Below are 64,031 nucleotides of genomic sequence, written 5' to 3'. Positions count from 1 at the left end.
AGAAGGCCCTCTGCCTGGTTCCCTGTAACTTGGCACATCATTTATATGGGAGAGCGGCCCCCCAAAATCAGGATGACCGGGGATAAATCTTGGAAGAAATGTTTGACGGGGCCGTGGCACAAATGTTTGCCGCTCTGGGCTCTCCGAGAAGCTGGTTCTCTCCCCTTCAAATGATGAGCAGGCTGCCTCCCAGAGCTGTTGAACTAGTGGCCCTGTCGCTTCTCGCCCCGAAAATGGGGGAATGGCTGCTACACAATCCATTAGGGAAGAAAAGGACCGTGCTAAGCACTTAATTTGCCATGTGGGGATGAGCAGCCCTCGTCCATTTAGGCCTCGCCACCGGAGGGGGGGTTGTCAGAGCCCCGGAGTGGGGTGATATGGGGAGGAAGGGGGCTCCAAGCATATGCCCCGAGTGGCACTCTGGAGATGAAAGGGGCAGCCAGAAAGGTAAGCTAATGGACGGCTCAGGAGAAAAAAGACAGGGTGCCCCCCCCATCGCCTGCAGGAAAATGGCACGAGGCCCACTTCAAGGCCCCACTTCAGCCGGCTCCGAAGGCGAAGCGAACATCAAAACTTGCCCTTCGAGAACAAAGCCCTCTCAGAGGCCTTTTTGTGGCTGTTCTGAAGAGCTTTCCAGAGATGCCACCCAATCAGACGCTCTCTCTTCCGCCTGCTCTCTCGAGGTCTCTTTCTGTCTCCTTTGCTGCCTCCCTGGAGTTTTTTTCATCCCTTCTCAGCGCCTGCTCTTCGCGGACACCCCCTGCCCCCTTGCGATCGTGGCAAGAGTGTCGGGACTGATGCTTGCTTGTTCCCTTGCCACCAAAGCATCCTGTTAACTCCCGGCGAAGGATTTTGGGTGCTTCAGCTGGCCCCAGATGCTGCAGCCTGATTGCTGGATTAGGACCATTAAGGGCAAGGGTAGGCAAACTAAGGCCTGGGGGCCAGATCCGTCCCAATCGCCTTCTCAATCCGGCCCGCAGACGGTCTGGGAATCAGTGTGTTTTTACATGAGTAGAATGAGTGCTTTTATTTAAAATGCATCTCTGGGTTATTTGTGGGGCATAGGAATTGGTTCATATTTCCCCCCAAAATATAGTCCAGCCCACCACATGGTCTGAGGGACGGTGGACCGGCCCACGGCTCAAAAAGGTTGCTGACCCCTGGTTAAGCGGAACATGTTGCTTGCCTTGTTAAAACAGCATCGTTGGTTGTGGGGCCATTTCCAGTCACTATTCAAAGTGCAGGTTATGACCTGCCAAGCCCTATGTGGCTTGGGTCCAGGATACCTGAAAGATCGTATCCAGCAATGTCCAGCCCGTCGGTCGGTTTAATTTGGCCCCTGTGGCAGTTTATTTCCTGGAGTGAAATCCTAAAAAAACCTCAACAACTCCAACCCTAAAAAATGCTCAACGAAAGGTCAACAACTTTGGTCGGCCCCCACGACCCTTCACTTCATCAAATCTGGCCCTCTTTGAAAAAGGTTTGGGGCCTCGACAAACTTGCCCAGGTGCCAAGATCCTCAGGTGAAGGCCCTTCTTTTAGTCCCAAAAGCATCAGAAGCACAGTTTGGGGTGACAAGAGAGGCAGAGCCTTTTCCGGGGCTGCTCCCGAATGAAATTCCCTCCCAAGAGAGTTTTGCCTGATTCCCTCCTTTGCTCCTTCCACCTACGGGCCCAGACCTTCCTCTTCAAACAGGCCTTTGGAAACTGACGTGCAGGCAATGCTGTGAGGGCAAGCTGTACTTTAATTGCTGGCTTTAAATGTGTTTTAGTGTATTTCAGCTAGGGTTTTTTTGTTTAGCTTTGCATTTAAAAATGCATTTCTAAATGTTGTAAACCACCTTGAATCCCAACTTGGGAGAAAGGCAGGATATATATGTATGTATGTATGTATGTATGTATGTGTATATATATATGGAATTGCCATCATCTACAGTCGGAGGCAGGATACTGTTGAATATTAGTTGCTAGGATCTCCTCTGCACATGCTCAGAGGCAAGTTTGCATGCTGGTATGGGAGCGGCCAAAGGCACTGCTCGTTTTCACTTCCGGAGGCGGCGCGAACGACAATGGTGGTCCTCCTTGCTTGCTGAGGAGGAAGCTCCGCAGAAACGGGTCGTCCGCTACGGCAAAGCGGAGACCCGCACCGAAAAACCTCAGGCAGCAAGAGCCTGAGGACGTGGGACTCGGCGGGTGCCAGAAGTGGCCCCTAAAACGGAGAGGAGACCCCGTAAGGAGCCTCCGATCGTAGAGGGGGTTGCGGCGCTGTGAGTCAATCGCTATTCTGCGGAACAAAGCCGCGCAGCTGCTGTCGGTGAGCGCTGACTTTTCTTCCTGAAAAATTTTCGAATTAGAAGGCAACAACCCGTGAGTAAGAAAGGACCTTTACAATTTGAACCTAAAATTGAGGAAATTTGGCTAAAAGCGGAGCGAGGAGAACAGGAAGTCCGTCTTCCGCTGCTATTTAAACTTCAAAGCAAAAGAGCTGGAGGTGGAGTCGTTAAAGAGGCTTTTAAATAGACTGTTTTGAGCACCCATTGAAATTGTTTTTACGTAAAGAAAGGGCACAAGTTAACTACATGATTTACTCTTTATATGGACTGTGTTTATCCTCTTCTTTTGGATTACAATTTATTGACTGTGAAGCCCAGATACTTGGGCTGCCAGGAACAGAGCTGTCAGTTTACAGACTTAGCTACTTTAAAACTGGACTTGCAACAATCTAGGGCATTTGAACTTGCTACTTTGAATCATCAGCCGGTACTTGTCAGAATCACTGTAACACTGTTAACACCAACTCTGCTAAATTTTAACTACAGAAGGTCTTTGGATAAACTGAACTTTATTAGCCTGTTTATTTTTATTTTTGTTCCGGCTTCTCTCAATAAGAAATTTTAAGCCCCCCCTAGAGGATTTTGGGCTTACAGCAGTGACACTATTTTACTTTCTCTTTCCTTTCCTCCTATTCGACGGTGCTCTGGGGCTGCTGTATTCCCATGCGAACATCTGAATTTGACCTTGACTCAGAGATAAACTTGGAATGAGCGGTACAAGAAGAAGAGGACCAAGAACTAGACAAACAACCCTAACCTCAGCTTTACAGACACGTAGATCTTCTGTACCTACTTTGCCCTCAGCAGGGGGAGAAGAAAGTGTGCCTGGGCTGCCGTTGGAAGAAGGAACAGAGCAGCTACAATTAGAAGATATGGCCACAGGAGCAACTGCTGCAATTTTAGAGAAAATATATGAAAAATTGGAATCTTTGGACAAGAGAGTGGAATCTTTGGACAAGAAAGCTGATGAACAAACAGCTAAAATAGATCAAAACACAGCCTGTCTAAATAAAATAACTGGACAGGTAGCACAGAATGTACAAGCAATTGGAGAATTAACTGAGGCTACTATTGAAAATCGCAAATTAGCTGAGGCAACCAGCCAAAAAGTTGAAAATTTAGAACAAGAGGTAAAACCATTCTGCAAACAAGTCGAAGGGCACCAGACGTATCTGTCCATGCTAGAATTGCGGAATCGGGAAAGTAATTTAAGATTAAGGTCAATACCAGAGGTTGAAGTAGGTAACTTAGTTGAGTTCCTGACCAAAGAATTTACCAAGTTCTGGCCTATCCAAGAGGAAAAGGACTTTAGAATTATATCGGCTTTTAGACTTGGAAAATTTGCAAGGAAAGACAAGCCCAGAGACTGCTTGATAATTTTGAGATCAAAGGAGGAAAGGGACAAGATATTAGGCTTACACTACGAAAAGTCACTGGACATTTTGGATAAAAGGGCTGAAATTTACAAAGATATCCCGAAACAACTGTTGGATCTTAGATCCGCCTACCTTGAACTGGTTGGATTGCTAAGGAGTAATTCAATCATCTTTAGGTGGGAATTTTCCCAGGGATTATCTTTCACTTTCAGAGGGAAGGTTAAAATCAAAACACTTGAGGACAGAGACAAATTTTTGATTGTTCACGGAGAGGACCTTCAGAAAGGAATTGAAACACCCTTTGGGCCTGGAGCATCGGCTGTACCTTCACCCCCAGAACCTGGAGACCCAGAAAAAAAGACACCACCACCAGAACAATAACAGATTTATCCAGGATGTCTCTGCAACTTTTGAGCTGGAACATTCATGGTTGTAACTCCCCGGAAAAAAGGAGGAAGATATTTCATATATTAAAAAAGGAACAATTGGACATTATCTGTTTGCAAGAAACACATGTGACCAGGCTCCATAGGAAAGTGTTAATTAACAAAAGACTAGGCCAAGAATTTATCTCTTCGGACAAAGTAAAGAAGAGAGGAGTGGTGATTTATGCAAAGGAGAGCCTGGCACCTAAACTCTTATTCAAAGATGAACAAGGAAGAATTGTGGCAATTGAGATACAACATCAAGGAGAGAAATTTTTGATATTAGGAATTTATGCACCGAATGAGGGGAAATCAGAATTTTACAAGAAGTTGCATGAGAGCGTCCTGGACTATCTGGACTATGATAACATCATCATGATGGGAGATATGAACGGAGTGGTATCAACCAACATGGATAAGTCACAAAATCAAAATATATCAAAAGATGGCAGACTACCTAAGACTTTTTTTCAACTGACTGACAATATGGACTTGATTGACATTTGGAGGACAAAAAACCCCTTGGGAATAGAAGGAACATTCTTTTCTGAAGCCCAGCTGACATGGACAAGAATAGACCAAATATGGATATCTAGAGGCCTGGCACCGAAGACCAGAAAGGTGGAAATCTGCCCAAAAACCTGCTCCGACCACAATGCTGTAAAGATGGATATGACACTACTACCATCCGGCTCCTTTAGGTGGAAGATGAATGACAATTTGTTCAGAGATCAGGAGATTGTTAAAAAAGCCCAAAAAGTTTTGAAGGACTATTTTGAGATAAATTTGAACACTTCAGTGGAAAAAACAACTATCTGGGACGCAAGTAAAGCGGTGATGAGGGGGTTCTTGATACAACAGAATGCTGTAAAGAAAAGGGCACAAAATGAGAAAAAAGACAAGATTTTGGAGAAAATTAAAGAACTGGAGAAGAAATTAAGATCAAACCCGAAGTCACAGCCGATTCTGAGAGAAATTAAATTATACCAAGCACAATATTCTAAATTGATGAACCAGGAAATAGAATGGAGAATTAAATTAATGAAACAAAAAACATTTGAATCGGCAAATAAATGTGGGAAACTGCTAGCATGACAGTTGAAAAGGAGACAAAAAAGAATACAGTTACCAATTTAGAGATTGAAGGGAAAAATGTTCAGAACCCCATGGAGATCAGAAAGTGCTTTCAGAGGTATTTTAAACAACTATATACTCAAGGTCCGCAAGATGATGCACAGATAGAACAATTTCTGATAAAGAATGGGCTGCCAAAAGTGTCACAAGAAAATAGATCAATCCTGAATAACAGAATAACACGACAAGAGATGGAACAAGCCATTCAGAACATGCAATTGGGCAAATCTCCAGGGCCAGATGGGCTGACCTCCAAGTACTATAAGACATTGAAAGATTACTTGATACAACCACTGATGGAGGTCAGCAATGAAATTATGGAGGGGAAGAAGGCGCCGGAAACGTGGAAAGAAGCTTTTATCACATTGATACCAAAATCAGAAACTGAAAAGACACAACTTAAAAACTACCGCCCCATCTCCCTTTTAAATGTGGATTACAAAATATTTGCAGACATATTAGCAACTAGATTTAAGAAAGTGTTAAATGAAGTAATTCATAAGGACCAAGCAGGCTTTCTCCCTGGCAGACATTTGTTTGCTAATACAAGGAATATTATTGACATTTTGGAACTTTTACAAACAAATATCAATACAAAAGCAGTTTTAATTTTTATAGATGTGGAGAAGGCCTTTGATAACATTTCTTGGAAATTTATGAAGAAAAATCTGGAAGGAATGGGAGTGGGACGGGGCTTTGAAAATGGGATAGAGGCAATCTATTCAGAACAAAAGGCTAAACTGATAGTTAACAATGTGATTACGGAAGAGTTTAAAATTGAAAAGGGAACACAACAAGGCTGCCCTATCTCCCCATTGTTATTCATTTCGGTCTTGGAGGTGCTCTTGAACATGATTGGGGGGACCGGATGGTTGAAGGAATTCAGGTCGGAGAGAAACAATACAAATTGAAAGCGTTCGCAGATGACCTAGTTTTGACCCTACAGGAGCCAGAGCCAAGTACGAAAAAAGCATTACAATTGATCCAAGAATTTGGCCGGGTGGCGGGATTTAAATTAAATAAACAGAAAACTAAAGTATTGGGAAAGAACTTGACAGATACAGAGTCAGAATGGTTTCAGAAAGAGACAGAGTTAAATGTGGTTAAAAAAGTGAAATACCTAGGGTTAAATATAACATCAAAAAATCTAAATCTGTTTAAGGATAATTATGAGAAATGCTGGTCAGAAATTAAGAGAGATCTAGAAAGTTGGACAAGATTGAAACTTTCTTTGTTAGGCCGAATTGCCGCAGTAAAGATGAATGTATTGCCAAAAATGTTGTTTTTGTTTCAAACATTACAGATTGTGGATAAAACAGAATGCTTCCAGAAGTGGCAGAGAGATATTTCCAAATTTGTCTGGCAGGGCAAAAAGCCCAGAATCAAGTTTAAGATACTAACTGATGTGAAAGAAAGAGGGGGCTTTGCCCTGCCAGACTTAAGGCTGTATTATGAAGCAGCAGCTTTCTGCTGGCTAAAAGACTGGCTACTTCTGGAGGACACTGATGTATTGGATTTGGAAGGTTTCAACAATGCGTTTGGTTGGCATGCATATCTATGGTACGATAAGGCTAAGATTCATAAGGCTTTTAAGAACCATATTGTCAGAAAGGCAGTGTTTAATGTCTGGACAAAATATAAAGACTTATTGGAAAATAAAACTCCAAGGTGGCTTTCACCATTGGAAGCTAAGGCCCGAAAATATGGAGGCCAAATGGCCAAAGTATTGGGAAATATTAGAAAAAGAAGGAGACAATTGGAAATTGCAGAGTCAGGAGAAAATGAAAGATAAAGTGCGAGATTGGTTACACTACGCCCAGATTAAAGAAGTTTTTAAACTTGATAAAAAATTAGGATTCCAGGTGGAAAAATCGAAATTAGAAACGGAATTGCTAGAGCCTAAGACCAAGGTACTTTCAAGAATGTACAACTTGCTGTTAAAATGGAACACACAAGATGAAACGGTTAAATCGGCTATGATAAAGTGGGCACAGGACATAGGGTATAATATTATGTTTGAGGACTGGGAAAAGTTGTGGACTATTGGGTTGAATTTCACTGCATGTAATGCTTTGAAAGAAAATGTAATGAAAATGATATATAGATGGTACATGACCCCAGTCAAACTTGCAAAAATATACCACTTGTCTGATAATAAGTGTTGGAAATGTAAGGAAAATGAAGGAACGTTCTTTCACCTTTGGTGGACCTGTCCTAAGGTGAAGGTCTTCTGGGAAATGATATATAATGAGCTGAAAAAGGTATTTAAGTATACCTTCCTTAAGAAACCAGAGGCCTTCCTTTTGGGTATTGTCGGCCAAGGGGTGTTAAAGAAAGACCGAACTTTTTTCATGTATGCAACAACAGCAGCAAGGATACTTATTGCTAAACACTGGAAAACCCAAGATCTACCCACACTGGAAGAATGGCAGATGCAACTGATGAACTACATGGAACTGGCTGAGATGACTGGCAGAATCCGAGACCTGGGAGAAGAAATCGTTGAAGAGGACTGGAAAAAATTTAAGCTTTATCTGCAAAAATATTGTAAACTTTATGAATGTTAAGCAGGATGCTTGATTTTAGACAAATTGGCACCATCAAAATAGATGAAGTAAATCATGAAGATAATTTAAATATAAGATGAAAAACCTAATTTTTTTTAGATAATTATTAGGCTAAATTAAATTTTCTTTTGTAAGGATTGGAATAAACGTATCTAAAATTTGAAATATATTCGAAATTTGACAGTAAGGATGGAGATAAGGGAATAAATTGTTGTTTTAAGTGTATTAAACTAGAACGTAGGAGCGGGAGATGTGAGGAAGTCCAGAAGTGATAAGAAAATATGTGATATGCAATGTTATGTTCATTTTTTTTTACTGTAAATGAAAAATTCTTAATAAATATTTTAAAAAAAACAAAACAAAGGCACTGCTCGTTTTCCCCCTTTCTATGAAAATGTTTAATTGCACCAATACTCCCCTTTTAAAAAATAATAATAATGAAAGTGTTTAATTGCTCAAAGCGGTTTCCTGCCCGCTGCTCAGAGTTTCCCACTTTGGCTCCCCAGCCTACTGTCTCCGTTGACAAGGGACAGCCATGGAAGCAATGAAGGCGGAGCCAATGCAGAGCCCGGAAGATTCTGATTGGCCAGGGGAGGAGCTGGCTGCATTGGCTGCTGGAAGGCCGAGACACGATCTGGTGAGGAGGTGGCGCATATGGTGACAAAATTTGGGAGCAGTATGAGTGGAGCCTGGAGGACTTTGTGGGCGGAGCTTGGTAGAATATGATGAATTTCAGACACACACAACGGTGGGCACAGATTTGCTGGTAGACAATCCCCGTTTCCAAGAAAAGTCTCCTGATTTTGCCATTTAAAAGCAAGCGAGCATATTGAGAACCTGTGACTTTAAGAAGCTGCAACTGCCCAATCGATCAGCAGCCAAAGGGATTGCGACCTCTGAGTCGCTGTGAGGTTAAAGATCAGTGGTCCCTTCTGTTGCTGCAAGGGCCCAAAGTCCCCACCAGATGAGCTAATTAGAGGCACGCTTTTGCTCAGAGGGAGGGGGAATAACGAGGAGGTGACACGTTTGTGTGCGTGTGAAAGAGAGAGACAATGTTCAAAAAGTTTTAAAACATCTGTGCTTTCCCTGCATAGCAAAGCTGATTTGAGACACCAGTATCCAGAGGATATCAGTGCCACAGATCACATGTGCATTATGTAAGGACAGGGGAAGGAATTAAGTTCAGCTTGCACTGAGAGGCAAACTTCACCCAAGTCATACTTTTCAAAGCAAGACATGGGCAGCATCCTTCGAAATTTGCACGCCTCCAGATTTTGCAATGCAGTTCTCCGGCGGAGATGTAAAAGAACATATTCGAAGTTTGCATATAAATGCCTACGCCGGTGGAAAATGTTGTGCAGGAAGTGCATTGCATTAGAACGAATTGTTTTGCAAAGGAAAGGTATGTCTTAGGGGGGAATGCATACAAAAATGAGTATGTTAGGAGAAATTCACACTAAAGTGCTGATTGTTATCATCATCGTCATCAATGATTTATTCATTGCTTTCCAGACCACTGTCTCGAGGAGATTTGCAGTAAGATAATTTTAAAAAGCAGGTGAAATCACGAAAACAAATACATTTAAAGCAAGACTAAAAGTCTAACAACTGGGCCCTCGTGGTAAAAACCCAACTTTCACGAGGACGTTAAAAATATATATAAATCACAAATTGATATAGAAATGTGGAGAGCTAAGAGTGGAAAAACAAGAGACTGAAATGGATTGATTCCATCGCTCCCAACTCCAAGGTGAAAATAATCCTGATTCTTCTAACTCTCTATAACTTGCAGACAGAAAAATCAGTTCTACGTGCGCCCGTGTACACATGGATTTTTAATCATAACAAAAAGCCTCGTTCGCTTAAGAGGGAACAAGCCAGCCTGTGTAAATATAGCTATACTCTGCATAAGAGGAAACTAAATTCAGCGCTGGACAATGTCTGTGTCAGCGCTCTGAGGTATCCATATTAGGCATCTCTGCAATAGATACCCTTGATTTCCCTGATTTGTTCTAGGTCTGGGGTGGAAAAGGCTGTGAGCTCAGCACAGCACCGAGATGTTGTGTGAGCTCAGCACAGCACTAAAATCGCTGACGTGGAGACTCACCCCTCCGACCACCTGGGGCAGTCCAGATGTTTGGGACTACAAGACCCATCAGCCAGCACGGCTGGCTCAGCACTAGGTTGGCAAAGGGCGGCTTACAGATTTGTTTTGTTTTTCCTTGCAAAAAAATAATAATTCCACCATGAGGACTGGAGACTTACATTTCACTTGTGGGGGGAAAGAAAAAAAAGACAGGAAGAGTTTCGGAGAGGGAGATGTGGCCTAGTAATCTACACATGTAGTAGAACAAGGTAGCAGAATCAGGGACCGTTGCTCAGTTAGTAGAAAATCTGCCTTGCATTCAAAGTTCGCGGGTTCGATCCCCAGCTAGGGCTGGGAAAGATTCTGTGCCTGAAACCCTGGAATGCTGCTGGCAGTCAGCGCAGACAAGCTGAGCTACTTGGACAAATTTAGCTTGCTCTTATATTACACCCCAGGGACGCGGGTGGCGCTGTGGGTTAAACCACAGAGCCTAGGACTTGCCAATCAGAAGGTCGGTGGTTCGAATCCCCGCGACGGGGTGAGCTCCCGTTGCTCAATCCCTGCTCCTGCCAATCTAGCAGTTCGAAAGCACGTCAAAGTGCAAGTAGATAAATAAGTACCACTGCAGCGGGAAGGTGAATGGTGTTTCCGTGCGCTGCTCTGGTTCGCTAGAAGCAGCTTAGTCATGCTGGCCACATGACCCGGAAGCTGTACGCTGGCTCCCTCGGCCAATAAAGCGAGATGAGCGCAACAACCCCAGAGTCGGCCACAACTGGACCTAACGGTCAGGGGTCCCTTTTACCTTTATATTACACCCCATTCTATCGTCTCGCGATTTGAGCCCCTACTTCCTCCTACATCTGTGTGGACCAGCAGGCCTCACTTTTGCAGCCCAAATATCCGTGCTCATAGGGACTAGAAACTTGAAAGACGGGTACTCCCTGCAGACTCCTGCGCTGCAGCAGAAGAACTGCAGAAGCGTTACAGGCGCACCGTCTCTTTGCAGCCCCGCAGCGCCGCGGCTGATCCTGAAATATGCATATAGGATAACGAGAGACCCCCTTATGGCTAACCTCGCCCTGTGGCGGGCGAGGTTATCTGAACGAAAGCCTGAAGCTCTGTAGAGTTAAAGGGGGGGGGGAGGTTGTAGGGTAGAAAATACATGATGAAAAGAGGGGAATGAACCAGCGAGAGAAGGAATACTCATCCGGAATAAACAGTGTCTGATATTGATTTAGGCCTATGGTTAGGAGGAAGAATGTGAAATTGCCGCGGAGTCCTGAGTGGACAGCAGGCTTTGGCTGAGCTGATCAATAGCCCAATACATCAGTCGTAACCATGGAAACCCAGGGCTGGAGATGGGGTGTGGGTAATGGAGGTGTGGGGAGAGGAAAGGCCGCGGGGCGGGTGGGGGGGGGAGGAGGCAGAGAAGAGAAGCTTCATCCAAGCTTCTCAAAGAACCCTATTCCTTAAGGACAGGTGTTTGTATCAACGGCAAGAAGCAGGCGATAGGGAGAAAGAGTGGGAGGGGGTGAATGATTTTTGGGGTGGGTTCTGCTCCCCATTCCTAAACTGAATTTTTAAAATATATTTTGGTTCTGCTTCATGTGATATAGGTCAAAGAATATATAAGCATTTCAGATTGGGGGCTCAAAGGACATCAGCTTCTGGGTTTCACAGAACTCCTCGTCACGACCTGCAACAAGCATCCTGGGAGGCCCAGAGTCTTGCCCTTGTATCCCGAGCTAGACATAATGCTGGTTGGTGCCTGAGCTTCTAAAAAAGGGAGACACTTTTCAAGCGGGATGCAAGCTTGCCTAGGAGGTGTGCTTCCCTGGCCTTGAAAGCTGCTATCCCACCTCACTTGACTGGAGCACCTAAGTTGGCGGAAGTGCAAAATCCAAACTCTGCAGCCACGTACAAAAGCGATCGGGGTGGCTGCTCCTCAACTTTGAGGCATGGATTGAAAGAGGACTGGGCAGGAAGGATTGCTCCGTCCACGACTGTCACCTCAGGAACGGGCAAATCTCTAGTGGGTGGTCAATTTCATCTCAGGGGTGGCCAGTTTCACTTGGTTTCCATTTCTCACCTTTCCAAGCTTAACTGAAGCTTGGAAAGGCGAGAAATGGAAACCAAGTGAAACTTGGTTCTCCACATTTCTGCATCAGTTTGTTTTATTCATTTCGTTCAATTTAGGTGAAGGTGACCCGGAAACTACAACTAATCCAGAATGCAGCAGCTAGACTGGTGACTGGGACCAGTCCAAGACCACATAACCGCCAAGACCACATAACACCAGTCTTGAAAGACCTACATTGGCTCCCAGTACGTTTCCGAGCACAATTCAAAGTGTTGGTGCTGACCTTGAAAGCCCTAAACGGCCTCGGCCCCGTATACTTGAAGGAGCGTCTCCACCCCCATTATTCAGCCCAGACACTGAGGTCCAGCTCTGAGGGCTTTCTGGCGGTTCCCTCACTGCAAGAAGCCAAGTTACAGGGAACCAGGCAGAGGGCCTTCTCGGTGGTGGCACCTGCCCTGTGGAACACCCTCCCACCAGATGTCAAAGAGATAAACAACTACCTGACATTCAGAAGACATCTTAAGGCAGCCCTGTTCAGGGAAGTTTTTAATGTATGACATATTAGTGTATTTCTGGTCTTTGTGGAAGCCGCCCAGAGTGCCTGGGGAAACCCAGCCAGATGGGCGGGGTACAAATAATAAATTATTATTATTATTATTATTATTATTATTATTATTATTTACATAGCACTTGGGGAGACCCTCAAAGTGGTCTACAAAGATTTGCAATGATGGTGACGATTTGCCTAACACACACCATTTTTGCCATCGGTTTCCCCTAACACGACTCCATTATTTTCATTAATGTTTGCGGATTTTAATGCACACTTCTTAAGAGATGCTGTTTGTGTACACATTTTTTCCGGGATGTGTGTAAAACTGCAGTGTAAAATTCCAAGAATGGCAAATCTTGAAGGAATAACCGAGATTTTGATCAGTGATTATTTTGAGGAGTGCAGATGAGGCAGGAACTCATTTTTCTCCCCCATTCCCACCGGTCGTGCTTCCTGCATAGAACCTCCATGCTCAGGAGCAGTATAGCAGTGAAGACCAGATGCTTGGGGACAACCAAGAGGGCACTTTTGGGGGGCAGCGGGTGGGCTGTAGGGAAGGCTCCAGGATGCGATAGACCTTCCTCCTGAACCAACAGGGCTCTTTTTAGAGTAGGAGAATGAGTCACTGCTAGGAGCAATCTGAGACGGTCAGTATTTAGGGAACTGTTCTGGTCACGGTGGTTCTTTAAAAGCTTAATGGATGTTAATGGGAAGGGATCTGCATCACCAGCAGGATTTGGGCTTTTTTTAAGTTAGCGGGAGGTGAGGGGATGACTTGGGGTGGAGCCTCCCCACCGAAGATCCTCATAACTGCCCATTCTGTGATTAATCTCAGGGAGAAAGCTGTGGGTTACAATGGGAATTTTCAAAAAGGTAATTGCAAGATTTTGGGGGTGAGATTTTCATGGGAGTCACAATCGAGGGGGGCGGAGTTTAGACTCCCCCCCCCATTGCACTTAAGGGGGCGGGACTTGCACTTATTTATGTATTTATTTTAACACTGCCAGCCTTGCACACATTCCTCATAATGTGCACTTAGGCCCTGAGCATCTCCCGTTATTAGGAATCAACAGTAATCCGTAACAACTGTACTCATATTTAGAAATGCCACAACTTGAGATTGCGCCCGCTTAAATAAACCTCAACCTATCAACCGCATGTGGCGCAGTCTGCAGAACTGCACAGGGGGGTGAAAGGCGAGGCTTTGAAGGACAGAGATTGGTTTTGTTGCTCTTTTATCATGCATGCATCTGTTGGCCCCCCCAAAAAGGGGGGGGGAGAATAAACCCACCATTGTTGTGGAAGAGGCATTGTCCCCTGTGTGAGAGAGAAGGCAGGGAAGGAATACCTCTTTTTTAAAAACAAAAGGTATTCTACCTGCGTGGCAGAGTAGAGGCGTATACCTCTTCTAAAATGGTATTGGAAGAGGCATTCTCATGTCTGTGGGAAGAAGGAATCTTTCTGCCCTTTTTTTGTTTTGTTTCTGTTTACCGCTTCCTTTTTTAAAACAATATCGATTCGTTGACCACATTAAAAATTGCAAACATAGCAAAAAAGAAAGAAAACAAAGAATAAAAAATGTAAAGCATCACGGCCAGGAAGGACAAAAGTACAAAGACATGGGACGCAGCTCTACAGGGATAATCAAGTATTAACTTGTGGAAATATTCCCTTTACAAACAATAAGGATATATTAAAAAAAAAGAAGTATTCTTCACCTGTGAGTTCCACCGTTATTGAGAACAAAGGTTCTATAAAGTCTTAAGAGAGCCAGACGTTTGCATATACTTCCATAAATATAAGATGGCGTTGGAAGAGGCCTTCCTAGTGGTCGTGGGGGAAGGGTGCGATGCCTCTTCCAAGGTGGTGTTATAAAAGGCATACCTGGGTCGCAGGGAGTACCTGTTCCCATACATTGCTTAAAAAAATACAGTTTAAAAAGAAAAATGTGTACTTTGTTTTTTCAGACCCACCACCTACTTAATCTCAAGCAGCTTTCAAGTTTGTTGAAACGGAGCAACTACAAGAAAGAAGATTCCACCTAAACATTAGGAAGAACTTCCTGACAGTAAGAGCTGTTTGACAGTGGAATTTGCTGCCAAGGAGTGTGGTGGAGTCTCCTTCTTTGGAGGTCTTTAAGCAGAGGCTTGACAACCATATGTCAGGAGTGCTCTGATGGCGTTTCCTGCTTGGCAGGGGGTTGGACTCGATGGCCCTTGTGGTCTCTTCCAACTCTAGGATTCTATGATTCTAACTTTTTGCTATTTATTCGCAAATCACCTCTGTATCACACTTCACACCTTGAAGCAGGTGTGTTTGTGTCTGTGTACACACACATATTTATTTTCCTCCATTTATGTTCCACCTCTTTTTCTCCAAGGAACTCAAGGTGATGGACAAAATCCCCCCCCCCTATTTTATCCTTACAGCAACCCTGTGAGGCAGGTTCGGCTGACATACACACATACCTAATATATCGTTTACTCTGACCGATTAAGCATCGTAGTCTTGCATTGCGATAGGCCTTGAGCCTCTGTGATAATAATGCCATCGAAATTTCAAAATCAGACAACGTACTAGCGATCAACCCCAGTTGCTGGGTGCAGATACCCACCCAGGACTACTCAGCACCCCTGAAAGTATGTATTTGAGGTGCTGAATCACATATAGGTTTGCCAAAGTGCGTGCTGAGGAAATAAGTAGCTTTGCTCCCCAATAATATGTCCCCACAAAAATGTAGGAAAGACAGAGAGATGTATAAGTAAATATACCAGATGCCATAGAAGCCTCCTGTTGCTACCATTTCCCCCCCTCCCTTACCCTGCACTTCAAATCTTAAAAATGACCTGAAATTTCACAGCTGAAGCATTAGCTTCCCCCATAGGCACGATGTCAAGGAAATAAACAACTTTCTGACTTTTAGAAGACATCTGAAGGTAGCCCTGTTTAGGGAAGTTTTTAATTATTATTATTATTATTATTATTATTATTATTATTATTATCATTATCATTATCATTATTATTATGTTCCTCTGTTGGATTTTTGCAGATTGAGTGTCTCCCTCAGTCAACAACTTTCTATCCCAACCAGGCCTTGCAGGACAATTGTTTCTGGGCAACCTGGCTTGATGCAACCCCTGCAAAGTTTTTTGGGGGCTCTCGCTTGCAAATAAATCAGCGGCTCTTGCAGCAGGAAGAAGGACGCCCCCTGCTGACGGCCACAAGCAAAACCTCTCTCACCACAAGGCCTACCACAGCAGCACTTGTGAATGCGATCCCAGGAGCCGTGAAGTCACACATACCAAGAGAAAATAAGAAGAAACGAGGGCGTGCACCATCTGAACTATGCAAGGATGCTGACACGGCGCAGTTTAATTCACGTGGCTCAGCCAGCCCCCCTTCCCCTCCTGGCACCCCGGCAAAACCACCCACCTACCTGGGCCTGGGATGAACCTGGAAGGAGACTCAGCCGCGTGGGACTGGCTGGCGGAAGACAATGCGCAGAGGATCCAGGTGGAGAAGAAGGCTACAAGGCCGAGGACCGACAGAATCCGGCTTATATACGGCAATGAGGCTAGGCTGCCGGTTCATCTCCACTCATAAAAAAACAAAAAACCAACCCTAATGTTTAAACACACACAGACAAATGAACACACACTCACTCACTTGGTCCTCCCGGCAAATTAAAACAGCTCCGGCGTGGGGCGTGCGTGCGAGCGAGTGAATCTTCGAGACCCAGAAACATATTGCAGGGTTGGTTATTGATTTTCATTCTGCCCCCCCCTCCACCCCATCCCCTTCTAGCAGATCAATGCAGCCCCAATCAATAAGCCGAGCAGGAGATTCACCCATGTGGTACACACTGGAACACGCTCGCTCTCGTTCTTTCTCTCTCTCTCTCTCTCTCTCTCTCTCTCTCTCTCTCTCTCTCTTTCTTTCTCACACACACACTCACTCCATATGCACGCCTAGAGAGAGAGAGAGAGAGAGAGAGAGAGAGAGAGAGAGAGAGCTGGAGCTCCAGATGACAAGGGCACACTTTGGTTTTTGGAGACATGCCGGTCCCACGCTGGGAAGAAATAATAATAATCCACGCTTCCACAATTCCCAGACAAACAGGAGTCTGCTTAATTGACACAAATGAGAGCAGTGTAGGTCCTTCTATCCCAGCAAGGGCTGTATCCTCACACTGCACAGTGGATCTGGGGTACCATTAAAACAGCATATTATTTTATACCCTGTCTCTCCTCCCTAAGGAGACCATCAAGGTGGCATTGTTCTCTCTGTCCCCGTCCCATTTTATTCCTAACAACAACCTTGCGAGGTAGGTTAAACAGAGAGAAAGTAACTGAACTGAGCTCACCCAGTAAGCTTCATTGGGGATTTGAACTTGGGTCTCCCCAGACTTTGCCTGATACTCGAGTGCCCAGCTTCGTGCCCCCCAGATATTCTTTGACACCAGCTTTTTCCTTCTTCAATGCATACAGTGGCTGGATACATGATTTTTGAAGGTTTTAGGGAAATGGAATGGGGGAAACAGTGTACAACCACCTTGTAAGTTGTTTTTAAATGTTGGTAATGTGTGCTTCTAGACATACTTTAAAAAGGGGGTGTTTCCCTTTTAAACATCCACTGGGAAAACAAGACGGACTTAGTCCCATCTCTTCTGATAACTGAGATGGGCCAGACTTTGGTGGCTCTGTCTGTTCCTACCAGAGAATCAGTCAATGTCCCCTGACCCGTCCATTGTTAAGTCAAGGTGTTAAGGAAGGCCTCTTTGAGGTTGCGGCATCACGGATGGCTCCAAGGAAGCTGCTTCCTCCTGTTTGCCCTGGAAAGTCAGTTGGGGCCTCCAGCACCTCTTCTGCAAGCACCACAGACAGCTCCGAGAGAGAGACACTTTCTCCCTGGAGGGTCTGCCAGCCTGCCCTTTCCCAAGCTCCACCCTCATGGCCCCAAGACTGTGGACATTAAGGAACCAAGCCCATCATCATCATCATCATCATTATTATTATTATTATTATTATTATTATTACCCCACCCATAAGGCTGGGCTTCCCCAGCCACTCTGGGCGAATTCCAACAAAATATTAAAATACAGTAATGCATCAAACATTAAAAACTTCCCTAAACAGGGCTGCCTTCAGATGTCTTCTAAAAGTCAGATAGTTGTTTATTTCCTTGACATCTGATGGGAGGACGTTCCACAGGGCGGGCGCCACCACCGAGAAGGTCCTCTGCCCGGTTCCCTGTAGCCTCACTTCTCGCAATGAGGGAACAGCCAGAAGGCCCTCAGAGCTGGACCTCAGTGTCCGGGCTGAATGATGGGGGTGGAGACGCTCCTTCAGGTCTACTGGACCGAGGCCATTTAGGGCTTTCAAGGTCAGCACCAACACTTTGAATTGTGCTTGGAAACGTACTGGGAGCCAATGTAGGTCTTTCAAGACCGGTGTTATGTGGTCTCGGCGGCTGCTCCCAGTCACCAGTCTGGCTGCCGCATTCTGGATTAGTTGTAGTTTTCCAGTTTTGTCTTTCAGTTGGAGGAGAATGAGGAGCAGGGTAAGTATCACTCAGCTGGGAAGGAGTCTGAGACAGGAATCCGAGCTTAAGCTTCTTGGATTCAAGCACTGCCTGTCTGACGGCCACGTCTGCCCAACAGCGCAGGGAACAAGTTCAGCAGGAGACCCCGTAGAAATCTCTGGGATCCCCAAGTGGGAGAATAATGTGATCCACTGCACATTTTCCCGCCACACTTAACCTAATTCACACTTTCAAAAACAAGAGTGTTTGTATGAACTTAACGGTGCTTAGTTTATCTTTTGCTTGCTATTTTGTTAACGCCATTTATATTGTTTTATATATTATAAATGCTGTCATGATTTGTTAATTATATTATGTGATGTTTCCTTTAATTCTGATGTTTAGCTTACGTTCTATTTGTTGCTTTGTTTATAGTATTTTATAGGTTGTAATTGTTTTACTGGTGATTTTTTTCATTATTCTGTATGATTTGTATTGTATTTGGGATGTTCTATGTATGCTCTACCATGTTATTCTTATTTGTTGTTTGTAAGCCGCTTTGGGATTCATTTGAGCAAAACGCAACGTGTAATAAACCAAAACAATACAGGAGCCAAAATACAGCCGTCCTTTGAAATTCATGCTTCTCCGAATTTTGCAATGCAACTGCTCCAGAGAAGCAACATGTACAATAAGTACAAATACAGGGGTGTGCATATAAATGTGTAGATTAAAGAAAATAAAATTACAGAAATGCATTGCGTTGGGGAAACAGCTTTGCAAAGGTATGTCTCTCAGGCTATATTGACAAGGGGGGAGGGAATGTACATCATGATAAATCTTCACTGAAATTCTGGTTTTGAGAATTAAAAAACAAATAAATTCCAAACTGATGTGGAAATGTGGAGAGCTGAACTTTAAAAGAGTGAAAAATTGAGAGAAGCTAAAATTGTCAGAAATTGATGGAAATTTGTCAGATATCGGAATCTCCCACCAAAAAAATCAGAATGAATTATTATGCAATAGTTGGCGTCGTCCGATCTCCCAGCAAACAAGCACTCAATAAAACAGGTCGTTTATTGTTCTTTGTAAAATGGGGCCCTTTGCTGTCTTGACCAACACAGTGTTAGATTTGGCTCACGCATCTCACCTGCCTTGTGGGGTGTTGGGCGGAGGATTTCGGCAGAAAACTCCTCCGAGATGATTGATAGATTTCCCACCCACCCCAATTGTATTGATTTAAAGAGCCATTTCAAGAAAGTCTTCCAAGCCATCTCACCCCCAAGGATCTTAAAACGCCTGACAGTTTTTATTTGGGCCCTCAATCTCTTTTAAAATTTGTAGTAGTCCGCAGTGCTTGCGTGTTTGCAAAGCAGGGAAACAAATGACCAGATTAGATTCAGCCGCGGGTCTCCGGGTGAGTCTATCTCTCGGTCTCACTTTTCATCTGTTTCAAAACTCATGCTACGATTTCCTACATGGAAGGAAACACACTCCCATGTCGGAAACAACACACAAACTCCCACGTATACAAGTAAGGATGGATAAATCTGTCATGTTCTGTTTACTAAGTTTTTCATTTCTCCAGTCTTAAATTCGGTTCTCCACATTCCTGCAGCCATTCTCAGGGGAAAAGAATTCTTCTGAAAATTTCCCACTGTTTTGGTGCAAATTTCTCTTAACAAACAAATTTTTGTATGCAGTTTTGACTGAGATACACATTATTGCAATTGCCCCAATAGGCTGGATCCTTGTACATTATTCCCATTAGCGTATTCTTTTTCGTTCATATTTCCCACTAATATATACATTTTGCACATGGTGTTTTGTTGGCTAAGTGCATTACAAAATTCAGAGAAGTGTGGATTTCAAAGGATACCTGTTCTGGGTTGAAAAGTGCAAATGAGGTAGTTTCTCATTGCGATGCAAACAAATCAGATTTCACCTCCGTCACTACGTACAAACCTCATGCAAAACATTCTGTGGGGGGGGGGGTACGTCTTGGAACAGAGAACTTACTCTTTGCTCATAACACTAGAAGTAGTGTTATGAACGCTGGAAGCTTCACGACAGATAAAAGAAAATCTTTTGTTTTTCCAAGCTAGATTTTTATTAACATATAAAACACATACATATACACTTACACAATACACGTACACAACACACTACCTTATTTTCATAACATAAACATACCTACATTACTCTATATAATACCTACCTATACTATACATATCAACCTACCTACATACCTACCCCACACGGACACCCACCAAGTGACTTGACTTCCAGCCGTTCTTATTACGCCACTTTATTTTTCCAACTAGCTTAAACACATTTCATTATTTCTTTAATCTCTTCTTCTATCTTGACTTTACTCTTGTTTTACTCTAATCATTTTCAGATTCATTCAGTATCTGTCAGAAATTCTACTTTTCCCACATAAATTTTGATGTATTCCTTAAAAATAGCTCCCTCCTTATTCACTTTTTGTACCATATCTCCTCTTATCCTCCCTGTTAGTTTGGCATTATGGAAGTAAGGTAAAGGTAAAGGGACCCCTGACCATTAGGTCCAGTGGTGACCGACTCTGAGGTTGTGGCACTCATCTCACTTTATTGGCCGAGGGAGCCGGCATACAGCTTCCGGGTCATGTGGCCAGCATGACTAAGCCGCTTCTGGAGAACCAGAGCAGCGCACGGAAACGCCGTTCACCTTCCCGCTGGAGTGGTACCTATTTATCTACTTGCCCTTTGAGGTGCTTTCGAACTGCTAGGTTGGCAGGCGCAGGGACTGAGCAATGGGAGCTCACCCCGTTGCGGGGATTCGAACCGCCGATCTTCTGATCCGCAAGCCCTAGGCTCTGTGGTTTAACCCACAGCTCCACCCGCGTCCCAGTATGGAAGTATTCCATCATTTTAGATAACCAGTCCATTTTAGTTGGAATGCTGCTGCTTTTCCATTTACACACAGTACACAGTTAAACTATGGCACCCATTCCCATTGGAGACAGTGACGGCTACCAACCTAGACAGCTTTAAAAGAGAGTTGGACAAATTCATGGAGGAGGCGGCTATTGATGGCTACAAGCCACGAAGGCAATGTTTTGCCTCCATGTTCAGAGGCAGCGAAGGTCCTGAGCACTAGTTGCTGGGAAGAGTGTGCAGAAGGGCAGAGTGCTCTTCTGTTTGCGTCCTCCTTGCTCCTTTTGCACAGGCATCTGGTTGGCCATTGTGAGAACAAGATGCTGGACTGGGTGAGACATTGGCTTGATCCAGCAGGGCTCTGTTCTTCTGGAAACTCCAGGTCCAGAGGCAGTCTATCTAGATTCCTAGGCTCTATGGGGCACATGAGCGCTAGAACAGCAGGATGCTGGAATAGATGGGCCCCCATTGCCCTGATCCAGCAGGATTTTCTTATGATGATGTTGTTTAGTTGTTTAGTCGTGTCCGCCTCTTCGTGACCCCCTGGACCAGAGCACGCCAGTCACTCCTGTCTTCCACTGCCTCCCGCAGTTTGGTCAAACTCATGCTGGTAGCTTTGAGAACACTGTCCCACCATTTCGTCCTCTATTGTCCCCTTCTCCTTGTGCCCTCCATCTTTCCCAACATCAGGGTCTTTTCCAGGGAGTCTTCTCTTCTCATGAGGTGGCCAAAGTATTGGAGCCTCAGCTTCAGGATCTGTCCTTCCAGTGAGCACTCAGGGCTGGTTTCATTCAGAATGGAGAAGTTGGATCTTCTTGCAGTCCATGGGACTCTCAAGAGTCTCCTCCAGCACCAGAATTCAAAAGCATCCATTCTTTGGCGATCAGCCTTCTTGATGGTCCAGCTCTCACTTCCATACATTACTACTTGGAAAACCATGGCTTTAACTATACGAACCTTTGTCGGCAAGGTGATGTCTCTGCTTTTTAAGATGCTGTCTAGGTTTGTCATTGCTTTTCTCCCAAGAAGATGGCGTCTTTGAATTTCGTGACTGCTGTCACCAAAGATTTATGCCATTTCTTATGTTAGAAATGGCATAAATCTTAGCGGTGGTATGGATTGGTTCTATTAAGTCAGGGGTGGGTGAGCCTTTCTCAGACTGCGGGGCCCTCACATTCCTTTCTGGGCAAGCTTTCTGGGGCCACATACCTATGGGGGCAGAGCCAGAGGCAAAAGTGGGTGGAGCAATGAAGATATATTTTACCTTTGCACAGGAGACCAAATTGTACATACACCCCCGCACACCCCTCTCTCTGCCCTCCACCCGGGCAAGCGAGAGGCATTCAGAGACCTCAAGGACACACCTCTGCCCTGCAAAAACAAGGAAGGGGCGGAGCAGGATCCATAAGGGGTGTGGCCTGAGAAGAGGCGGGGCTTGGGGACAGTTTCAAAGGCCGAACAGAGAGACTTGGCTCTGATCTGCGTGGGGTGGTTGCCATCGGAATCACTCTTTACTCCTATGTGAGGTGGGGAGCTGCTCATTGGTGAGGAAAAAATACTCTGCACATGCTCAGAGGGCTTTTCTCTGTATCTGGGCAGAACCACAGATGAGAGAGGGTGGTTCTGCACATGCAAGATGAATTTTCTACAATGCGGAATCATCAGGCAGCAGCGGGGGACACAATTGTGCAGAGAAATTTCGTCACCCCATCTTAACAGCGTCCTTAATTTTGGCTTAGAAGCGCAGAAACTCCCTGCAGAAAAAGGAACGGGTTCTGCTTGAGACATGGGAAGGTTAGAAAAACAAAAGGCACCCTATTTCATCTGGGGAAATCTCTCTGTCTTTTTCTGTGTCTTCCACCTTGCTGGATATTTTTTTCTTCCAAAAGAAAAAAAATTATACACACACACACACACATATATATATATTGAGCGCTCCCCAGCAGCCAAGAACTTTGGAGCCATCTAGCAAACAGCCCTAATTCTTGTCTTTCCCGTTGCCATAGCTGCAGAGCAATTCCGGGTGTATTGATGTCCCCCCATTGATCTGTGCGATGGTGCGGTGTCTGGACATGCAGCACAGCCATTGTGCCCGGGAAGCTGACAGACACCAATCAATACCGCCCGATCTCTCTCCTGCCACTCCCCCCCCCTGCCATTACCATCCCAACCCCTCTCTCCCCCCCTCACCCCCAGAATCCTCTTTTGTGTTGCTATCACCTTAGGTAAGGAAGTGAGGGAGATCCCACACCTGCGATTTGGGCCTGGCGGTAGAGAAACTTTGGATTTTTTTGGGGGGGGGTCATTTTAGAAGCGTTCCGTGGAAGAGGTGTGTAGTTCTGTGGTGGGACGCCTTCTGTGACTGCAGACGGCCCTGGGTTCAAATGCAGGTAGGCTGGGAGAGACCCACGTGTCAGAATCGTGTTTTCAGGGCCATGAGGACTGGAATCTTGCTTTATTTTCTAGGGGAGGGTTGCACTGGTGGAGCACAGGCTCTGCATGCAGAATAATGATAATGATAATGATAATGATAATGATAATGATAATGATAATGATAATGATAATTTATTATTTCTACCCCGCCCATCTGGCTGGGCTTCCCCAGCCACTCTGGGCGGCTTCCCAAAAAATATTAAAATAGTGTAATACATCAAACATTAAAAGCTTCCCTAAACAGGGCTTCCTTCAGATGTCTTCTAAAAGTCTGGTAGTTGTTGTTCTCTTTGACATCTGGTGGGAGGGCGTTCCACAGGGCGGGTGCCACCACCGAGAAGGCCCTCTGCCTGGTTCCCTGTAACTTGGCTTCTCGCAAGGGAGGGAACTGCCAGAAGGCCCTCGGAGCTGGACCTCAGCGTCCGGGCAGAACGATGGGGCCAGGTTCGATTCTCTACATCACCAGGAGAAACCCTGGAGAGCCACTGTCAATCAGTGAAGACAATCTGACTCCTCTGTGGGAGGAGCTGCCTCTGTTTCTGTTTAAATCAGCCCCTTTCTTCAGAACTTCATGAGGACTGGAACCTTAAGGGAAGGGCCATAGCTCGATGGTGGAGCACCAGCTTAGGTAAGGGGCTTAAAAGAAGCAGCACCCTAAATCAGGGGTGGTTAAGCACTCCACCTTAGGGCAGGGGGCTGCAACCTTTAAGACAAAAAGAGCCACTTGGACCCGTTTCCGAAGGAAAAAAAACTGGGAGCCGCAAAACTCGTCATTATAAAAATAACTTTTTTGTCACTTTTTTATTATTTCTTTGTTTGACCCCTCAGAATTACTCCTCCTCATAGAAATAAACATTAAATTAACAAGTTACCTTTTTTTGTGTGTGTGTTCTTCACTCCCCTTCAAAACAGTGACCAGCGTACATGCCCCCTTTCAATGCAGTGACCAGTGTACATGCCCCTTACAATGTAGCGGGCGGGAAGGTGACGTCGGGACGGTGCGTGACTAACGCACACACCGCCCCCATGCGACGTCACAGCCAGTACAGCGCCCGCCACAGTGGGCCTCCTCTCCTCGCTAGTATCCGCCCCGGAGCTGCGGCAAAGGTGTAAAAGAGCCACATGTGGCTCCGGAGCCTCGGGTTGCAGACCCCTGACCTAGGGGATGTCTCAGAGGGTCCCAAAATACGTCGCACCTTTCCCTGCCCTTTGCCCGCTGATTTCCCTGCAAAGGTTTTCTCTTTTTGCTGCTGCCTCTGCCAAAAACCCTGCGCTTTGCCTCCACCGCCTTCCCTCCCAGCGACTACACAGCTGCTAACGATGTTGCTAATAATAACGAGCTGCACTTTAAAAACCCATCCTCGGCTTTGGAGTGGCTGGCAGCAGCAGCCGGAGAGAGCCTCCCCCGCCGCACTTTCCCAAGAGCCATCCAGAGAGGGGCCTTCGACGTCAGCCGGGATGCGAGGCGGTGGCGAAGCTGGAGGTGTTCAAAGGATGAGCTTAGGCCAATTATGCAAGGCTTTCGCCCACACACTGAGATCAGATTCTGCGCCGATTAATCCCGAATAAATGCCTCTCCCCGTTCCCGTTGCTTAGAGCACCTGCTTTGCATACAGAAGGTCCCGGGTTCAATCCCTGGAAACTCCAGGTGGAAGGACCCATGCCTGAAACCCTGGAGAGCCTCGGCCAGTCAGGGGATTGTAGCGTTGGAAGGAGCCTCGTGGGTCATCCAGCCCAACCCCGAATCTCTTGCCCAATGTTGGGCTCGAACCCACAACCCTGTGACTTATCATGCTCTAAGTTAGATTATCCTCCACCAGGGCCAGGGCCTTCTCAGTGTTGGCTCCGACCTGGTGGAATGCTCTGTCCCATGAGACTAGGGCCCTGCAGGATTTAACCTCCTTCCGCAGGGCCTGTAAGAGCTATTCCGCCTGGCCTTTAATTTGAATTCAGATTGATAGTTTATTTCCCTTCTCTTCCCTCCCCTTTTATGAAGATTACCCGCTCTGGGATCCCACAGCTAATTCTCCCCTGGTCTCCTCACTGGCCCAAACAGGACTAATTTAGCCAGCTAGCCCTGGTGATCATCTAATGTTTATTGGATGGATTCCCCCCCCCATTGATTTTTGATTTAATTGTTATTCATGTTTTATACTGCATTTTATGCTGGTATTTTTGTAGCATCAATTAAGTGTTTTAAATTTGTTGTTAGCCGCCCTGAGCCCAGTTTTCTGAACTGGGAAGGGTGGGGTATAAATAAGAATTTTTTATTATTATTATGCTCTACCAATTGAGCATAGGGATGCGGGTGGTGCTGTGCGTTAAACCACAGAGCCTAGGACTTGCCAATTAGAAGGTCGGTGGTTCGAATCCCCGCGACGGGGTGAGCTCCCATTGCTCAGTCCCTGCTCCTGCCAACCTAGCAGTTCCAAAGCATATCAAAGTGCAAGTAGATAAATAGGTACCACTCTGGCGGGAAGGTAAACGGCGTTTCCGTGCGCTGCTCTGGTTCGCCAGAAGCGGCTTAGTCATGCTGGCCACATGACCCGGAAGTTGTACGCTGGCTCCCTTGGCCAATAAAGCGAGATGAGCATCGCAACCCCAGAGTCGGCCACAACTGGACCTAATGGTCAGGGGTCCCTTTACCTTTACCTTTACCCACTCTGGGATCCCACAGCTAATTCGCTCCTGGTCTCCTTGCTGGCTCAAATAGGACTAATTTAGCCAGCTAGCCCTGGTGACCATCTAATGTTTATTGGATGGATTTCCCCCCTAAATTGATTTTTGATTTAATTGTTATTCATGTTTCATACCACATTTTATGCTGTTTTTTTCTAGCATCAATTAAGTTTAAATTTTTTGTTAGCTGCCTTGAACCCGGTTTCCTGAACCGGGAAGGGCGGGGTATAAATAAAAAATTATTATTATTCTGCTCTACCAACAGAGCCATCCCGACGGGTCAGTGTAGAAGATGGACAAATAGTGTGGGGGCAGATCCACACGGTGCGTTCAAAGAGTGTCCAATGTGTGCTTAAAGCACACGACTTCACCAAAGAACCCTGGGAACGGTGCTTTGTGAAGGGAGCTGGGAATTGTTGCCAGAGGCGTATCTAGGCTCATTTGCACCCTTGGCAATGAGATGCGTTGGCTTCTCTAAAGCCATCATCTAAACCCTGGCGAGGGGGGCCCAGAGAGTTGCTGCAATAGCCCGTGCCGGTGACTGGATGCTTCCACCGAGGGAGTGCGCAGGCAGCGTTGACCGACTCCTAGCCACTCCAAGCAAGAATGGAGAGGTGTGGTTGTTCTGCCCCTCCCTTGGCCTATGCCCTTGGTGGGGGCCAACCTAGCTACGCACCAGATTGCCACTTTGCAAGGGGGTGAGCACAGTTCCCAGGATTCTTTTTTGGGGGAGGGATCATGTGCTTTTAATGTGTGGCAACAATAACTGATCGGCATAACAAGCTACAAGAATCTGCTGAAATGGCGCAGTTGACAAATAGCCTGAGAGGCAATTCGAAACAAAAAATTATGGGAAAGTGCGACAGATATAAGATATATGCTCAAAAATACAGTTACGGTTCGCTATCTATGCTAGCGTTCGACTGACGTTGGAGACTGAGTTGAGAAAGAAGACCAAGGGTATGTATTGATATAGGAATGTATTAGATAAAATGTAAAGAAATATACAATAATAAGAGTACATTCATTTGTAAAAAAGGAATATACAACGGGATAGACAGGAAGTCCAAAGTGTTGGTATATACAGTGGTACCACGGGTTAAGTACTTAATTCGTTCTGGAGGTCCGTTCTTAACCTGAAACTGTTCTTAACCCGAAGCACCACTTTAGCTAATGGGGCCTCTTGCTGCTGCCGCGCCGCCGGAGCACAATTTCTGTTCTCATCCTGAAGCAAAGTTCTTAACCTGAAGCACTATTTCTGGGTTAGCGGAGTCTGTAACCTGAAGCGTATGTAACCCAAGGTACCACTGTATATTATTTTGGAATAGTTTTTTGCCCTTGTTTTTTCTCTTTCTTTTAGTATATAAACTTTGTATACATGTTGAAAATTATAGTATAATAAGCCTTGTGATATGATAATGTTAACCGATGTAACATAAGAACTTCAATAAATAAATAAAATTCTAAAATAATAATAATAATAATGTGTGGTGAGGATCTGAAAGAGAGCGATAGGCATGTCTAGTTCAGCGTTCCAGTTTCCCCAAATATTTCCCTCGGTTTGGACCTCCCCACACACAGCTGCACATGGAGGCAAGCCCCCTTCCTCCTCTTAACCCCCTAGCACACAGTGGCCCCCTGCTTTGCAACCAGAAGCTTTGCCTGGCTTGGATGCCTCCCCCAGTTCAACTCCGATGACTTGCTTCCCTGGAGGGGGGATACAGAGAGGTGTATCTAGAAACCAGGCTGTTGCTCAGAGGTAGTATTTACACCCATTGCCCTGGGCCTCGGGCACCACTGAGATGTGGCCCCCAGCAGGTTCCTTGGGAGGTAATGCGGCCCTCAGGCTGGAAAAGATTCCCTGCCCCTGAGACAGAGGGAGGCTGACCTCACGACTGGGGAGTGAAGGACTCCCTTTCTATCTCTCTGTCTCTCTCTCTCCACTTACAGATCGAGCTAAAGCAAAAAGCCCAGGCAGAGATCCCTGCCTGCTTCGAATTATTGAAGGAGTCTAAATTTAGGAGCTCGGCAGAGCCGCTGTTTAGCCGCTTGACTCAACGTTGCCCTGAATTATTAACTCCACTTTCTATCTGCCTGGTTGGGCTTGCCTGGTAGCCCACTAATAGATGCCTTTTAATTTGTGTCTGTCTCAACTCTGGGAGGATGAAGTTTCTCATTTTGGACAACGGGAAACCCCGGCGTTCCAAAAGGATGCTGGCCCCCTCTTGTGGAGGATCCTCCAGCTGCAGCCCTGAAGAGGAAAAGGGCTGCCGTGGCGGATGTTAGAAGCTGCCTCATAACACAACTCAGATGGTAGCTCAGTATTGTCTACACTGACTGGCAGCAGTCCTGCAGGGTTTCAGGCAGGGGTTTCTCCCATCCTAGTGTTGGGATGCCTGGGACCAGGCTTAGGATGTTCTGCGTGCAAAGCAGATGTTGTTCTTTCCTTCAGAATGGAGAGGTTGGATCTTCTTGCAGTCCATGGGACTCTCAAGAGTCTCCTCCAGCACCAGAATTCAAAAGCATCCATTCTTCGGCGATCAGCCTTCTTTATGGTCCAGTTCTCACTTCCATACATCACGACTGGGAAAACCAGAGCTTTAACTATACGGACCTTTGTTGGCAAGGTGATGCCAAGATGCTCTGTCGGTAAGTGGTGGGCCTTCCCCCTAAAACAACGCAAGATTCCAGTCCTCATGATTCCAGACAAAGGGCTGGTTTAAAGAAGTTGCCTTCTACTGAGTCAGGCCATTGGTGCATCGATCTCAGAATTGCCTACATTCACTAGCAGTTGTTCCCTGGGGTTTCAGGCACCTCTACCTACCTAGAGATGTCAGCTACTGAACCTGGGACCAACAGCTATGGCTGTTCCTTTGATGAAATTTCATTGAACCTTTTAAATTAAAAAATAAAAATAAAATTGGGAGCATGCTTCCTGGTTACATAAGGCAGAATCAGTAAACATCAGGCAAATTTCGCTAAGCGGATGTTTAGCTGCACATGCCTGCTATAAGGAGTAAGGAGAACTTGTGTTCGTACGTGTAATGAATTTGTGGGGGTTGCTCGTGCGTAAATTGCCACCATGCCTGGCTAGTTAGCCTGGTTAAACCTTTCCTGGCTGGATTCTTATCTCATTATACATGACAAAGCCATTTTTCACCTTCTCACCCCTTGCTTTTTCCTGTAAGACCTATTGCAGTCGTTAAGAGTCGTCAACAGGCTCATCACAGCTATCTGCCAATCACCCAATCCCACCACCCTTCTGAGTAATACCCCTCCCCACCTTCTCACTATATAGAAGGGTCTGGTGACTTCTGTTTCAGTGTATCTGAAGAAGTGTGCATGCACACGAAAGCTCATACCAAGAACTGACTTAGTTGGTCTTTAAGGTGCTACTGGAAGGAATCTTTTTATTTTGTTTTGACTATGGCAGACCAACACGGCTACCTATCTGTAACTTTATCCCTGGTGTTACGCTGATTTCCTTCTCCAGCCGATGAGTTCCCTCTCTCCCTGCTTGGCCCTTCTCCGGCATCGCTTGGGAGCTCTGCCTCCACTGCTGGCACCGGTGTCAGTTCCCTGACAGTACGTTTGCAAGTTGACGTTGTTATACTGGGCAAACCTCCCTCAAATAGCAAACTCGGCTTCAGGTTACAGACTCCGCTAACCCAGTAATAGTGCTTCAGGTTAAGAACTTTGCTTCAGGATGAGAACAGAAATCGTGCTCCGGCGGCATGGCAGCAGCGGGAGGCCCCAATAGCGAAAGTGGTGCTTCAGGTTAAGAACAGTTTCAGGTTAAGAACGGACCTCCGGAATGAATTAAGTACAGTACTTAACCCGAGGTATCACTGTACTGGCGGTTGGGGCACTGCCCCACCAACTTCAGTCTGTCCTCAGCCCCTGCGTGCCTTCCTGCTTACACCCAGCCCTGGGGGTGGCCCTGCCTGCCAGCTTTCTCCACCGAGTCTCATTGTTGTCCTTGTAGAACTCAGCAGGGAGGACAGGCACAAAAGTAGAATTAGTTGGCTCTGCCTGTCGTTGGCTCTGGCGCCCCCTGCTGTTGGTCTCCTGGCCATCTCCCCTACCAGTTGCAAAAAACACAAACCAATACTTATGCATTGTCGTCTCATCTCCGCAGCCATGTTTCCAAATGCACAGGCCGCTCACTTACTTGTAACATTTCCCCAGCCTCTAGAGAATAGTGACTCATGCTGAGAGGCAACCAACACCCTCCTGTGAGGGCCACTAAACACAGCATCTCTGAATCAGAACTGACATAACCAGGTGGACATACCCGGTCTGGGAGGGACCAAGGCTAGAATGAGGAAATCACTCTGCCTGGTTCCCTGTAACTTGGCTTCTCGCAGGGAGGGAACCGCCAGAAGGCCCTCGGTGCTGGACCTCAGTGTCCGGGCTGAACGTTGGGGGTGGAGACGCTCCTTCAGGTATAATGGACCGAGGCCATTTAGGGCTTTCAAGGTCAGCACCAACACTTTGAATTGTGCCCGGAAAAGTACTGGGAGCCAATGTAGGTCTTTCTGGACCGGTGTTATGTGGTCTCAGCGGCTGCTCCTAGTCCCCAGTCTAGCTGCCGCATTCTGGATTAGTTGTAGTTTCCGAGTCACCTTCAAAGGTAGCCCCACATAAGCGCATTGCAGTAGTCCAAGCGGGAGATAACCAGAGCATGCACCACTCTGGCAAGGCAGTCCGCGGGCAGGGAGGGTTGCATCCTGCATGCAAGATGGAGCTGGTAGACAGACAGCTGCCCTGGAAACATTTACTTTTAACACATTTGGTCTGTGCATTTAGCCCAGAGGTCATGGTTAAATCGCCTTTTCCTGATCTCTGGATGCGCACAGAGGCACCTGGACCTGAGGTTATTCAAACAAACTTGACCTACTCAGAGGACAAGCCCTCTCTACACCCTCAGATCCACTTTGGCCTGAGCACTTTTTATTTTATTTTTTTAATTTTTTATTAAGTTTTCACATTTTATAAACACAGACACACACACACAGACAAAGACAACACATATAAAGTTTCATATCCTTACTTTCCTAACCCCAGTTCTTGACCTCCCCCCACCCCCCCTTCATACATCCTTATTCAATTAAATTAGCTCAGCAAGTTCATATCTCTCATCCTTTACATATTATTATTATATATATATATTTTTAAAGAAATACTTGATTCTTATTACTTGGCCAAATTTTGCTTATCCAATTTTCTTATAAATATTAAATCCTTTTCTAAGGTCGACTTTTTATTTTTTAAACCACCAACTCTGCTGCCTGGAAAGGAACACTCTGCACGCGCTCAGAGGCACCTTGACCCGATGTAAGTCACTCTGTAAACGCTAAGTAGCATTTGGCCAAGAAGCATTTTTTTAATTAGCACTCTGCACACGCACAGAGAGATGTTGTCATGAAAAAAATCTGGTCCTTCGGGGCAGGCGAATAAACACTCTGCGCATGCTCAGGCACCTATTTCCTCAGGCGCCCGTTGGTTTGCCAATCCACTCTTACGATTTGATTGGCTCTCTTGACAATTGATCCCTCCCGAGGTCATAACCGGCCGCTCCCTCATTGGCCCAACGGGCCCCTTCGCTTATTTTTATTGGCTACAGAAGATGCCCGTCTAATTCGAACGTCTCGCCTCCCGCTCGTTTTCCCCCCTCCTTGTTCTTTCGGCTGTCCTGTCACTCGTCGGACAAAGCCGCACCCGATTGGTCGGCTGAGACGCCGCCCGCCACCTGGGACTCGGTTCCTGATTGGGCCCGAGGTCCGCCGCTCACGTCAGAGCGGGGGATGGGGCGGGGCCAATCTTTAGAAAGGGGGCGGTGGAGGCGGCGGCCATTTTGGCTCTGCTGTGGAAGAGACGGGAGAGAGCGGCGAAGAGGGCGCCGGAGCAGGAGCGCCGGCCTCGCCTGGCCCCAGCGCCTCACCGTCTCGCCCGCCTGCCTCTAAGCCCAAGGCCCCGTCATGTCTGACACGCTTGGCGGCGGCGGCGACGCCCGTTCTGACGAGACGGGCGAGGAGAAACAGGTGAGGTCGGGGAGGGGGAGCGAGGGACAGCTCTGTCTCTGGTGTGTGGGTCTGAGTCCTGATTGGTCCGCCGGCTCTCGAAGCTGCTTCCGATTGGTCGCTCCCGAGCGATGCTCGGCGCTCATTGGTTGGCGCCTTCCAGGCAGGTGCCCTTTCCGGTATTGGAGGCCGTTGGAACCATAGAGATTCATTCTGAACTTCCGGCTTTTTTCAGCAACACCCCCAACCCAACCTGGATTCTCTCTCATTTGGGCATCTCTGTGGTTAAAAAGCCACTATTTTTAATTATGCCTTAAAGAAATGCATAGTTGGCATTGTAAAGGGAAGAGGGGATTTGTCCGTTGCTGGGAGCGCGTTGCCGTTCAGTCGACCAAAATGTCCCAAAACTGTGCAAGCTTTTGGGTTTCCCAGATCTCTTATTGAGCGTGCAAGCTTTTGTGAAAGGCAGGACTCTTCCTGCATATGGCTTTCCCGCTGAGGAGTTTTGAGGGGCTTCGCTTGCACGCTATTTTGTAACATTTTGGCTGGCCTTGTTGTTTAGTCGTTTAGCCGTGTCCGCCTCTTTGTGACCCCCTGGACCAGAGCACGCCAGGCCCTCCTGTCTTCCACTGCCTCCCGCAGTTTGGTCAGACTCATGCTGGTAGCTTCCAGAACACTGTCCACCATCACATCCTCCATCGTCCCCTTCTCCTTGCGCCCTCCATCTTTCCCAACATCAGGGTCTTTTCCAGGGAGTCTTCTCTTCTCATGAGGAGGCCAAAGCAAACAGAGAAGGGAATAAACAGGTATGCGGTACGCCAATGGGTGTTCTCTTCTTGTGTTCTTTAGTTGTTTAGTCGTGTCCGCCTCTTCGTGTCCCCCTGGACCAGAGCACGCCAGGCCCTCCTGTCTTCCACTGCCTCCTGCAGTTTGGTCAAACTCATTCTGGTAGCTTCGAGAACACTGTCCCACCATCTCGTCCTCTGTCGTCCCCTTCTCCTTGCGCCCTCCATCTTCCCCAACATCAGGGTCTTTTCCAGGGAGTCTTCTCTTCTTGGCTGGCCTACTAAAAGTAAATGGGGACGCGGGTGGCGCTGTGGTCTAAACCCCTGAGCCTAGAACTTGCCGATCAGAAGGTCGGTGGTTCAGATCCCCACGATGGGGTGAGCTCCCGTTGCTCGGTCCCTGCTCCTGCCAACCTAGCAGTTCGAATGCAAGTCAAAGTGCAAGTAGATAAATAGGTACCACTCCGGCGGGAAGGTAAACGGCGTTTCTGTGCGCTGCTCTGGTTCTCCAGAAGCGGCTTAGTCATGCTGGCCACATGACCTGGAAGCTGTAAGCCGGCTCCCTCGGCCAATAAAGCAAGATGAGCACCACAACCCCAGAGTCGGCCACGACTGGACCTAATGGTCAGGGATCCCTTTACTAAAGACTAAAAGTAATGTTCACATGTAAGTAAGGAGCTCAGGAAAGCTGTTGATGCCCTGGTTAGCTTGGCATTGCCCTAAATATGCATTTTGACTGATTTTACATTTGAGTGGAAATTTATTTCCATTTGAAACCGGAAGAACATAAGAGGAGCCTTGCTGGATCAGGCTGAGGACCCATCTAGTCCAGCATCCATTTCTTACATTGGTCAACCAGATGCCTGCTACGGGGTACCCCCAAGCAGGGCTTGAGCACAAGAGCATGTGCTCAACCCCTCCCATGGTTCCCAGCAACTCATCTTCAGAAGCATTGCTGCATCTGAGTGCGAAGGCAGAGCCTAGCCGTCATGGCTAGTAGCCACTAATATAGCCTTATTTTCCATAAATTTCAATAAGGACTGGGATGGTGAGTGACTAGAAGAAATTCTTAGCTCTACATCTTGAAAAACGGGAATTGGTTCAGCTCTTAAAATAGAGAATCATGGGGTACAGATTCCGTGCTCTTGAACTTGGATCATTGAGGGGGGACATATTTGAGCTAGGAACTGGGGAAAGGGAACAACTATAAAGCCGGTTTTCAACCTTAGATGCTAGGAAACTGTGCGATACCCATTTGCAGACATGATTTCTGTGAATTTCTGTTCCAACTGGCCAATCTTACTAGGACTGTGTTGCACGGCTATTGCGCCAGTGCTGGTGGGTGTGAAATAGAATGGTGAGGCTTGTGGGACCTGTCACTCATCATAGAACAGGAGTGGGAAACATCCCGATATTCTCAGAACACAGCCCCCATCATCCCTGCCAACTGACCATGTTGGCTGCTGGGAGTTGGAGTTCAAAACATCTGGAAGATGTCAGGTTGAGAGAGAGGCTGCCCTACATGCTTTTAAGACTAGGGCCTGGGCAGTTCAAATTCCCACTCAGCCTTGAAGCTCACTGAGTGACCTTGGAACAGTCGCTTTCTTTCAGCCTAACTTAGTTCACAGGTCTGTTTAGGATAAAATGGGGAGAGGAGGACCATGTATACACCTTGTACTCCTTGGAGGAAAAAGATTGGGATAGAAGTACAGTCAATAAATAAATATCTGATGGAGCTCAGATAAAATCAGCCCTTCATATTTCCAGACAAGATTTCTCTCCTCCCCTTGCTCAAAATAATGTGGTTTCAAAATTAGCAAAGAGATCATAAAGTTATTGGTACGTCAAGAAGTAGGGCCACCATACATCTGGATTTCCCCTGACATTACCGGGATTTTAAAGGCGGAATTGACGTCTGCAGGGAATTTCCTATCGGGAAGGATAATGAGATCAAATCCTTTGTGGTTCCAAGACAGTACATTTTCTGATATTTTACAATGGATATTTACAAGCAGGAACATGTCAGGAGAAGGGTAACAAAGTTGGCATGGGACTTGGAGATCAAAATCCTATGAGGAAATGTAGAGGTGGAGTGGTTGGCCACGTTTAACCTGGAGAATGCACCATTGAGAAATGCTACGGTAGCCATTTTCAAGCATTTAAAGGGACAAGTCCGAGAAGATGCAGCAAATTCCTTTTCTGTTGCTCCAGGAAGGTAGTATCCCAGCAGGTTCAGAAAGGGGTTTTGACTGAACAAAGTACTTCCTGGTGGAATGAGCTGTTCGATGGCAGATCAGTTTGCTTCGGACGTTGGTAGGCTCTTACTCACTGGTGACTTATTTAGATGCTGGGTGACCATCTATTAGGGCTATTACTGAGGGCTCCTTCCAATACAGCTGCATCATTCAGAGTCCATTGATCTGGGATGGCCTGCAATGTCTAATGTGCCTCGCCGTCACCCACCAAGGTCTGTGGCAGAAATCTTTAGCTCCCAGCCCTCAGCTGGAGATTGAACCTGGGCGCTTTTGTGAGTCAATCATACACTCTACCCCTAAGCTCTAGGCCCCTCTTTCTGCTTGTCACAGTTGGAGGCAGGGTGCTGAGGCTCAGACAAGCAGCTTGTCTGAGAGTATGCAAAGAAGTCTCTTGACAAAGGTGGAACAAGTCACCCATTTGAACCTGGCCCCTCTCATTTTCAACCGAGGACCCCTTTTCATCCTTATGTGGTTAATTGGGATTTCTGCCTCCAAAGCCATCTAGGCAGAGCTGAAGGGTGTGTGTGTGATCTCCCACCTGATGGGGCACATCAAGCTTGGGTTACTGGTTGCCCCAAATAAACGGCTCAGGACTGGTGTCTCTGCCAAGCTCAGATTGGCATGGGGAAAAGCTTTAGCAGAGCGATAGAATTTTAGGAAGCAAGAATCACCGGTGGGGCATCCAGCTTGGCATCGCCCAGATAAGTGATGTCTGTTGATCTCTGTTGACATGTTTTTGCAGGGCTCTGCAAACATAATTAGGTTGGCTTGGGTGAGATCTAGGTTGTGTTGCTGCTTTTTGAAGAAGAACAATATTTATCAAGCTGAGGGTCTTGATCCTGTAAAGGTAAAGGACCCCTGACAGTTAAGTCCAGTCGCGAACGACTCTGGGGTTGCGGCACTCATCTCACTTTACTTGCCAAGGGAGCCAAAGTTTGTCCACAGTTTTTCCAGGTCATGTGGCTAGCATGACTAAGCCGCTTCTGGCAAAACCAGAGCAGCACACGGAAACGCCATTTGCCTTCCCGCCAGAGTGGTACTTATTGATCTACTTGCACTTTTTGGGGTGCTTTCAAACTGCTAGTTGGCAGGAGCTGGGACCGAGCAATGGGAGCTCACCTTGTTGCAGGGATTTGAACCGCCGACCTTCCGTTCGGCAAGCCCTAGGCTCAGTGGCTTAGACCACATCGCCACCCTTGTCCCCTTGATCCTGTACCTTCCTCTTAATTGTAATGGGATTTTTGAGTTCGTGGAGAAGCTTGAAAAAGTCCCAAGTTCTTCTACTGAAGACATCCTGCAAGGCAGTGGAGGTTTAGGATCAGAGTTTTCCTTCTAGATGGACTCCCTCCCCAGGCTGATGAGCCACACCTGCCCCTCACTTCCCTCTACAGCGCGAGCAGAAACCGGCTTCTTGACATTCAGACCCGCTATTGGTCTTGCCGGCTAAGTCTTTCAGAGCCTGTATTCACATGCAGGGGAAGTCCCTAACTCACAGAGGGTTTGAGACCCATCGACTATCCTCACCTCACCTGGTTTAGCTGGGCAGTTGAAGTTGCTTCGTGGGGTGTGGCCTCTGTCACATGCCGACAGCTTCTTGGAGCCATAGGTGAGCTGAGTGCAGGGTGGGGACTGCCAAAGGTGAACAACCTACCCCAGAAGGAACATGTGTCCCCCAGCCAGAGGTTCCGCCCCTCCCCTAGCACAACTGTTCTTGTACTGTCATTTACGTTATTATTCTTGTTAATACAGTGGACGCTCAGGTTGCGAATGTGATCCATGTGGGATGCGCATTCGCAACCTGCAGCATTCGCAATGCGCAGGTTGTGATTTAGCGCTTCTGCGCATGTGCGACTGTCGAAACCCGGAAGTAACCTTTTCCGCTACTTCTGGGTTTCGGCAGTCTGCAACCCGAAGAAAACGCAACCTGAAGCAGACGCAACATGAGGTATGACTGTACTACTGTATTAATTTATTTTTCTCTTTACACAATAACATTATTGCCAATTCTCCCTGAAGTACAGAGACAGCATTAAAGAAACCTGCATTAGAAAGAGGGCTTGGAGTGACGCTGTGTTCTTGTGTTCTCTTTTTAAAAAAGAGAATCTTTTGTCAGCTTGAATCTGAGTCACAGAAGCTGCAATCCAAAGAGCAGAATTAGCTGCAGATTTATTTATAATGCATCTATACTAGCCACTACACCCAGCTCAAAAGTGGGAGAGGCAGCAGCCCTACCCTGGAGGCTTAGTACTGAATGCTGCGCTGACGCACATCGCCCCCCCCACCCTGAGCGGAGGATCGCTTGCTGCGCTGACATAACAGTACCAAAAGCCACTCTCCCTCATCCCACATAATTCCTCCACACAAGTATTATTTTCGCCCCTTGTTTTGCCTTTCCTGTGTCATCCACTTTCCTGAGTCATCCACTTATTGTGAACGCTGCCCACAGATTCTGCTCTTAGCTACCGCCTGGTAATTTAACCATTCAAGCATTCTGTCTTTCCCAGAGACGGAGTGTTTGCTTCCTCCTAATGCACAAGATAAAGAGGCTTTTAAAAAATAATAATAAAAAAGATAGTACAGAGCCTTCATAGAATCATAAAACTGTAGAGTTGGAAGCAGCCCCCATGTGGAGGAATTACAGTGGTGCCTCACAAGACGAAATTAATTCGTCCAACGAGTCTCTTCGTCTTGCAGTTTTTTCGTCTTGCGAAGCACGGCTATTAGCGGATTAGCGGCTATTAGCGGCTTAGAAAAAGGGGGGGAAGGGGGAAAAACTTGCAAGAACTCGCCCGACGTTTCGTCTTGCGAAGCAAGCCCATAGGGAAATTCGTCTTGCGAAGCACCTCAAAAGACGGAAAACTCTTTTGTCTAGCGAGTTTTTCGTCTTGCGAGGCATTCGTCTTGCGGGGCACCAGTGTATAGTTAATAATCCCTGATGTGGATGGTCATCTAGCCTCTGTTTAAAAACCTCCAATGAAGGTAAGTTTTTCATCTTCCCAGGCAGTCCACTCTGCTGTCAAGCAGCTCTGTCAGAAAGTTATTCCTGCAGAGAGATAATTCACATATTTCATGATGGGCTTTAAAAAAACAAAATAGCTATGAAGGCCCGTCGCCATTGGCTGAAATGCTGTGATGTCATGGAGTGCATCTGTCGGGCACAGGATATTGACAGGCCATGAGGAGAGCGAATTGTCATTTTGCTGCGGCCGAGCGGGCGCAGTGGAGAAATAGGAGTTCCTTAAAAGCTAGGAGGAACAAAGTAAATAGAAGAAAGGTGTGCAGCTGTTGACTTGAGAGAAGGAAGGTTAAGTAAGGCAGGTGCCTGAGGAAAAGAGTGAGAGCAAGGCATGTAAAGGTGGGGTGGAGGAAGAACCGAACCCAGGCCCCAGGCCCGGGAGGACCTGTTGGTGGGAAGCTGTGTAAACAGGGAAAGGGGTGTGTTGAACTTACATATGGATTAGTCTTGAGGGATAGTCCTCTTGATGACCTAAAACCTTGCCAACAAAGGTCCCAGTCATGATGTATGGAAGTGAGAGCTGGACCATAAAGAAGTCTGATCACTGAAGAATGGATGCTTTTGAATTCTGGTGCTGGAGGAGACTCTTGAGAGTCCCATGGACCGCAAGAAGATCAAACCTCTCCATTCTGAAGGAAATCAGCCCTGAGTGCTCACTGGAAGGACAGATCCTGAAGCTGAGGCTCCAAGACTTTGGCCACCTCATGAGAAGAGAAGACTCCCTGGAAAAGACCCTGATGTTGGGAAAGATGGAGGGCACAAGGAGAAGGGGACGACAGAGGACGAGATGGTGGGACGGTGTTCTCGAAGCTACCAGCATGAGTTTGAGCAAACTGCGGGAGGCAGTGGAAGACAGGAGTGCCTGGCGTGCTCTGGTCCAAGGGGTCACAAAGAGTCAGACACAACTAAACAACAACAAAGCACCACAAAAGCAGGACTTGTGACCCTGCCTGCTCAGTGAGGGTTTAATGGCCGGTGATGGGATCTGAACTCTGACCCAGTGCTCCTTCCAGTGATCTCTGCTAGGAAATGTGTGTCAGGAGAGCCTGAGGTGGCCTTCCAAAGTTTTGCTGAGCTCTGACATTCAAATGCGGTTTTCCAACTTGGCGGCAGAGGCCCTTGAGCTGAGCTCAGCAGCTTCCAGCGCCAGGTGTGGAGGCTCTGAGCAAAGAGAGAACGGAACTCTGCCTGCAGACTTCTTCCCATGAGGATGAGCAAGAGAATGACTGGGATGAAAGCATGAGAGCTCTCAGAAATGCTTCTTAAGCAGTAAATAATAAGTGAGCACCTTGAGGACTAGAAACTTGGGTTGATTTGTTTTTTAACAGGTTCTTCTTAACAGGTTCCAGAGGAGGGCAACCAAAATGGTCAAAGGCCTGGAAACGATGCCTTATGAAGAATGGCTAAGGGAGCTGGGCATGTTTAGCCTGGAGAAGAGGAGGTTAAGGGGTGATATGATAGCCATGTTCAAATATATAAAAGGATGTCACATAGAGGAGGGAGAAAGGTTGTTTTCTGCTGCTCCAGAGAAGCGGACACGGAGCAATGGTTCCAAACTACAAGAAAGAAGATTCCACCTAAACATTAGGAAGAACTTCCTGACAGTAAGAGCTGTTTGACAGTGGAATTTGCTGCCAAGGAGTGTGGTGGAGTCTCCTTCTTTGGAGGTCTTTAAGCAGAGGCTTGACAACCATATGTCAGGAGTGCTCTGATGGTGTTTCCTGCTTGGCAGGGGGTTGGACTCGATGGCCCTTGTGGTCTCTTCCAACTCTATGATTCTTCCCTCAAAAAACCACACACCTGGCCTTGTTGTGTTGCAGCAATGTAATATCCGTTGCCAAGGTTTGTGGATCCCACCCCCCTTGCATCAATCGTTCAGGAGGTCGGTCTAGAATCATAGAATCGTAGAGTTGGAAGGGACGCAAAGGTCATCTAGTCCAACCCCCTGCACTGCAGGAATCTCAGCTAAAGCATCCATGACAGGTGGACATTCAACCTCTTCTTAAAAACCTCCAAGGAAGATCTAGATGTGTCTCTGCCAGTTCTGCGTTTCAGTGGTCGTGGAACGTGCCTCATCTCACACCTTCCAGCCCAAATCTATGGGAAACTTGATATTTAGCCTCACTACAATTGCCGGCTTGCCTCACACATCTCTAGCATAGCAGTTACGGCTGGCTTCTTTCCAAGTGGAATGGCTTCTAGCCTGCTGGCAGAGAGACCTGGGTCTCCCCAACCCCTCCTTGGTTTACAGACCTGGCTTGTACCGTCTCCTCCTTGGGTCAATAAGAGAGCTGGCGTGTAACTTCTCTGCAAGCGAGTTTTTTCCTTTTAGACCGTGTAGTCATGATTTATTTCCATCCCAAAGCCTCCTGACAGGTAGCAGCAGATTTCCCAAAAGTGTTCCCTCCCTTCCCGCCCCCCCACTCCCAATTAAAACTGAGGAGCAGTGGCGTGTATTTTCCTAAAAATGTTAGAACGAGCTGGGTTTACGGGACAAGGGCAGTGCATTCGGGAGCATGGCTGCCCTCTGGCACATGCTGGTCTGAAAATAGTCGGATGTTCCAGATGGTGCTCGTGACTCAACAAAGGGCATCCCGGCCTGGAGGTTTATAATGGAACAGGGACTCAGCAGAAGTCAATAAAGGCTGAACCTACCTCTCTCCCCATCTCTCTTTCGTGCTTGCTCATATCCACACACACACACACACACACACACACACACACACACAGTCTCTCCCTCTCTCTTCCTTTAATGGAGCAAAGCAAAAACTAGCATTGCCCCTATATTACTCCTTTATATCCTGGCATTGTTACTGTCAATCAGATTTCTTACCTGCATGAGGTCCTAGGTCGAGTTGTAACCATTTAAAAATATATTAAAACAATTAAAATTAATGTATGCCCAACTTTCCTCGAAAGGAGGTCAGGGTTACATACATCTTTATTTTGACAATTTAGATACCACTTGGATTAAACACAAAACTTGCAGCACAGATTAAAACACCTTAGCTAAACCACAAATACTGTTGTTGCTATTGTAGTAATAACGGTAAGGGTGTTTTATATATGCTGTCGTGTTGTGTTGTTTTGTTTTGTTATGTCATTGTGAAATCGTTTTTGCACTGTTTGGTTTTTGAAATGCATTCGTTTTCTTGTGGTAAGCCACTGTGAACGTGACTTTTTGTTTGTAAGAAATAAAATGAATGAATGAAGGAGGTGAGGGTTAATTTAACTTAACTCAAAGGATGAAAATCTCAGCAACTTAGAAGGTCCACCTTTTTCCTCGCAATGACCCTGTTTGCTAGGTTAGGCTGAAAGGGTGTGACTGACACCAAGGTGAACATTAAGGCAGGGCATGGATCTGGAACAAGCTCTATATAAGCCCCGGGGCCCTGCTCTCCTGCTGCAACTGGTCCCAGGATGATTCCTATATTTGGCAAGCGTTGGGGGGCACCCATCTTTTGGGCCAGCTGGACTCCCAAATCAAATGTAACTGCTCTGAGAAATGAATCAGCATTGAGACAAGGGGAGTTGTGCATCTTTATGCAAATAATCAGCAGGAGAAACATGCATTCTCTTCCCCGTCTGCAAGAGAAGCTGGTTTGCCGATTGGAAACATCTGCTCTTCCCAGCGCACACTCTCCTTGCCCAAGCAAATAGTCCCCTTTCCCTTGTTTACCTTTCACAGGCGCAGATGTGAACAGTGGTTCGTCCCAACCTGGAGTCCCCACTTCAAAAGCGCACTTTTTGCTTTCCAGGGAAGCGCTGCTCACAGTCAGAGAGGAGCCAAAGCAGTTCTGTTTGCTCAAACGGCTGGGTTTCATTGCTTGCGGGTTTTTCTTTCTTTCAGGACTCACAGGAGAAGGAAGCGGTCATCCCCGAGAGAGCGGAGGAGGCAAAACTCAAAGCCAAATACCCCAGTTTAGGACTCCAGAAACCCGGCGGCTCCGACTTCCTAATGAAAAGACTCCAGAAGGGGGTATGTGTGCCAAGAGGGAGAGAGTTCAATTCTGACAGCTTACAGCGCGGCTGCAAAGGGCTAGAGCAGGGGCAGTGGAGAATATTAATAATAACAATAATAACAATAGCGATAAAAGATCAAACATTAAAAGCTTCCCTAAACAGGGCTGCCTTCAGATGTCTTCTAAAAGTCAGATAGTTGTTTATCTCTTTGACATCTGATGGGAGGGCTTTCCACAGGGCGGGCGCCACCACTTAGAAGGCCTTCTGCCTGGTTCCCTGTAGCTTTGCTTCTCGCAATGAGGGAACCGCCAGAAGGCCCTCGGAGCTGGACCTCAGTGGGCTGAACGATGGGGGTGGAGATGCTCCTTCAGGTATACTGGGCCAAGGCTGTTTAGGGCTTTCAAGGTCAGCACCAGAACTTTGAATTGTGCTCGGAAACGTACTGGGAGCCAACGTAGGTCTTTCAGTACAGTGCTGCCTTGCAAGACGAAAAGAATCCGTTCCGCGAGTCTCTTCGTCTAGCGGTTTTTTCGTCTTGCGAAGCAAGCCCATTGACGGCTTAGCGGATTAGCGCTATTAGCGGCTTTTAGCGGCTTATCAGCTTAGCAGATAAGCAGATAAGCAGCTTAGCGGCTTTGAAAAAGGGGGGGGGGAGGGGGAAAAAGTCAAAAAAACTCGCAAGACATTTTGTCTTGCGAAGCAAGCCCATAGGGAAATTCGTTTTGCGAAGCGCCTCCAAAACGGAAAACCCTTTCGTCTAGCGGGTTTTCCGTCTTGCGAGGCGTTTGTCTTGCGGGGCACCACTGTACCGTGTTATATGGTCTTGGCGGCCGCTCCCAGTCACTAGTCTAGCTGCTGCATTCTGGATTAGTTATAGTTTCTGGATCACCTTCAAAGGTAGCCCCAGATTCTAAACATACACATTTGTCTCTCCCGCTTTTCAGCAAAAGTACTTTGACTCGGGGGATTACAACATGGCGAAGGCCAAGATCAAGAACAAGCAGCTGCCAACCGCAGGGACCGACAAGAACTTGGTGACGGGAGACCACATCCCGACGCCGCAAGATCTCCCGCAGAGGAAATCCTCCCTCGTGACCAGCAAGCTGGCAGGGTAACCTGCGCTCCTCCGCCTCCCGATGAGTTTTCTTCTTCTTTTTTTCCTTTTGGGGGTTTTTTGATTTATTTTTATTATGTATATTTTTTTTTGGTCAGATGGATTGAACTTTGCTGTATCATAAGGCTGGGATAATGCAGGACTCGTTTTAGCCGCCGGAAATATTTATACAAATCCCAAAACCAGGAGCCTGGCACGTGGACGTGGTTTATTCTTTGCAGTTCTGATCTGATGTCCTTTCCTCCCCGCCCTCCTTTCTCTTGATGGGCACTGAAAAGAGGTTCTTAAATTTCGCTCACCCGCCAGGATGAGTTAAGAACCTCACTTTCAAGTGGGGTGGGGGGGGGTGTCCTGCCGGGCCAAAGCCAGATTTTTCTATGCTGCTGTTGCTTGTTCCTGCGACGCTGCGGAAGGCCAGTGGAATAGCACCAGCCCCACCTGTGAGGTTTCCCCCCGCTGTGAACTCTGAGAGCGAGATCCGGAACTGCCAGTGGCGTCGGAGAAAGCCTAAGAGCAGGATCATAATTAAGAATAACACTAAGCGTTTTTCTACAACATGCCCAGGTGCACACAGCCATTGTGGCAACAGCCCTCTGAAGGTAGTCTGGGATGCTTGCCCCCACGTGGCAGGTGGTGAGCCAGCGCCTTGCGGCTGAGAGAGACAAGCTATTTACAGGGGTGAGATTAGAACTGGGGGCTGCTTGAGACACGGCACACTTTCTTGAGCCTCATCGCTCTGCCAGCTGTCATAAGAAGAACCCTGCTGGTTTTTAGACCAAGGATTCAGCTCGTTCCGCATGTTGTTTCCCTCTGGGGTCCAAAGCATCATGGCTCCGGTGTTCTGAGCCCAACACCTGGCACGTCCGAGGGTGCCATTCAGCATCCCTCCTAGCAGGGGCTGATGGGAATTGTAGTCCAAGACATCTAGAGAGGGCTCTAGGTTGGGGAAGGGCTGGTTCCAACAAGATTTTTTGTTTCATTTCAATATTTTCTAAGCTAAGATGGCAAAAGCTTGATGGGCTTTGGTCCATGACCTTGTGGGTGAGCTAGGCTGCTAGAAGTCTCCACGCAGCGGGTTTTGGTGGACGCTGTGTCTCTTTGGCAAACTGAGGAAGGGCAGGAGGCGGGCTTCTTCTCACGGAGCTCCACCTCCCACCCCAAAGGCTGCCTGAGCCGACTTTTGGCCCAATGTGGCTCTTAAGAGGTAGACGGTCCGTTCTCAATTTACAGAGGATCCGGGGTGCCGTGTTCATTTCAAAGCAAGAGTTTTGAAAAGCGTTTTTGTCAGACCAACTTTAGGCAGGTGTAAAGAATGTGGAGTTTTAAGTTTCACACGGCTCTTCAGCAAACAGGCAGGCCGCCACTGTCGCACCGGTCGGCATCTAGCTTTTCCTCGAGGGCCCTTTGACAGAGTGGCCGTGGGTGGCTCAAAGTCCCAGCACCCCACTCCCCAAATGGCTGTGCTTCCCTCGTGGATTTTTTTAAAACCACAACATGAAATTCTGTGCCAATGGAGGCAGAGGGTTGGTTATCTGGATCAGTCGAGGAAATTGTAGGGGCCACAGAGATGTTTGCTGCTTCTCAGTACTGATTATTGGGAAGGAGAGATCTCAGCCGATCCGGCAGTGCTCAGCTTCTGACATTGCGGCAAAATATATTGCCCTTGTCCTTTTGAGGCTTAAGGACTAGGACCTTGGCTTAGTTTGTAAACGGGTGCTGAAATCCTTGACCTACAGAGTTTCCCTCTCTATCGCTGCCCTCTACCAAACTGCAAGGTATTCTGTTCACGGGGTGTGATGCTGCCTTGTTTGGAAGTGACCTTGATTCCAATGTTGTTCTTGACAACTTTTAACTCTCTCCCCCTGCCCCCCCCAAAAGGCATTTAGAAAATGGACACCAATCCATCCCCAATGCAGTCAGTGACCATAAATAAAATAACTTTTATGCCTAAGGAAAGCAGGTCGGATTTCTATTTGAGAAAAGAGAATTGGTAAGAGAATCATGATCACTATAATGGAAATCTTTTAGCTTTGAATTCAAGCATCTGGGTCCCGGGTGACAAATTTAAGGGTTTTATTTGGCAGTGGCCATTTGGTTCCACAGACATCAGTATACCTCAATGCTCAGCTCTGTTTGAACCTCCCAGGGTCTTGTTGTGTGAAAAACATTTTCCTTAAAAAATATTGAGCTGAGTTCTGCCACTCAGCACCTCCAATCTCCAATTGGATTTTCAAATTAACAAAATTCAGTGCCTTAAGTGGGATGAGCTACGGCCAAGTTAGCTTGACCTTAAGAGTTGGTTCAGCTTCTGACGGACTTCGAAATGAAATCTCTCATCCTTTAGTTGATTTCCCACTGTCGCCCACACTAAATCTCTGGTTCTCCACCCCCTCAACAAATTAGGATTTTATTGCCTCTTCATGTTCAGGACATCCTTTGCCAAATAGGCCTTCCTGATGTGTCAGGCTACAAATCCCATCCGCCCCAGCCAGCACAGCCTCATGGGAGTTGTAGTCCAAAACAGCTAGAGGGCAGCAGGTTGAGGACAGCTGGGTCAGGGAAACCAGTCCTGTAGCAAGGAGCAAGTTCTTCACGATGGCTGTCCTTGAGGCTTCTGGAATAATACCGCGGAGCTGAACTTCTCCTCTAAAAGAAAAAGAAAAAAAGCACAAAAGATTAATTTGCTGCTGCTGGAAAGATTTAAAAACAAAATCTAGCCTATTGCCTCTCCCCCACCCATCCGTGTGGGTCCTCACAGCCTACAACAGAGTTTGTAATAATTAATTTGGCTCCATTTGTTAGAGGGCTGTGAGGGCGAATGAGAAAGTAAAAAATGGCAGCAGGGGGAACCTCGGTCCTAGCTACTGTCCTGGGCTTTGCCGTTCGATGACACCCGAGAAAGTTCTCTGCAGTTTCCATAGAACGAGACCCCCACCTGTTAAATGTTCTGCCTTCTTGAGTTGACAGCTCTTTGGTGGGGCAGTGCTGCAAGAAAAACTCAGCAGAGTGTTTTTGTGAAGCCTCTTCCCCCTGTGACCTCTGGCAATCTCGTCCTGCCTCATCTCTTGGCTTGAGGGATTTCACCAAGCATTCCTTGCTAGTAATGCTGATCCTGTGGTCTTAGAAGGCTAGAAACTTCGGGAAAGCTGGAAGTCCCCGGAGGCCCTGCTCTGCTGCCAACGCCTGAAATCCACGCTGCTCTGCATGTTTGAGCTGCCTGGTCCTCTGCTTCACCGCCGAACTGGCGACGAGATCCCAGAACCTCTGCAAGCCTGCATTTAAAAACATTTCTTACCATGGTGCATCTCCTGGAAAAAACACATCCCACTACCCTTTCTCCGCTCCCAGGAGTTTTCTCCCTGCACTTCTGACACAGGAATGTGCCACTACTCCCATCTTTGTCGCCCTCTGTCATTCTGGGCTGAGAAGAGAATTTGGGGCTGTCAGATGGGTTGGAGTAAAGACAAGGGGAGGAAAGGGCAATGTAAAAATTAAGATGGATGGCTTCACGTATTATTATTTTTTAAAATCGAGCGGTGACCATCCGAGTGTCTCTCTGTGTGTGTCTTTTCCAAGAGGAGCTGGCAGGCCGAGGCGGCAGAGACGGCAAAATATCTGACGAATGATCTGACCGGTTGGACCTCCGACTTCCTCTCACTGTCTTGCCAGTTGATGCTTCAGGGGTTACAGGCCCAGCGGGGAAAACAAAGCCCACCTTGATTTGAGGGCAGTCGACACCAGCTCAAAATTGTCACAGTTGTCAGATGAGTGCAGAAAAAGGTGCCATCAGCAAGACTTCGCTGGCTAGAAAGCCTGTGGGGTGTGCCTACCTTGGCACAAGCTGGTCAGTGAGGACGGAGGACTCTCAGGAGTGAGTTAGGCTCGTTTCCTCCGTGTTTAGGTATCTGTGTAGCCACTGTCCCTTCCTTTCCGCTGCCCACTATGCCCACTCCCTGGGTGGTGGGACTGAAACGGCAGGGCGTTTTAGAGCGGGTTGTGTTTGGCAGTAGGTTATTGTTTCCTTCTCTTCTGCCCTTTCAAAAGACTCGTCCCCTCAAAGTTCGCTTCCGTTTCTTCCAGATGAACCACCGTACAGCAGGGATGACTTAACACCCTCTTTTGGGGCTCAGGGGCCATTTGAGAGCCGTCGGGGGGCTGCAGGCCAGTGGCGATGGAAGGGCGTGTGGCCAGTACGCACCCCAGAACATCCTTGCAAATGGGCAGCGGTCGTAAATTGAGCTGGGGGCTGGCTTTCCAAATCTGGCTCGTGGGCCATCTCTGGCCTGCAGGCTGACAGTTCATAACGTGGATATATTTCTAGCCTCCTATTCCTATACTTTCCCCCGCCTCCCAGCCATATTGTAAATAGATGTGAATCATATATATATAAATATATATATATACATACATATATATATATAATTTTTTTACATCATCTTCATCTCTATCTTCTGGTGTTTGCTTTTTTTCTAAAAAAATAAATAAATAAAAATAGTCAAAAAGTCGCATTCTCAAAAACACGCAAAAAGCGCACCACCCCACATCTGTCGCACATCTGCCTGCAGACTGTCTCGCCAGAGTGGTACATGCTCTGGTTATCTCCCGCTTGGACTACTGCAATGCGCTCTACGTGGGGCTACCTTTGAAGGTGACCCGGAAACTACAACTAATCCAGAATGCGGCAGCTAGACTGGTGACTGGGAGCGGCCGCCGAGACCATATAACACTGGTCTTGAAAGACCTACATTGGCTCCCAGTACGTTTCCGAGCACAATTCAAAGTGTTGGTGCTGACCTTTAAAGCCCTAAATGGCCTCGGTCCAGAATACCTGAAGGAGCGTCTCCTCCCCCATCGTTCTGCCCGGACACTGAGGTCCAGCTCCGAGGGCCTTCTGGCGGTTCCCTCACTGCGAGAGGTCAAGTTACAGGGAACCAGGCAGAGGGCCTTCTCGGTAGTGGCGCCCACCCTGTGGAATGCCCTCCCATCAGATGTCAAAGCAATAAACAACTACCTGACATTCAGAAGACATCTGAAGGCAGCCCTGTTCAGGGAAGTTTTTAATATGTGACATTTTAGTGTATTTTTCATCCTTGTTGGAAGCTGCCCAGAGTGGCTGGGGAAACCCAGCCAGATGGGCGGGGTACAAATAAATTATTATTATTATTATTATTATTATTATTATTATTATTATTATTATTATATCACTGGCCTGTCAGCCGTTCCACTGAGGCCTCGAGTGCAGCCAAGGTTTTGGAGTTTTGAAGCTGCTGCTGCTGCTGCTTGTAGCGGTGGGGGAGGTGATGGGGAGGGGGGTTTGGCACCCTCCTTTCGTCCGGGTCCTGTTGGGCAATTGCAGATGACTGTGTTGTTGTTGTTGATTATGTAGAAAGAGGAAGGAAGGGAGAGTTGGGTGCGAAAGAATTAAAGAGAAAATGTGTGGAAATAAAGTAACCCTTGTCTCGACCCGTTTGAAGTTTGTGCTCTCTTAAAAATACCTAAAAAGGACTTTGAAATGCCGTCCGGCTTGTGTCGACGTGGACTTTTGGACTCCTGGTTCTCTTCCTGCCATGGCTTCAGCATTCGCTTCCATGGCACCCCAAACTTTGTTCTGTTAACTTACTTAGGTTTCCCTGCTCACAGTTTTAGGCAGCTAAGTTTCCAACAGGGAATCTCTCCATTCCCTACCTGGAGATTGAACTGGGACCTTCTGCTTTGTCCCTGAGCCACAGCTCTTCCTTTAAAGGGGGAGTATTTATTTGGGATGCGGGTGGCGCTGTGGGTTAAACTACAGAGCCTGGGACTTGCCGATCAGAAGGTCAGCGGTTCGAATCACCGCAACAGGGTGAGCTCCCGTTGCTCGGTCCCAGCTCCTGTCAACCTAGCAGTTCAAAAGCACGTCAGAGTGCAAGTAGATAAATAGGTACCACTCCGGCGGGAAGGTAAACGGCGTTTCCGTGCGCTGCTCTGGTTCGCCAGAAGCAGCTTAGTCATGCTGGCCACATGACCCGGAAGCTGTACGCCGGCTCCCTCGGCCAATAAAGCGAGATGAGCGCCGCAACCCCAGAGTCGGTCACGACTAGACCTAATGGTCAGGGGTCCCTTTACCTTTTTATTTCCTTTTTTAATTTCTGCACCACCCTTTCTTCGAAGTTCACAGGGCAGTTAAAAATTAAAAACGCTAGTCCTTGTGGTTCTGAAGAAAGCTGTTGGCTTAAGACAGGAACACAGGAAGCAGTTGCAGGTTGCAATTGCAATGGATTAGTTATCAGCTCCCTTCTACTGAGTTGGGGGCATTGGTCCATCTAAGCTGGTCTACACTGACTGGCAGCAGTGGCTTTCCAGGGTTTTGGCAGGCGGTCTCTCCCAGCCCTATTGGGAGGACATAAGAAGGCTCTAAGAAACCTTGGTGGATCTTGCCCTGTTCTCACCAAGGCCAAATTCCCTTAAGAACCTAGGGATTTAGGTAGACTGCCTCTGGACCTGGAGGTTCCATATGTACACCAGAAGAGACCCATAAGCTGGATCAGACCAAACCTAAGGACACACACACTCCAGCCAGTATGGATGTGCTGCCCTGTTGCTGGATTATATCCTAAACCGACCGAACCCTTTTTTTAAAATATCCTAAAGGTAAAGGTAAAGGTACCCCTGCCCGTACGGGCCAGTCTTGACAGACTCTGGGGTTGTGCGCCCATCTCACTCAAGAGGCCAGGGGCCAGCGCTGTCCGGAGACACTTCTGGCGAGCCAGAGCCGCACACGGAAACGCCGTTTACCTTCCCGCTGGTAAGCGGTCCCTATTTATCTACTTGCACCCGGAGGTGCTTTCGAACTGCTAGGTTGGCAGGCGCTGGGACCGAGCAGCGGGAGCGCACCCCGCCGCAGGGATTCGAACCGCCGACCTTCTGATCAGCAAGTCCTAGGCGCTGAGGCTTTAACCCACAGCGCCACCTGCGTTTAAATATCCTAAACGACTACAAATGTAGTCCCTTGTGACATGTCAGTAACAATCGGGCCAACCGTCCGAAGGCCCCTTTCCCCACCAAAATACCGGTTTAAAAATAAGATCCGATAGAACGTCAGGTGGGAGGGCCGTTGCAGTTCTCCTTTTGGTCGGCAGAGGCTGAAAGAGACTTTTGGATGAAGCTGCATAATTGTGAATCGCTCCCAAATAAGGGAAGGAGAGGCCAGAGTTTTGCCTTGCATTTTCAAAGGTTTAGGTCATTCGCCTCCGGGAAGTGTGGGAAGAAATGGTCAGCAACGGGGGGGGGGGGGGGGTTGTTAAGCCCAGCAAACCATGGGAACCAACTCCTTAGAATTTCCTGTTTATTTGCAATATGAGGAGAAGCCCCAGTTTGGAAGCATCTTCAGACTTCTTCCAAGTCTGCCTTCTCCCCCTGCCGAAACAAATACACCCCATCTGGCTCTTCACCCTGAAATAAATAAATCAGGATCTCTGTCGTTGGCCTGTTTTGCTGATGGTGCAACGGAGAGTCGTCAAAGCCCAGCTGTTTCTTCTAGAACTGAAGTGGGACATCTCAGACCGAATGTTGCTCTCTAGCCCTCTTCTGTTTGGCCCCCGGACACCCCTTCAATAGCCCTGCTTTGCACCCTCCTGGGGTGTTTTTGGCCTGGTCAGGATGCATCCCTGAACTCCAACCGTGGTTGGAAAAGGGGATATGTGAGTGGCTGTAGAAACCTGCCTACTCTGCAAAGATTATGTTCACAGTTGTTGCTCCGCCCACTTTTCCCTCTGGCCCTGCCCACCCCAGGCATGCGGCCCCTGAAAAACTTCCCAGAGGGGAAATGTGGCCCTCGGGATGAAAAAGGTCCCCAGTCCTGATCTGGAAGTTGGAGGAAATCTGTGCACTTTTTGGCTTGACATTTGTTCCTATTTCCAACTCTCCAATGGTCTGGACTCCTAGCAGTCAGCGTGACTGGGCCGGACAAGCAACCCTCCTTCATCTGTGTTTAAAAATAAACCTCTCCTGTTTGCTTTCAAAGATATAATCGCTGTTTTCTTTTTCCCCAGGTGCATACCTGCACCCTGTGATTAACTTGGGAGTGTGTCATGCAAGGGATAACATCACTTGACTGGTGCAAAAGGGGGAGACTGCAGCGGGGAGGGAGGAAAGGTTTGCTGGTAAAGTTTTGGATCTGAACCACAGGAGATCCCTTCAAAAAGGATCGGTCTTCAGCCAATGGGCCAGAGCTTTCTACAGGACCACGGGTCTGATTTCTGGATGATTGCAACAAGAGCACTATCAACGCAGCAAAAATAAAGTAGACCCAACGCTGGTGGGTTGGGAAAAATTGTACCACCCGATATTCCAATTTATTAATTTTTTATTTCAGTATTTATAAACTCTGCTTTCATATAAATATATTGCCAAATTAAAAGCGAATAAAAAATGAAAATGGCAAGCCTCAAAAAGAGCTGGCTGGCAAAGCAATCTCTGTGATAATAATCCTTGCACTATCTAGAAGATGCAGCACAAAAGGAAAAAGTGATGGGGAAATAGGAGGGGAAAGCAAAGCAAAATTGGGCACCATTTCTTCACTGCAAGGTTCTTGTCACAACTGGCTGGAGTGGAACAAGCTGAAGGAGAGGAAAAAGCTGGAACTTGCTGATCTCTCAAGCAGAAACTGGTCCAGGGAAACAGACGAAAGTGCTCTTCTTCTGATGCAACATTCTTCTTTGGTTCTTCTGGCATGATGCAGTTATGAATAAGTAGGGGCTGCCAACCTTTCCTCCTGTTTTGCCCTTCGCCCACATCGGACCAGCTCCCATCTCCTTTACACCTCACCCATCCCTCTTCGCCAGTCCACCCACAGCTCACCCAACCCCCTCCCACCAGGCCCCAAGCTCCACCCCCTTTTAAAGGGGGAGGAGCTTCACAGCAGCTTGCTAAACCGCTGTGTATAGTGCCTCCGCCCTGCGTTAAACAGCTTGCCTGCAGAGGGTGACAACAATTTCCGTCTTGCTCTTCCTCTCAAAGTTGACCCGGGAGGTAAAGCACCATGCTGGTAAAACAATGCATTTAAAAAATAAAAGTAAAACATTAACGCCATAAAAAACCCCATTTAAAAACTGTCACCTTCGCAGCTAATAATTCCAAGGTTGCCATCAAAAAGCCTGAAGTGAGCAGGAATGTTTTTAAGTTATTCCTGAAAGTCAATGAAGAGGGAGGGTGTTCCGCAAGGAGGGAGCAGCCACTGAAAAGGTCCTGCCACGTGGTTTTCTTTGGGCTGCTCTAAGATGCAGAGGAATTCCACTTGGGCTTGAAAAATTCACCCTAAAAACGGTGTATGTCAATTTCCGCCTGTGAGGGTTAAATCTGTGGTGAAAGTGTTTATTTGAATGATGTTGCTCTTCCACCGCAGAACCCTCACAAAGCTGCCTACAGAAAAATTAGTTGCTGGCTGTTTTTACAGCCATTGCATCATGAAAACAATAATTTTAAAATGGTTTGGTTAATCCTAATATAGCTCTACCAAAAACAAGCAGCACAGTCAAAATGTACCCAAATCGACCCGGAAAGCCCCGTGGGTCAGGTTTCGTCAGATTTTGAATAATACCAGCGCAGTCTCCAAAGGAGGAAACTCAGAAGTTGTCTACCATAGGTGAGGGGAAACGAGAATAGACGCAGAACATGGCCAGTCAGATGGGTGGAGTATTATTATTATTATTATTATTATTATTATTATTATTATTATTATTAGCTCCTAGCCTTTGATAGCCACCTCCTCCTCCATGATTCTGTCTAATCTGCTCCATGCTGGGAATCATGAGGCCCAGAGTATTTTTAAGGGACAGCACTCTCCACACAGAAGCTCCCACCTTCAGTAACCTTTCCAGCTAGGGCCAAGGGAGACTGCAATGTGAAACCTTGGCAAGATGCTGCCAGCCAGTGTACACACCACTGAGTCAGTTGCCCCAAGGGTCTGGCTCAGTACAAAGCAGTTTCCTGGGTTCCTCTTGGAACCAGCCCTTTATATCAGAGCCATGGGAATGTGGGCATTTGCTTTTGTTTTAGTGGAAGGGCCCTAACTTGGGGCAAAGCATAGACTTTGCCTGCAGAAAGTCCCTGTTTCAGTCCCCACTGGCATTTCCTGGTAGGGCTGGGAGAGGCTCCCTGCTAGAAACCCCCAGAGAGCTGCTGCCAGCCAGTGCAGACAGTACTGAGCCAGATGGAGCAATGGTAAAGCCAGCTTCCTCTGTTCTGTGAATCGTGCCGTCTGTTTCTACCACAATATCAGATCTCGGGAGCCTTCGAATTCTGAAAGATTCTGCTTTTGGCATTGGGAGGCAGCCAGGGGACAGGAAAGGCACTGGCTGCAAGTTCCCTCTTTATTGTCCCAGGAAAAGGAAACTTATTTCTCTGATCTGCTGACTCCTAATCCCAAAATAACTTGACTGCAATGCATTGTCCAACGTCAGGCGCTTTTGGCTCCAGGCTCTTGTCCGTAAATCACAGTGCAAAAAGCAACACTTGAGTCAACTCTCAAGTTAAACAGAAAAATAACTTCTTCTTCTTCTTATTATTATTATTATTATTAAGGTTTTTATTATTAAGATTTTCATAACTAACTTTCTATAGTCATCTCTTTTATATACAGTGGTACCCCGGGTTACATACGCTTCAGGTTACATACGCTTCAGGTTACACACTCCGCTAGCCCAGAAATAGTGCTTCAGGTTAAGAACTTTGCTTCAGGATAAGAACTGAAATCAGGTTCCGGTGGCGCGGCGGCAGCAGGAGGCCCCATTAACTAAAGTGGTGCTTCAGGTTAAGAACAGTTTCAGGTTAAGAACGGACCTCTGGAACGAATTAGGTACTTAACCCGAGGTACCACTGTACTGCAGCATAAAGTAAAGGTAAAGGGACACCTGACCATGAGGTCCAGTCGTGGCCGACTCTGGGGTTGTGGCGCTCATCTCGCTTTACTGGCCAAGGGAGCCGGCGTACAGCTTCCGGGTCATGTGGCCAGCAGGACTAAGCCACTTCTGGTGAACCAGAGCAGCGCACGGAAACGCCATTTACCTTCCCGCCAGAGCAGTACCTATTGATCTACTTGCATTTTGACGTGCTTTCGAACTGCTAGGTTGGTAGGAGCTGGGACCAAGCAACGAGAGTTCACCCCGTCGCAGGGATTCGAACCGCCGACCTTCTGATCGGCAAGTCCCAGGCTCTGAGGTTTAACCCACAGCATTACCCACGTCACTACCCCACTTATCACTGAATGCATATTCCTCGATTACATCATGCATTTCATCTAACATATATTCCTCTATTTCATATATATTATTTCTTCAGCAGAAAAATAACTTGACGCGCCTGGAAAACCTCAAGCCCATCTTTGTAGAATAATACTGCATATAAAAAGCAAAAAACAAACCAACTGGGTTCAAAAATCCTGTTGGGTTATTTTTTAATAGATGCAAAAAGAAAGAAAAAAAGAAATTGCAAGTAAATATCTCAAAAAGGCAAACGGAGGCAAATACCTGAAGCCCCCCTGAAGCAAATACGTGAAGCGGTTTACGCAAATGTTGCTGTCTGTCTAAAAAAGCGGGGGAGAGGCGCATTTGGAAAACTGTGGACGGTTCTGGGCACCTCGCCTCAAAACGGATATGGAAAAGGTTCAGAAAAGAGCAGCCAGAACAATCAAGGGGATGGAACGACTCCCCTACAAAGGAAGATTGCAGCGTTTGAGACTTAACAGTTTGGAAAAAAGGCAAGTAATAAGAGCATGATGGTAGTTTATAAAGTAATGCAGGGGGTGAAGAAAGTGGGCGTCCCTCTCTCGTGGCTGCGCTATGAAGCCGAATGGTGGAAGATTTGGGACAGAGAGATCCTAACCTATGAGGTAGGTCAGGCTGCATGGTGGTGACTGGCCCAAGATCACTCAGGGAGCTTCATGACCGGTGGGAATTTGAACCCTGGTCTCCCAGGTACAGTCATACCCCGGGTTGCAGTCGCTTCAGGTTGTGGTTTTTTGGGTTATGCACCCGCCGAAACCCGGAACTACCGAAACAGGTTACTTCCGGGTTTCGGTGGTCACATATGCGCAGAAGCGCTAAATTGCACATTGTGCATGCGCAGAAGCGCCGAATTGCAAGCCGTGCGTGCGCAGAAGCGCCGCTGCGGGTTGCGAACACTGCAGGTTGCGAACGTGCATCTCGCAAGGATCATGTTCGCAACCCGAGCGTCCACTGCGCTAACCACTATGCCACACTGTCATGGTTGGGAAACCTTAGGTTCTTCGAAGGCCAGATATGTTGTGTCTGTTTCATTTTCACTTCCTTGTTTTTCTTTCTATTTCATACACACACACACACACACACACTATACTTTCCCATCTATAATACGCCCCCATGTATAAGACACCCCCCACAATTTTTGGGAACTCAATTTTAAGAAAATTTGGGGAGATGGCCCCAAGTTGTTGAGCTTTCCCCCCACCCCAGCTGCTGGCTGGTGGGGGCACCGCTTCTCCCCCCACCATACCAATATCCGTGTATTGGACGACCCCAGTTTTTCGACGCTGTTTTTCAGTCAAAAAACCTCTAATACGGAAAAAATACGGTATGTTACAGAACTGGGCAATTCCATGAAAATGTCAGCTTACAGATTCATTTTTATTTCAGAGTTAACATGCTCTGCTATCATTTTAAAGATGATTTCCCAGAGTTTCTTTTTCTTCTTCCCAAAACGTCGTGCTATGTCAGTATGGAATTACCCAAATTTTGGATGAAAATAATATTATTTTTAAACTTAAAACGTGTCCTTGACCTGCGATTGTGCCTCTTGCTTGTCCTAACAAAGGTAAGACACACCTGCCTGGTCCCGCCTACTTTTGCCTCTGGCCCCGCCTATACCATGGGAGGTTACCCAGGGAGGGAATGTGACTCTGTGGCGAAGGGAAGGGGCATGTCAAGGACTGCGTCAAATGAGCCTGGCCCAAAACACCAGGTCAATGTTTTCTGCCTTCAGGTGTTGCTCTGCATTCAAGGTTAAACCGACCCTTCAAGGTAGCAAAGTTCAGCCACACCTGTTTCTGCCCACTCAGCCTGAGTCAGGAGATTCTTGGGCTGTACTCTGGATATGATGATGATGATGATAGCATTTATTACCACCCTTCACCCAAAGATCACAAGTAAAAAATGTTACAGTCACAGGAATAGGGAAGGTTCTGAAGCAACAAAGCTCAGGTGTCCAAGGTGTGTGCCTTCAGCATGGGTAGGCAAACTAAGGCCTGGGGGCTGGATCCAGCCCAATCGCCTTCTAAATCCGGCCCACGGACGGTCCGGGAATCAGCGTGTTTTTACATGAGCAGAATGCGTCCTTTTATTTAAAATGCATCTCTGGGTTATTTGTGGGGCCTGCCTGGTGTTTTTACATGAGAAAAATGTGTGCTTTTATTTAAAATGCAGCTCTGGGTTATTTGTGGGGCATAGGAATTCGTTCATCCCCCCCCAAAAAAAAATATAGTCCGGCCCCCCACAAGGTTTGAGGGACAGTGGACCAGCCCCCTGCCGAAAAAGTTTGCTGACCCCTGGTCTTCAGCATTCACCCAAAGCCATATAGTGAAGACACCAGCTGTATGCCAGAGAGCAAGAGTTTAAAAGATTTTAAAAGTCACAGCCGTTCCCCAAAGAGATTTGCAGTGGTGCACCTCAGGTTCCACTGTTCTTGAGATTCCCCCCAAAATATCCGAAGGATCTTTGAATCGCTCTGTTGTTTTCGAGTTAAGGGGTAGGGAAAATTAGCTCAGTCTTCACCCGATCTTCAATCAGCTCTGTGTCCTCTTCCCTGCTTTCAGTTTTACATTGTAAGCCCCACAGGACAAGGAGGGGAAATACCATTTGCAACAGGGGAAGTGGGCATGCCAGACCTGAACTAGCAGGGAGTTTCTTAAAATTGGGCCCACAAAACAGACGACTTTCGGGATAGCTCAGTCGGTAGAGCATGAGACTTTTAGCTGGGCGAAAGATTCCTGCTTTGCAAGGGGTTGGACTATAGCTGTCAACTTTCAGATTTGAAAATAAGGGATCAGCAGCCTCGAAAATAAGGGATCAGCAGCCTCACCTGTCCCGGGGACAGTCTACGGGATATCTAACAATCTGAGATAGCAGCGGGAAGCAGCAGGAAATGGCTCTGGAATAAGGGAATTTCCCGCAAAAAAAGGCAAGGTTGACAGCTATGGGTTGGGCTGGTTTGCCCTCGTGGTCTCTTCCAATTCTACAATCTATGGGTGATCAGAACTGTGCGCCTGAGTGATAACATTAACTCCCAAAAAACCTCAGTGATGGGGCAGGGATTTAAGGGCTCAGGCAGTCCTTGGGGTATCCTGGACTCAGGCTGTTCAGGGCCTTGTAAATCACAACAAGGACTTGAACCCGGCTCGGTCACGTAGGGGCAACCAGTGTGGGCTTCTGAACACTGGAGTTATGTGCTGGAGCTGTCTAGCCATAGAGCTTTGTACCAGCTGGAGACTTTGGCCCAGGGTCTAGGATAGCCCCACATATGAGTCGTGGTCCAAATTGTCTCGTGGGCACCAGGATGGGCAAGGTTGAGCTAGGTTTATCCTGACTCCCAGAATATTTCAATCTGCTCGGTTGCAGTGTGGTTTCTGTGTGGAGTTTGGGGTCCCTCCCCACCCAAGGCAGGGTTCAGATTCCCCCAGGATATCTCCGCGGTCGAAGGTCTACTCTTATCTCCTAGAAACGTTATTGCTAGAGACTTTGCCCTCTTTTTTTATGTGTAGGACTTTGAGGCTTGTCTGATGATTAAGTTTATGGGGAGTCAAACATGAGAATTCTGTTATCTCAGGGCCAAAGTCTCAGGCGGACGTCATTCGTCCAGCAAGATCCCGGATGTCTCGGGGGCTTCTTCAGTGCATGACTCAGCCAGGCTGTCAAGAAAAGAGCAAGGAGACTTTGGCAGCCTGAGGGCGGCATTTCTTTCTGAGCAACCTCCCAGGGGCCCGAGGCAAAAGTTTGTGGAACGACACACTTTGTGAATTTTGTAAATGTTGCCGTTGTACCATAGCTGTCAAGCGTCCCTTATTTGGCGGGACAGTCCCTTATCCCAGCGCCATGTCCCGCTGCTGTCCCTTATGGATGATGTCCCTTAAATAAGCTGCTGAAGGTAATGGGGCCCTTCCTATGTCCAGCTGTCCTTTGTCAACAACAAATTGTTGCTGTTTTTTTGTGTTGAATATATGCTATATGGTAATTTATGGACCTAATAGGTATCTAAAGCCATTTGCACGCAACAAAATATGTATTTTATCAAAGTAATTGTTGATCCCTTATTTTGGCTGCTGATCCCTTATTTTCGAGGCTGCTGGTCCCTTATTTTCAAATCTGTAAGTTGACAGCTATGCCTTGTACAGAAGACTACTTTCTACAGATACTCGTCCACGTCCCTCACTATATTCCACCCTTTGGCCATGCTTGCTGAGGCTTTTGGGAGTTGTACCTGCCCTTCATTGGCATCAAGCGTTTTCCTGCCACAATGAGGGCTAGAAACTTGCTCCCCACCCTGTATTGATGAAGCTCAGATCCATGAGCAATCGTTGCTGTCTAATAGAGAGGTGAGTTTTTCTGGTTTTCCCAGGAGGCAGAGGAAAACTCTGTGTTTTGCTAATCTAGTTGCACCTTTCTCAAAATAGAAAGGAAAAAAAGAGAGATGATTGGCAATCCCTAAGCGCAACTCAGGACAGGTTTGGGCTTGTCATACGTCATTTTTGTGACATCTGAATACGGCATGTACTTTTTAAAAATAGGTGTGCGTTGGTGTTTATTTTATTTCCCCAGGTATGTTCCCACAAAAGGGTTGCGGTGATGCAATCTCCAGCGACCTGTTAAATCTGCTTACATAAGAGCGGGCATGTCTTTCAGAGACAGACCTCAGAGCCCGCAGAGTGAATGGTTTCGTCTCTGTGTCACCTCTGCTGGTTTCAGTCGCAACTGAAATTCAGGGTGGGCTGCCCAGGGCTGGCTCTGCCATGGGGCAAAGTGAGGCAGACACTGGTTCTCACCTTTGCTGAGGTTTTGTTCCAATTGGCAACAAATTTTGTCCCTTTGAGAGATGGGAAGCTGAGCGCCAACCCGAGGTTCCAGAAAAGTCATAATATTCACACATTTCCCCCTGGCCTTTGGTCTGACAACTGCCTGATCCCTTGTATCCCTACCTGATCACTGAGATCTTGGGAGGAGCCTCTGCTGATGGTCACCCATGGCTGAGATGCATGGCTTGTAACTACTAGAAGATCTGCAGTTGGTCTCATTGGCCCAAGCCTGTGGAACTCCCTCTCACCTGACAGTTCCACTCCATGCTGAACTTCAGCTGCACAACAAATACTTCCTTATTCTAGCAGGTGTCTCTTGGGCATTTATGATTTTTTTTTTTTTTTACTTTATTCTCTGCATGGCTCATTTTTAGGCACAGTGCTTAGAAATACCAGACGGCTGAGTGGTATATAAACGCCTTAAAATAAATACTAAATGTATTTTTGTTTCTAATGGCTCATCTAAGCTCAGTATTGTTAATGTTTACTGGTAGTGGTTCTCCGTGGTTTCAGTCTTTCCCTTAAAAATATTATACTCCTCGTGATTCTGAATAAAGAGCTGGTTTAAATATGAACATAGGAAACTTGTACCAAGTTAGGCCATGGTTTTGGGCCTCACATGGCAGAGTCTCAAAGATGTGTTCTCCGAAGCCTACATTCTGAGCATAATCACGCTTCTGTCTCGGCGACGTCTGCCCTGGCTTGGCCATGTGCACAGATTGGAAGATGGCAGGAACCCCAAGAACGTGCTCTGCGGGGAGTTGGCTTCAGGCACCAGATCTGTTGAGAGACCAGCTCTGTGTCACAAAGATGTCTGCAAATGTGACGCAAAGGCTGGCAATATCAACACCGCCATGTGGGAATCCCTTGCAGATGACCACAGTGCCTGGAGACAGACAGGTCGGACATTCATAGCAGTGACCAGAGGATGAATGACCGCTGGGAGCAGTGCAGAGAGAAGAAACGCCGTGGGGCATCTGCAGCAGCACAACCGGACGCCTTCATCTGCCCCAGCTGCAACAAAACATGTCACTCCTGTATCGGTCTTTACAGCTACAGGAGGCGCTGTAACTCTCCAACAGTGTGACTTCACCTCCAAAGGCGCACTCCTCCGTTTTCTCCCGAGACAGACAGGTGCCAACCATCTAGCTCAATATTGTCAACACTGACTAGCAGCTGCTCTCCTGGGGCCTTCTGCATGCAGAGCAGCCGCTCTGCCCTTTTGCAAGCCCTGACAATCAGCTGAACGGTGACAACCTTGCTGGTTCCAATGACCACTTCGGAAAACCCTATGCCCTCCATGAGACACAGACGTCATCTGGGATAAACAGGCTTGTCTGGGATGCCTCTACCTCCTGACCTATATTTCTGCAAAATCAGCTGGTGCTTTTTTTTGCAGAAGTCGGCAGTGGGGGAATGCACATCCGGTGGAAAAAAAAGCATCACTTTCCAGCGCAGACGTGACATCCTGTTATGCTCGGTGCAGAATCAGGAAAGAGAGCAGAGCGAGCTGGACTTTGGGTGGGTGGGGGGAATGGACTTATGCTAAAATCTGGTGGGTGGGTTTCGTCAAACCCTTTTCACTGAAGCCAGCTCACATCCACCTCAGTCATAAATGAAACATTGACAAATCCCCAGAAAACTCTTTGCACCTCTGTTGTTTATGGTGACGAGGTGCCCGTGGCAATGAGCAGTGGGGAAGCTCCCTTTTGATCTGCTGCTTCTTTCTTTCCTTATACTGAGGCACTGTTAATAATAATAATAATAATAATAATAATAATAATAATAATAATTTATTATTTATACTCCGCCCATCTGGCTGGGTTTCCCCAGCCACTCTGGGCGGCTTCCAACAAAATATTAATATACAATAGTCTGTTAAAACATTAAAAGCTTCCCTAACCAGGGCTGCCTTTAGATCCACAGAGTTCAGGGCTGTCCACACTGAATGGCAGCAACTGGGCTTTCAGATGGTAGATATTCCAAGCCCTGCCTGGAGATACTGAGGATTGAACCTGCGTGCTCCCGGCTTGCTCTAATCTGCTCTACCAAGTGAGCTGCAGCCCTTGGCCTAAAGATAAGGTTCTAGTCCTCATGGTTCTAGAGATAGAGAGAGCTGGTTTAAACAGGGGGAAAGGAAGGGGCCTGCCACTGCATCAGACCATGGGTCCATCTGCCTCAGTAACGCCTGCACAGGCTGGCAGCTGCTCTCCATGGTTTCTGGTAAGGGAGATGCCGGCACACCTGTTCAAGTAGAATTCAAAGATCCCAAGTCCAAAGGATGCTGGGATGCTGGAGTATAAGGGACTGTAGGCTGTGCTCTTCTGATGCCCTCATAGTCTTAGAGGTTCTTGCATCCACCAAGAACCCATGGCACACACATTAAAGTGTGCTTTTCTTTAAAATGCATTATTTCCTTTTATCATGTGCTGAAAATAAAACTTTCGGGAAGCTGCTGGAAGTTTCCAATGTTTGTTCTTCTCCTCGGTCTCTAGGGGAAGTTCCCCCCTTCCTCTTTGAGACTTGTTTCCCTTCTCCTCTCTGCCCCCCCCCCCTTGAGAAAGTGTTACATAACAAAGCATTCTGCATTCTCCAGGGGTGAGTCACACACAGAGAGATACTTCCTATTCTCCTTCAAGATCGCTCTTCTCTTTTCCATTGATGGGAGAGGGAAAAACCCAAATCCTTCACCCATTGAGCTCCCCCCCCCCCACAGATACTCCTCCCTTTCCAGCTTGGCTCCGCCTTCCTCCATTAAGTTCCATGAAGCTGTTGATCCTTTCCACCTCTCCTGTAGCCTCACTGCTTCAGTGTTCAACACAGATATGCTAAATTGTAGACTGAACCATTTCTTTCTTTCTGGGGGTGGGGGTGGGCGGAGGGAGAAGTGAGTGCTACCCATCAAACTCAAGCGGTGGGGGAGGAACTCCAACATTTTATTTCGTTTCCTTAATTTTATTTATTGTTACATTTCTAACCTACCTTTCCTCCAAAGAGCCCAAGGTGATTGATATAAGTAAAAAAACCCTGCTCCTTTTCCCTTATGGGGTACCCAAGAGCCCATATACAGTCCTTTTGTAGGTTCTGTATCAGTAGAAGAACATAACAGAGGCCAACCAGAGAATATTGAGAAGCAAAGCAGCTAGGAAGCCTGATCTTTATTAACTGTTGCAACAGGGTCCTCATTCCCCACACACAGGAGAGAGGAGGAGGAACCCAGAATAATGGTGTGCAAGGCCTTATAAAGACTTTTGAAATCGCCACCCTGTAGATCAAGACCACCCCCAGATACATCATACCTACATCACAGAAAAGGCGGTCTACAACAGAAATCTGAATGCGTTGTTTTTACCCTGTCTGCCAGGTTACCTACAAAATAAATTTTAAAAAATTCCTTCCAGCAGCACCTTAGAGACCAACTAGGTTTGTTATTGGTATGAGCTTTCGTGTGCATGCACACTTCTTCAGGCTATCTGTTAATGGTCACTTGACTGGATTCCCTGGGGAGCCTGGCCATTTTTTTGTAATGATAATGCAGTGGTACCTCGGGTTAAGAACTTAATTTGTTCCGGAGGTCCGTTCTTAACCTGAAACTGTTCTTAACCTGAAGCACCACTTTAGCTAATGGGGCCTCCCGCTGCCGCCGCGCTGCCAGGGCACGATTTCTGTTCTCATCCTGAAGCAAAGTTCTTAATCCGAGGTACTATTTCTGGGTTAGTGGAGTCTGTAACCTGAAGCGTCTGTAACCCGAGGTACCACTGTACTTAATTCCTGAGCCAGGTCACAGGCTTACCTTAAGGCAGGATTTGTGAGGACAGAGACAATGGGGAGGTTTCTGCATTTCCTTTGACCTTGCAGAGAAATATTTGAGGTGACTGAAAGAGTCAAAATGGCTTTAGGACTTTTCCTATGTGGTTTATATATTTATATATGTGTTTGCATTGTACATTTATGAACATTTATTATAGATATATAAGACCTTAAAATTCTTTGAACAGTGACGGTTCTCCCACTCTCTCCATTTTACCCCAACAACAATCCTGTGAGGTAGGTCAGGCTGAGAGGTGGCGGCTGCCATGAGGTCACCCACAGGGAGCTCCATGGGCAAGTGAGGATTTGAACCCAGGTTTCCCAGGTCCTAGTTTGATGCTCTTAACAACTACACCACACTGGGTAATGGGCTATAATTGCTCTGGTAGGCCAATTTTGCTTAGCGTTGGGAGGACTTTGTTAAAAAGAAGACCCAAGTCCTCCTCAGAGTAAACCCACTGAAATCACTGGTGGCCACGAGTAACTTTTGAGTCCATGGATTTATAGGAGAGGACCTGGGTGGCGCTGTGGGTTAAACCACAAAGCCTAGGACTTGCCGATCAGAAGGTCGGCGGTTCGAATCCCCGCCACGGGGTGAGCTCCTGTTGCTCGATCCCAGCTCCTGCCAACCTAGCAGTTCGAAAGCACGTCAAAGTGCAAGTAGATAAATAGGTACCACTCCGGCGGGAAGGTAAACGGCGTTTCCATGCGCTGCTCTGGTTCACCAGAAGCGGCTTAGTCATGCTGGCCACATGACCCGGAAGCTGTACGCCGGCTCCCTCGGCCAGTAAAGCGAGATGAGCGCCGCAACCCCAGAGTCGGCCACGACTGGACCTAATGGTCAGGGGTCCCTTTACCTTTACCCCATGTTAGAAAGAGCTCTT

The 64,031-nt window shown here is 47.1% G+C and overlaps 1 protein-coding gene and 2 long non-coding RNA genes across 3 annotated transcripts; 2 read left to right on the top strand and 1 right to left on the bottom strand.

Annotated features, from left to right (window-relative positions):
• Positions 1–31,954: 31,954 nt before the first annotated feature.
• Positions 31,955–48,725, top strand: ENSA (endosulfine alpha). The gene is made up of 3 exons (XM_079958544.1): positions 31,955–32,150; positions 42,036–42,164; positions 43,093–48,725. The coding sequence occupies exons 1-3, from the start codon at positions 32,088–32,090 to the stop codon at positions 43,261–43,263; spliced, it is 363 nt and encodes a 120-aa protein (XP_079814670.1). The 5' UTR covers positions 31,955–32,087; the 3' UTR covers positions 43,264–48,725.
• LOC307205858 lies at positions 43,301–52,237 on the bottom strand. The gene is made up of 2 exons (XR_013834128.1): positions 50,212–52,237; positions 43,301–49,870 (listed from the first exon to the last, which is right to left on the bottom strand). It is a non-coding gene; the product is annotated as an uncharacterized lncRNA (long non-coding RNA).
• Positions 52,238–55,730: 3,493 nt separating this feature from the next.
• On the top strand, positions 55,731–62,345 carry LOC307205290. Its single transcript, XR_013833971.1, has 2 exons — positions 55,731–57,689; positions 57,732–62,345. It is a non-coding gene; the product is annotated as an uncharacterized lncRNA (long non-coding RNA).
• The last annotated feature ends 1,686 nt before the right edge of the window (positions 62,346–64,031 follow it).

The sequence above is a fragment of the Podarcis cretensis genome, assembly GCF_951804945.1.
Source record: "Podarcis cretensis genome assembly, chromosome: 16".
Taxonomy (NCBI): domain Eukaryota; kingdom Metazoa; phylum Chordata; class Lepidosauria; order Squamata; family Lacertidae; genus Podarcis; species Podarcis cretensis.
Note: the sequence above shows the minus strand (reverse complement) of the source record. Positions and strands in the feature narration are given on the sequence as shown.

What these genes read in the sequence shown, in the direction of transcription:
- ENSA (XM_079958544.1), top strand. Translation starts at nt 32,088, where the DNA reads ATGTCTGACACGCTTGGCGGCGGCGGCGACGCCCGTTCTGACGAGACG. An exon ending in AGACGGGCGAGGAGAAACAG is followed by an intron (nt 32,151 to 42,035) that starts GTGAGGTCGGGG and finishes TCTTTCTTTCAG; the next exon opens with GACTCACAGGAGAAGGAAGC. An exon ending in TGAAAAGACTCCAGAAGGGG is followed by an intron (nt 42,165 to 43,092) that starts GTATGTGTGCCA and finishes CCCGCTTTTCAG; the next exon opens with CAAAAGTACTTTGACTCGGG.